The sequence below is a fragment of the Mercurialis annua genome, linkage group LG5 (assembly GCF_937616625.2).
Source record: "Mercurialis annua linkage group LG5, ddMerAnnu1.2, whole genome shotgun sequence".
Taxonomy (NCBI): domain Eukaryota; kingdom Viridiplantae; phylum Streptophyta; class Magnoliopsida; order Malpighiales; family Euphorbiaceae; genus Mercurialis; species Mercurialis annua.
Window position 1 is genome coordinate 8,652,222 of NC_065574.1, and position 68,474 is coordinate 8,720,695.

Genomic DNA, 68,474 nt, shown 5'->3' on the forward strand with positions numbered 1-68,474 from the left:
CAAGAAGAACAGCAGATTGGCCGGAAAAATTTCCGGCCAATCTGTTAAAAAAGATGAAAAAAAATTTGAAATTAGGAATTTTTTTTAAAGTAAAATTAGGATTTATTAATTAGAGATTTGGTATTTTAAATTGTTTTAATTAGGATTTTATTAGAATTTAATTAATGATTAGTTAGAGTTAATTGTATTTTTATAAATCTCACTCTCCAATTAAGGTGCCACGTCATCAAAGGGGTGCTTTTGAGCCGGTTTACACAAGTTCAGGGTATAAGTGATCCGGTTTTCCAGCTTTGGACTTTTTTGATACTTTGACGCAAGTTCGGGGGTTAAAGTGATCCTTTGTTCTTTAAATAATTAAGCCAACTATAAATTATGGTATTATCTCAATATGATTTGCTCTAAAACAAATTACACATTTAGAAAGGGTCTAATAACTTAAAAAATCATGACCTTTCATTCTCTTTTTAATCCTACCCTGACATTGCAAATCAGTCAATTTTATTTTATTTTGTACTTTTTCATTTCAATTGTACCCTAAAGCATAAAATTAACTTTTTTTTATTTGGTAAAAAATTCTCTAAATTAACTCTTTTTGCATTAGATTAATTTTTTATATTAAATTGACCATTTTTTGAAGATTTTTTTTGAACTTTTGTCAAATAAAAAGGTCAATTTTATGCTTCAGGATACAATTGAAATAAAAAAAATACGAAATGGGGTAAAATTGATAAATTTTCAACGTCGGGGTAGGATTGAAAAAGGGATGAAAGATCGGAGTTTTTTTTAAGACATTAAGCCTTTAGAAAGTTAGAATATCCGCTACAAACGACACCCATTTTCAGCGCTAGCTTTTAAAAATTCAACAAAACAATTCCCGCTAAGAAAGTATTGCTCCCACTTACAGTAACTCATTAACTTTGCCCAAACACCATACTTTTCAATCGCTATTAGAGGAGGCTAGGAAGTACAGATTTTGGGATCTATTCAGAGATCGGAGTAAATTATAATATTTGGTGCTGTTCAGGTATGCTAATTCAATCTAATTATATATTTGGTTTCCGTTTCGATTTCGGTTTTGGTGATGATGGCAACGTGTTTGTTGTTTTGCCCCAATGAGTTTTTTTTTCTTATCTGCTTGTAGATTTGGGTATCATGTGTAGTGTAAGTCTATGAACTTTTGGGTCCATAACAAATTCATAAAGTCCTGTGCTTTATGCATGTTTAAATGACCGAATTGGTGGTAATTTAATTGCTGTATTTTAGTTTTAGAAGATTGAGGAAGATGTATGCAAAAAAGGGATATGAGCTAGTTAAAGAATTTTCCAGTGGAGAAAAAGGCCAACTTCAGCCATTTAATGTAAGATTTAAATTGATGGGAATAAGTTAGCTTGTGTTTTTAGTTAATTTAAATTGTTGTTCGAACCATCTCTACCGTATATGTAATGATGCAGGAGGATTTGCTTAATCAAGTGATTGGTCAATGTGGTCAGCATTATCTTGAGCTTCAGGCTTTAATTCGGTAAGTTAAGAGGACCTTTCCCTAGCAAGCAGATAAATGACACTGCATCTTTTTTTCTGTATTGCATCCGCGCTCCTTTTGGTTTTTTTGAAGTGATGTATGACTTGGTGTTACATTAGAAAAATGCAGGAAGAAAACGTGGATGTGACTGAAACTAGAAATGCAGACCATTATGGAGCTCTTACTCACCATCTTTCTTTAGTTCGCAACAAGCGCTGCTTAATAGCATACGTGTAAGTACTTTCGTACGTTATTTTATAAACAATTTTTTGATCTATGTTGAGATTTACCATATCCAGTTCATGATTTCAAACTATGCAGGCACAACCGAGCAGAAGTTATACGCAGTTTAGCCTGGAAGGTAGGGCTTGAGCTGCTTGAACTTCCAGAAGAAATTCAAGAGAAGCTCATTCACTCAGAGAAAAACTATTACGGGAAGCATTCTACTTCTTTACAATCATATATGGCGGAGATAGGCATTGATTTAAATGTGGTAACTTCTCTGTCCCTTGTCTCATACATGAAACATAGAAATATTTCTTGAATAGTTTGCGATTTGGACTTTATTATTACATTCCAAATGGTAGCATGTATTCAAGTTAAAGCTTCTGAAGATCTTAAGATGATGTTTGTTGGTCTGTCGAATTGTTAACTGAAATTGCTATTAGTTTAGCTCTTATCCTATAGAGTTCTGCTCCATCTTCCTTAATTTGCTTTTGATTGTTAGTGAAATGGTGCTTAGAGGTTGTAAACAATAATTTGCTCTTAAAAGGCCGTCTTATACGCCCAAAATATAGCTTAGGCTTTCTCGTTTCACTGTGACAACATCATTAAGCTAAAAGATTGCCGACGAGCATCTCAATCAACATTCAGTGATCTCGAAAAATTTCCCGAGTTATGAAAAATACTGCATACAATTTGAAAACAGCAGCATAACCTGTAGTTGAGCATCAAATATAATAAACATTTACAATGTTCTTATGTGTCTAGGTGCGTGCATCTGGTTCAAACCGAACTGAGATTTTAATTTTTCTAAACCAAACAAAATGACTTTTTAAGAATTTTAAACATTTCAAACAAAACTGAACCAGTTAGTTTAGTTGGTTTCTATGTTGTGTGTTTTTATTTTAATCAAAAGTGAACTGAAATTTATTCATTTTGAAAACTGCAAACCAATGTTTTTTATAATTTCAAACCGAACTGAATTTGTCGGTTTGGCTAACTTATTTGATTTGGTTTGATTTTTACACACTCCTAGTAATAGATTTGTATTTTGGGGATGAGCCTAGAACTCATAATATATAATATTAATGCGTGATTCAATTATTTGTGCTAGGATATGGTGCCACCCAAAGATCCCTACATCAAGGTGAGAGTGCTTGATGATATGGGTGAAGGGATATTATTAAGTGACAAGACGGCCAATCTTTCCCGCCATTCAATGCACTTTCTGAAACGTACCGATGCCGAGCAGTACATTGCACGGGTTAGTTTAGTGACGTTTGTCTAACTCAGAATCTCGGTAAATTCAGATCCTATCCTGAAGCTGTCATTTCTTCATTCGCTTCCTTGTTTTCTTGATAAACAGGGACTGATGGAGGAGCTTACAAGCTAACTAATTTTGTTGAATCTGTAAAAAAAGAAGAAAGAAACCAGAGATATTCTTACGCTAGATGGAGATTGGCCGTTGAGCATAAAGGCAGAAGCGAGCTTGAATGGTGGATCTCTTAGGTTACTTAACATGATAATTTAAGTTTCCATATATATTGCACAAAACTTGTCGAGTGTTACATTTTGGTATCTCATTTCCCTTCATGTAAATGCTTCTTAAACTCTGAAACTCTTGTTTTTATTAAAACATTGTTTTGTTATTTCTGTTTCTGCATTTCCATACTGTCATTAGGTGTCCAAATGATTAGCCTATCTGTAATTGGCATGCTTCACACAATCTACCATGTGTCACACCTTGAATCGTACATCTCCAATGTCGGTTCATACATTGCACCGACACGTGGTGCCTCGGACATACGCCTGCCATCGGACATATGTCCGACGCCTGCCATCGGACATACGCCTTCCACGTAGTCTCTAAAATGTTGACTTGAGCTTAAAATTATAATTTTTGATACCGTTCGCTTATCATCGTCGTTTATATCTTGCGACTTTGCATATGTTAAGCCAATGTGTAATTGGATGACCCATGAAGTGGCTAAAAAGTCCTTAAAGCCTCCTTTTTAGGAGTAATTATTGTAATCTGTATTATCTAGCTCTGACAAACAAACATTATGTACTTCTATTTTCCGATTATTAATACAACTGTTATTTTGCCCAAAAAAAAGGCTTAATTACTTAAAAATCACACACCTTGATTTTTTTTTTCGTTTATACCCTGACCTAGAAAAAAATTCATTTATACTCTTACTTATGTGTTTATGTTTCACCTCTACCCCGAGACACTAAATTAACCTCTTTTTATTAAAAAAAAAAGTTTACAATAGTCCTTCATTTAGAGAAAAATTTATTTATAATTATACTTTAATTAGCTTAGGTTAAAAATGAAGAACTATTTTAAACATTTTTCTTAATGAAAAGAGGTTAATTTACTGGCTCGGGGTAGAGGTGAAACATAAATACATACGTCAGGGTATAAATGAATTTTTTCCTAGGTTAGGGTATAAACGAAAAAAAAGTTCAAGATGATTGGTTTTTAAGTAATTAAGCCAAAAAAAAATGCAGGATTAGTTCTGCCGAAGTTCAACATTGGAAGGTACCTAAATTGCTTTGTGAGAGGATTACATATAGCCAAAAGAAGAATTGTAGACGTTTAGATACACCAAATTTTACCAGTTTCTTTATTAAGTTTGATTGGAATGATAGGAGTTCAAACTGATCAAATTAATAAAAACTGCTTTATCAATAAAAAATTTAAACAACTTTCTATTTAGTTGCAAAAACAATAACATAAACTTTCATATATTTTACAATTTAATCACAATCCTTCTAATTTTAATTAATAATTTTAGTAGTTGATGCTAACAATTATTTTATCAATCTATTGCAAATAATTATATTTTTAATATCGAAAGCACTCATTAAGACTTATTTTTAACACACTAATTAGGACATATTTCTTATTTAAATTTTAAAGCTCTCTACGTAATTATCCATTAAATTAATTGTAAATTAATGTCAACAAATGTTAGTTATTTATTTTAGAACTAAAAATATTTTAAAAAAATTACAGTTTTTCCAGTACTCCCACCTCTGGAAATAGAAAAATTATTTTAAAAACTAATTCCTTTCTGTAAATTCTGCTATTAAATTTGTAGGACCCAACAGAGGGTTAAAGTAATTTTTTTTTTGAGAATTATGGGTTCTTCAAGGAAATGGGCAACTTTAATTTCATTCATTGCTTCTCTATTTCTTTTCTTAATCATAATCTTTCAGGTTCCTCTCTTCAGGTATTTTTTTTAAAATTTTAATTTCATTTCTTAATTCACTTTTCTTCCATTTTATGTATTTTAAATTTTCTTTTGCTGTCTTTATCAATTTGCTGTCTTTTCCTTTTCATTTCATTGTCTTGAAATGTATAAATGGAAAATAGTTATTTCTTGAAAATATAATTTTTTGTTCGGTTTTGTTCTAACCCTAGATTTTTTTACCTGAATTATGATTGTAAATTTAATTTTATGCATGTGTTAATCGAATTAATGTTCTTTATGGTCTGTTTATTCTCTATGTAATGATACTATAAATAATTAAATGGCAGAATTCAGTTTAGTTCAAAGAAATAATAAAAAATTTGGAATATGTGGGTTCTTGTAGTTCTGCAAAAGTCAATTAATTGAACTGTTTAAAGATTAGTACTTTAATATAGTGCAATAATGACCCATTAATTAATTCTTAACCCTCCCATATTAAACAATAGCATAAACACTTCATTCAATCAACATTTCCCGTTTCGGAAACATGTCGGAAACTTGATGTTAAGGTGACTTCATTTTTTATATAGGAAACTTTAAAATAACACTGTTCACCGTGTCTGTGTCCAAGTGTCCCATTTTTCCGTGTGTCCAAATGTCCCGTTTTCCGTGTCCGTATCCGTGTCCGTGCTTCCTAGTTAAACATTAATAATCATCAATTTAGTAAAATATGATTTTGAAATGTCTAGATGCTTTTTGAGCTTACTTCTGATAATTTTTGATTATGTTTGTATTTCTTGTAGGGCACCATGTAGAGTTGGAATGTGTTCGTCACCGATAATGCTGACATCGTCTCAGTTGATTGCAACAGAAATCTGCCCTGAATTTATTGTGAGGGCACTTCTCTACCCTGGTGCCATTGCAAAATCTTTTGTCAAGAACAGAACTTTACCAGGCTATGATGAATTACTCAAGCTTTATAACCTTACGAATTTGAAGAAAGGTCCTTCTGCAATTGATTTTCATCACCTGGAGGTTTGTTTGTAGATATTATTTGTTTCGTGATATTTGATTCGTGCATGTCTTAATGTTCTTGCTTCAATTAGTCCATTTGTATTCGGATAGTTGTCGAATGGTTTTCGTGGTGTCTAGAATAGCTTCATGTGTTACCTTGATCAATTTCTGCTTCTCTAGCAAGTTAAATGTGCACAAGAGTTGAGTTTTGAGTATTATTGCACTTAAATTTGTCGAATCCTACGTTTTGACGTTTTTTTTCGTTTTTAAAAACATTTCTTAAACTCCAAAACTTTGAATACATAACTTATTCTTGCAAATATATTTGCTTTTTCGCTGTTTTCCATTTCAACATTTTTGTCTCCGTGCAACATATCTAGGCGATAAAGTGGTCAACAAATCCATCTATCATTCCGACAAAGTCTCTTGGTTTCATATTGCACGACTAGACATATTCAACATCGAGCGATACTTTAAGTTGATTGATTGCAGAATTCTGTATGTGTTTAGATTCTTGCAGGAAGCTACTTGACTGTGGCAGGAGCTTTGATGGGTCTTGTAAGACCAGGAAGAATGAGCCTTTGCGGAACACTTCTTATTGTATGGGGATTTCTACGAGAAGTTATCTTACGAAAGAATGCTAATATGAATCCTATGAAAGGGTTTTATATCCACCCAACAATGTCCATTGCAGTCCTTTGTGCTTGCTTATCCATAAGAAAGGATGTCCGGAGGCTAATCCGTAGTTTTCGAGCTCCACGCATGGAAAAATCTCTGCGATCAAAGGCGAAATCATCTTGACGTGGGCGTATAAAAAGGTGTAACATGTTCAAGTAGCTAACCTCTAAAGAATCAGAAGATTTTCTTTGACAGAGAAATTGAAATGTGGTACAATAGGTTAGGTTCATAACAAGCTTTGATTTTCAATACACGGTCATTCTTTTCATTGTGTAAGTAAACTAATTGCTGTCTACATGCATTTCTGGTCATTTCTTTTACGGTTTGAAACTTACTTTCTTTGCTTCCATGTTGTATCTGTATTGTATTTCTTATCAAAAAGTAAATTGAATCAATTGATTTGGTTCGGTTTTAAAATTTTAATTTATTTATATTGTTAGTTCGGGTTAAAAAATTTAAATTTTAGTTCGGTTCAATTCGATATGATACTGACATTGAGTGATACGGTTGGTATAAGAAGACAAAAGGAATTGAGTATCCGATGATGACATGTTGGGTTGTGTCCCTATTGTGCGAAAAGGTTGTTGAAATTTAGTGCAGATTCTTTCTATCAATAACTTGATGACAAAAATGAAAATACAAATCAAGATTACCCAACAAAGAAGAAAATCATTTGAACAAGATTTTTTTTTTAGAACAGAATTTCTACAAGATTGTATGAAAGGTAAGTGGGATATTTGATTCATGAAACTGTAAATGTTTTGAGTTTTTTTCAAATAGATTTACAAAGGTGTCTGAAAAACATAGAGGAAGAGTGAAAAAATAGTGTATTTTTTTTCATTTTCAGTGTTTTTTTTTGACATATTTGAATGCAATTTTGCAGATTCCAGATAAGGTAAGAACTGACAGAAACATGTGTTTTTCATTTTCAGTGTTTTTTTTTTTTGGTTTCTGGTGATTTTAGGTTTTAAGCAGTGGTAGTTTATGTAGCAATCATATGCTGTAATGTGAAATGTGAGATTAGAAAGATCAAAGATTCCTATACACTTGCCTGCCAAGTTGCCTATACGAAAATGGGTCCAACTATGTTTGATTTGTGATCTTACATTTAATAAACTATATCTTCTAAAAAAAGACCTAAAAACGTGGAGCTTTCGCGTCTTTATTTGGTCATATCCACTTTTACGTTCATTTTGAGCTTCAAACTGTCTTCTTTTGGCTTAAGCCATTGAGCGGTAGAGAATCTGAAATTGAATTTTGCTCGTTTTTTTAATTTTATTTGAATGGGTTTTTGCTAACTACGGTATTAGTTTAAAAATTAACTGAAAATCGGGGTTTAAGAACCGAAAGATTGGGGCTTTTTGTCATTTTTCTCTTCCGGAAGGGACGAGAACGTCGATTAGTTCTTTGATTGGTGATGGTTGATCTAGAGTTGCTTATAGATAGCATGAAAAGGTTTTTGTTTCAGTAAATTTTTGAGTTTGCTTTGAATCTTAAGTTAATATGTCATTTCAGTCATTGAATTATCCCTCTAATACATTTAGTCATGTAAATACACATAAAACCTTGTATAAACCAAAATTAAACCCGGTTCTGGCTTTACCTCCACCATCTGTTATCTTGCACACAGATGATTCTTCTTCTACTTTTATGCTTGGCCAAGCAAATGCTGTAGGCATTATAGGAGGAATATCAGCAAACTCCACTCTAAATTTCCTCAAAAAATTAGTCCAATGGAGCTCCGAAAATGGGAAAGATTCGATTCCTTTTGTTCTTTGCTCCGATCCGGAACTTAATAAGGATCTTTTATCACATGAAAGACATTATTTTCCTTCACTTGGTAGGCAAAAGGAGCATTCTAAATTTGATGACTCCCAAATTGTGAAGAGTCTAAAGAGTAAAAGGGTTTTTCTCGAAAGATCCGGAGCTCGATGCATAGTAATGCCTTGTCATGTTTCGCATTCATGGCATGATGAGGTTTCTAAAGATTGTTCTGTTCATTTTCTTCACATGGGTGATTGTGTTGCTAAGGAGCTAAAAGAGGCTAAGCTTAAGCCTCTCGAGGCCGGGAGTCCTTTGCGGATTGGCGTGCTGGCGACCAATGCCACTTTGACTGCAGGATTCTATCAGGAGAAACTGCAGAATGAGGTAAGGTCGTTTCCTCTGTCTTAATTATGGATATGATCCTAGCCGTAGCTTGTCGAGTTCTATGTCTCGTCGCTTGTTTCCGTTTCTAGAAACACTTTTGAAATTCCAAAACTTTATATTTACAATCTAGTCTAATAAAAAATGTGGTTTCATTTCAACGTTTCCCGTTTCTGTATTTTCTATTTCGACGTTTACTGTATCAACGTTTCTGTTTCCGTGTAACATAGGGGTGATCTGAGCCGATGACCATTTCTGTGTAACATGCATAGTCTAATGTCAGTTTTCGCAGGGTTGCAGCCTTGCAGGGATTTGTAGAGTGTGATCCTATGTTGTATGAAAATTGTTCGATATGTTCCTGTTTAGTAAAAATGCCATTTCCTATACCAGCATCTCCGTATCCGTATAACATAGGTGTGATCTAAGCAGATAGCCATTTCCGTGTAATATATGCGTAATCTAACGTATTTTTGTGGGTTGCAGGGATTTGAGGTTGTGCTGCCAGATAAAGCAACAATGGAACATACTATAGTCCCTGCAATTGAAGCATTAGACAGAAAAGACATGGAAGGGGCTAGGAATTTATTAAGAATAGCTCTACAGGTTCTTCTGGTTAGAGCGGTGAACACTGTGATCCTTGCGTCCGACAATATGCGCGATCTTTTGCCTCAGGATGATCCTCTTCTCAAGAAATGTATCGATCCGATGGATGCTTTAGTTCGTTCAACTATCGAGTGGGCACGAGCTGCTGAAAAAGGTGCATGATTCACACATTAAAGTTGCAGTAATTAATTGATGCTAGAGGAATGCGTCTGCTCTGCTTGTTGATCAATATAATCGATACATAGTACATACAGATTATTTTTTGATAAAATTTGGTTTGGTTTGTAGCAAAAGTGAAGTGAAATACTTTTACTTTCAAAGCAGAACTGAACAGAAAAAAATAAGTTTATTTATATAAATATTTCAACAATTTTGTAAACTAATGTCTAAAATTAAATATTATAACATCCATATTAAAAAGTATAAATGCCTATTCTTATTAATGTTTTTACATAATAATCTAAATATAATAGCTATCATATTTGTTGTGCACTAATTTTATAGATTTAAAACTATGACAATAGAAGTTCAAATTATGAATTTTACATAATTATATATTTTTAAAACTAAATAAGTAGGATTGTCAATTTTACATAGGATTGACCTCAAAATAAATTAAGGCATCACTTGGTTCAAAAAAGTTATAATTCTGGAAAAGTATACTTTCCGGAAAGTTAATTACTAAGGAAGTTAGTGTGGAGGAAATTAATATTTTTATTGCTTGGTTCACTTAGTAATTTTCCGGAAAGCTGCATTTTATTTTTAATTAATTAAAATGTAAAGATAATATTACTCTCAATAACTAAATTAACTAATTAAATATAGGATTATAATCGTATTTTAATTAACTTAACTAGGGAAGTAAAACTTACCTAGATTTTGCTAGGGAAGTCATTTCCCTAGTCAAAGGGAAGTCAACCCTTCAACTTCCCGGGAAGTAGATTGACAAAAATAAACCAAGTAAGAAAAATATGCTATTTTCCGAAAAGTTAAATTTCCTTAGTAAACTTACCCCCAACCAAGTGAGGCCTAAATTTATTGACTGCTTCGTATTTTTAAATAATTGACTGGACATTTTCTAAATATAAACTCCAAACTAATTTTTACTGAATATATATTCAAATTGATTACAATTTTATGTATAATTTAATTTTGAATCCTAATTTCTTTAATTTATACCTATAAAAATTAAGTTAGATGTTTTACGGATCCTTCAATTATATTAGTACATTAATAAGTCATATTTTTTTTTCAAGCAATTAACAGTATAGAATTTAAAATTTAATTTGAGGGATTTATATCGATAAAATAATAAAATATGGAATGATGATAACGAAAAAATAAAAGTAAAATAACTAAATATTAATAAAATAGAATTTCAAATATAAAAATTTCTCAAGCATGTAAAATATACACGCGTTAAATTTCGAGATAGGAGGACTAAATTTTATGAAAAATAGAAGTTAGAAACTGAATTTTGAAAAATTAAAATTCATTAATTTACTGTCAAAAGAATACAAGTTCAGCAGATAAATATGCATTTTGCCAAAATTTAAAAATTTAAACTAATAAAAAATTTTCCGCTGCCGGGATTTGAACCCGGATTTCTAATCATCAAGAAATTAACCAATTGTGCTACAACGGATTCCTGATACATTTGGATAAGCTAATTAATATACTAATACAAATTTGGACAGAATTTCATGGAACTATTCTTAAAATACCTGATTTTAAAACTTATTTACATTTTTTTCATCCATCTTTTTTAATATCACCCTTACTACCTTTTTAACAAATATATTTATAAAAATACCCTACTATAATTAGAAGGCTAACACTCATCATTTTTCACACACAAACTATATGGCCGTATTAAAATTATATGGAGATGTGGGGATGCCCCTGGGATGGGGAATCCACGGAAATGGGGATGAGGATGGATTAATCCCCATCAAATAAATGGGAACGGGGATGAGGATTCCCCATAGAAGCGGGGACGGGGATGGGGAAAGCTTCCTCACCCCGCCGCATTCCATCCCTAAATGGATACCATGTCATTGAATTTCTTATTCGGGCATAATTGCTGATAGGTCAAGGCAATCATGTCAAAATGCAAAATGTGGTTCAAGATATGAGTTTGTAGATGGCGGACAAATGTTTGGTGCTAGCAGGTACTCACTTAACAGAAGCTCCTCCGGAGATTGAAAAGTGGGAAGGCGCACGGAGAATTTCTTTGATAGACAATTCAATTTCTACGCTTCAAATGGTGTCTGCTTGTGCTAATCTTTCCACTTTGCTGCTCAGTCTTAATGCCTATTTAGTTATGATAACTGTAAATTTCTTGCGGTCCATGAAATCACTAACAGTTCTAGATGTGTCGATGAGTAGCATACAAGATTTTCCCCTGGAGATTTTGAATTTAGTTTTCTTACAGTATCTTAATCTATCGCATACATTGATAATCCAATTACCGGTGGAATTGAAGGTGTTGAGGAATTTGAAATATTTGGACTTGGAGCATACTATATTTCTTAGTTTGATCCCAAGGGAAGTCATCTTTACACTGTTTTTATTGCAAATTTTGAAAATGTTTCGTTGCGATTCTGATGGTAATTTTCAGATTCAAGAACTAAAAGGCCTGCAAAATCTGAAACAATTAAGCTTCACAATTAGGCACTGATATGCTTTTACAATCTTGTTCAGCGCCGACCAATTAAGGACATGTATAATATTTTCTAAACTATATACATACTCAAAATTCTAACATTTTCTAAATTATAATAACTCTTAACATTTTACTAATAATAAAACTAAACTAACTAAAAAATATATATACGAGCTCACCTCTTGTGGTTCTCTTAAAAGAATAATAGCACTCCAAAGAAATTTTCGTCTAGCTCCGAAAAAATAGTCCTATGCACTTCCGAATTCCTTCTAGCTTCCAAATTTCCGTCTAGAGAGTATTTTTTTTATAATTGGAATTGGAGGTAAGGTGTGGTGAGAATGAAATCTCACCATTTATTTATAGTGAGCAGCCCACAGCAGGCTGCTCATTCAACAAGATTTCCTGCCATCTGATAGGGAATCTTTGCTAGCACGCAATATTGAATTGCGGGCTGGTGTTAATCCGCCTGATTAGTGTTAATCCGGTAGATTAGCACCAGCCCGCAATATGTAATTATGGGCTGGTGTCCCCCGCAATATTGAATTGCGGGCTGGTGGGCCACATGCATAAAACTGGAAATATTTTTCCAAGGGGCATAAATCCATAAATAATAATGGCTAGGGGGTATTTATTTGTCAAAAACCCATGAAAAGGTCAATAATAATAGGAGCGGTAAGAGTAAAAGGTTGAAATAACATGATGGGTTGGATCCTAAAAACACTGTTAGTGTTTTGGGGTTCAATGATAGTAAACTAATTTATTGATTATGATGAAAAGTGTTATAAAGTTAAAAATAATTTAATCAATTTTAATTATTAAAATAGTTAAACTATAATTTTGGATATGTATATGTAAGTGACAAAAAAAGAAGCCCTGCGTGCTGACACAAAAAAGCTCTACACGCTGACAAAAAAAAAACTCTGTCTGCTGACAAAAAGAGCTCTACATTTTGGATGTGTATGAGTTCTAGAAAGAAAATAAAAGCTCTGTATTCCACCATCTCTCCCATTTCAAAAACTTCATTTTAGAGAACAATTAATCAATGCCTCTACATGTTAATGCATCATTAGATCCTCGCGTGAATCGTTGCTTGGACTTCCTTATTCCTAAAGCACTATATATTTGGTGACTTAAAGAAGTTTTAGAGGCAGAAAGATGCTGATAAAAGGACATGCATACAAATTGGACGCTGATGTTGATGACTTTGGAAGAAGGACTAGGAATGTCAAGATCCAAACTCATCCAAAGATGGCTTTAAAAAGTGGAAGCTCTCACTAAAGAAGTTGAAGAACTGATCATACAGGATTCGAAGAAGAAAGACAAATTATGCCTCAGATGTTGTTTCTCATGGAACATCTACTCTACCTACTCCTTCGGCTAAAATGCAGCCAAACTTCTCGCCGAGTTGAAAGAGCTTGCCAGCCAGAAAAATATTTATCAGGTAGCTTACAAGCAACCCATTGAATAAGTTGTTGAGAGACCTACCGACCTAACACTATGCTTCAAGACAATGTCAGCCAACGTATGGAGCTACTTCGATGAAGAAGAACTAGAAACGGTTATCAGTGTATACGGTATGGGGGGGATTGGAAAAACTACCCTTCTTACTCTTGTTAACAATAACTTTATTACTTTCAAAAGAAATATAGATGTTGTGATTTGGATTACGGTCTCAAAAGATTTCACTCGGGAAAAAGTTCAAGACGACATGGGTAAAAGAATGGGTGTTTGCAATGAGCAGTGGAAGGAGAAGAGCTTTCAAGAGAAAGTTGTTGACATTTTCAAAGCACTACAAAAAAGAAGATTTGTATTGTTGTTGGATGATCTATGGGAGCGAGTGGATCTTGCGAGACTTGGTGTTCCTCTTCTAAATAGGAAAAAAAGGTCAAAATTAGCATTCACAACTCGTTCCCAAGAAGTCTGTGCTCAAATGAATGCCGGAAAGACCATCCATCTTCAGCCTTAGGCATGGGAAGTACCTTGGGAATTGTTCCAAGAAAAGATGGGTGAAGAAACACTTTATTTTCATCCACAAATTCCTCAGTTAGCTCATGCTATAGCTAAAAAATGCCGAGGATTGCCTCTTGCATTTATTACTTTTGCTCGTGCTATATCTTCCATTGACTATCCAAGAATGGAATCATGCCGTTGAAGTTTTAAGCAACCCAACAGATTCAAATTTCCAAACTATAGGGGATAATGTTAAGGTATCTTCTGTTTTGATGTATAGCTATTATAGTCCGCCCAACCAAAAGTCAAGTCCTGTTTTTAATATTACACTCTTTTTTCTAAGAGTTTCAAACTTTCTAAGAGAGACCTTATCTCATATTGGATGTGTGAAGATTTTTGGCACGAGTACGACGACGATTTGTCTATTGCGTATGACAAGGGACACCATTTAATTAGTGTTTTTGTTCGCGCTTGCCTATTAGAAGATAAGGGTGAATACGTAAAGATGCACAATGTGATTCGCGATATGGGATTGCAAATTGCTTCTAGGGAAGGTTATCTATTGCAAAAGGAACCAGAGGCTAGAAAATGAAAATTACATAACTACTCTATCACAATAAGATCCAATCCTTCTCTTTGTCTAACAGAAAACTCACAAACTCTCCATAAAAAACAAACAAATCTTTTCATAGAGAAAGAACAGCAAAACTTTTGTAAAGAAAGACAATCGCTGTAAAATAGTTATAAAAATAAAAATAAAAAACTAATATAACCTATAACGATTTCATCTTCAATTTTGAAAGGTCTTGATTTATATCTGATTCTTGATTTGTATATATATTGAAATTGATACGCCTCGTCGATAGATTTACCAACAAAAATAAAAAAGATGAAAAAGAGTCGGCCATTTATTTTATTCTAAAGCAATAAAAAAAATGACTACCGCCAACGGTAAAAATAAACCATTGACGGCAGCCGAAGCGAAAAATAAAAGAAAAACTCTTGACGGCTAGGGTTTTTTATTTGAGAGAGAGAGAGGGGAGAGAGAAACCCTTTTCATTACGTAACCAAATCAATGGTTGAGATTAATCCCTTTTCTTTAGATGGAGTTAAAGAGGTGTTTTTGATGTGTAAGAGAGAGGATCAATTTCCATTCTATTTATAGATATTTTAATTTAATCTGGTATGTCCATCACGTAACCAAATCAATGGTTGAGATTAATCAACTTAATTAATTTTTATTAATTTAATTGGACCAAAATTGGTGTTAAATTAATAGTTTAAATGCATGACATTTAATACCTAATATGTCAAATATTCACAATGTGTCACATTAAGCCATACCGCTTGTTTATTTGACATATATATTTTATATTTTTATTTAATCATAAAAACATACTATAATATTTCTAACATTGAAAGGTACATATTTTTGCACTATTATATCAGAATTTCTTTTAGGCACCGTTTGCATTGATGGATTCTAAACAATCCATGGATTTGAACAAAATCTATCGTTTGTCTAGAAAAAAATTTAATAGAATCCATCGATTTATAAATTCCCTCATTTTTTACAATACATCATTTTTTAGGATTTTGATTTCCCACCTACTAGGTGGGAAAGTCCAAATCCACCATTTTTTTATAGATGATGGAATGTTATACTATTTATTAGTTTCCATAAATAATATTAAAAATCCATTGATTTTATATTCAATCCAAACGATGGGATTTTAAATTCTATGGATTTAAATTCCATTAATTTAAAATCCATCGATTTTACTAAAATCCATGGATTTTAAAAACCATCAATCCAAACGGTGCCTTAGCTAGCTGTTTCTTTTGATAAATCTTATTTCATTGCTAATCAGAAATTTGATTGTATATTTACTTTTTTCCTTCTTTCATAAGCTGCATTTAAGGGTGCGTGCATCATTGTTCAAACCAACCCGAATTGAAACTTTACTTTTAAAACCGAATCGACACGATTTTCTAAAACTCTTAAATATTTTTGAACTGAACCAGACAAAATCAATCGTGTCTAATGGGTGTTTTAGTTCAATTTGATTTTTTTGGTACTATTATCATCAATTTGAATTGAATGTTTACTACCACCAAAACTGAACTGAATCGAATTTGTTAATTCAGTTCGGTTTGTCGGTTCAGCTCAACTCTGCACATCCTACCTGTAATGAGGCTCTCTGATAGAAGAGTTTCAGTTTTGTTATATTTTCCTATCCGTTGCATTACATATTCGGATACTCGAACGATTGAAGAACATATTGGTATTAAGATACGGTTTACTAGTTGAAAACAGAACATAGAGCAGAGCCTTCTGTTGCAATGAAGTTCAAAAATCAGCTTCCTCCTAGGATTAATTTGTCTGAGCTTGGAATAAAGGATATTCTAAGTAATCAAAATGTTATAGCTTCGACTAAACTGAATACGTTCTCCGATTCAAAATTAGGATTCCTGATATTGACAAGGATGAACTTCAACTGCATTATTCTTCTTTGTTGAGTGAGTTATGCAGAAAGGGCATGTCATCAATCCAATCCGCATAAATGCCGCTAGCTTTTCGCACTTCTTTCTGCTGAAATTTGCACTCAAGCTCCTCCAATTTCCGCTTAAAACTAGTCCTGATCACATCTTTTTCCAGAGCAAGAGTCTCTACAGTCTTAGCAGGCAAAAACCAGGATGCCAATTCAATCTGCTCACTAGGCCTCTCGAGTTCTGTTAATCAAAGTAAAACCAGTATAAGTTAGCTCAACCAAATATCTGATAGGAAATAATAGCATCTCTTCAGGCTCTAAACTATAGTTAGAAATATACTATAGAAACTGAAAATTCATATGCAACTTATCTCCAGAGTAGCAAGTCAAAAATGCTCATATGTTGCACGAAAATGAAGATGCTCCAACGGAAAACACTGACATGGGAAACGTCGAAACCAAAAATAGGTTTTAAATATAAAAATTTCAGAGTTTCTAGAAGTGTTTTCGCAAAACGAAACAAAGAAACTGAAACATAGTACTCGCCAAAGTTTCTTTGCGACATAGTTAACGATGAACAGTAACCTTTCAATGCCTTTGCGCAAAACTCTATAAATGTAGGCATCCAAGCAAATGTTTAAAGTTTTTAAACTCGAAAAACACCCTCATACTTTTCAGATTACCCGAAAATTCTTCACTAAAAAGGACTAATATTGACAATGTTCATCAATACAATGTGAGAATTTTTTAGTTCAATTTACAAAAATTACTAATGCTAACATGGATACCTCATTCAATCGACATGTTAAGACTTCAAAATAACACAGTTTCGCGGTGTCCCGTTCTCCATGTCCGTGCTACCTAGATGCTATCTATATCAAGCAACAATAACAGTAAGTAACGCAATTAGAAACAAGAAAAACCTGCAAGTCCATGAGCAAAGCAACACATTTTCCCATATGAGCAGCTTCCAGTAATCTCCCACTTCTTACAGAGTCTGTATTTCTTCATCAATGGCCTGGAAAATCCTCTACTTACAGATGAACTCTTAACAGTTTTCTCAGGATTTTCATGAAGAAACTTACACTTATCCCCATATGCACATTCTTTCCTGAAATAGAACATTTTACACACATTTGATTGGTTTCCTAATCCATAAACCCCATTCCAAACCCTACCCAGTTGCAAATTAGGCATCATTTCACCAGTTCCATGAGCAAAAAAACAGTTGCTTCCGTACCTACAATGCCCAAATCTGAAGTTTGTGCAAGGGTTCTTGAAATTTCCTGTCATAACATTGCAACTTGGGTTTGCATTGTCAGAGACAAACTTGGAATTCTTGTTCTCAGCTGGAAAATTAGGGCCTAACTGAAGCATTCTTGGGTACTAAATCAAGAAAAAACGACGACCCAGATGAAATTTCTTTTAATGGAACAGTACTTTTGGATCAAAATGAAGAAGACCCGGATGGGTTATAGCTTAAAAGATCAGAGATTCAACCAGTTTTGGAATACCCATTTCAGAAATTGTTAGTGGTGAAGGACAAATTGTGTTTTTTTAGAGCTTGGTATTCAAAGCAAAATGGATGAAAATAGCAAGACCCAACCTTGAAGGACAAGGCTTAAGAAGACGCTCCCAAGGAAACCTACAACTCATTTACCAAAATACCCCTAATTTAGACCCAATTGAAAGTCACCCTTCCAATTTTTTTTAGATAGACTCGGTCTAGTACGTCATCTGTGAACTGAGTTAATCGTATAGTAACACATCATTAAAATGATGGTGATGTTCTAATAAGTAATAACACCATCAAAACTAGTACACATTTATTATAATATTTAATGACGTACGTGTTATAATATGATTGGCTCAGTCCACAAATGATGTGGTGGATCAAGTCTGTTTAAAAATTCTCCACCTTTCATGGTTAATTAGCGGCGGATAGTTTGTTCTTTGCAATTGATGAAAAATACCTACATGAACCTAGTTCGCGAGGATGAATTATATGACAGGTTCATTGATTACTTTATATATAACATTGTTGAATGTCATTAACTAATTAATAATTATTATTTATTATAATTGATAAAATAAAATTAAAAATCAATTATGTAAAATAATTATTCATGATTCAAAAAATTATAAAAATAAATCTCAAAAATTGATATAGAGTGGCTTGAATATTAATTGTCTCAATTTTAAAATTGACGGACTAAATTGTCCAAATTATATTTTAAAAATATATTTGAAAAAATGGTAAAGTTGTGAATGTAAAAAATCTTTGACTTTATTTTGTCAAATAATCAAAATTAAAATTTATAATATATGGTTTTAATTGATAGTTAAATTACCGAAAAATAAACTTCAAAGAAAGTAAGATGAAGAATGTGAGGTTTAAAGGGCACAACCAACTTAGTTTCTTACTCATTATTAAACCAGCGACAATTTAATCAATGCTAAACCAGTTTGATTACTTTAGGCAAGCTTCCTTCAATTGTAGGCAGAAAATACATATCTGTGTATGTGTTTTAGTACATCAAGAAAATTAAAGAACAGCAACGTTGTCTTTGCCTTCAACATCAAGATACTGAATCGCAGCGTTCGTAGTTATCCTGAAAAAGAAGCAATGGATTTGATTATGAGGCAGTCGCGTTTGGAATATGAATCACGAAACTGTGGAATGGTGGCTATTGTTTCCAAGTCGAGGAGATTGAAGTGTGTTAAGCTTCGGGGTGGTGTTGATGCTGATGCAGAAGATGGTAGACAAGGGAAGAAAAGACGCGTTGGCGAAAAAGAAAGCTGTTCGGTCTGCTTGGAGGAACTGGAGGATTTCGCCGCCGGAATGCCTTGTGGTCACCTCTTCCGTGGGATTTGCATCTATAAATGGTTGGAGAATAGCCATTACTGTCCTGTCTGCCGCTATGAGATGCATGCTCATAACTAGAACTGATTTATTGTTCTTAATTGTTAGGTCCTGAAATTAGTTAAAGGTCCTGAAATTAGTTAATTGTATTAGAATTCTTTGATGATCGACGTGGTACCTCTTTTGCAGTCAGTTTTCAGATTGTTATTGCAAATATGGAATGTTTCTGTATGATTGTTATGAATATAATAGTTTGGTTTGAGATGTTGGAGACTGATTAAGGTCCATCTCTCTGTTTCAATTACTACACTAGAACGTTTGAACTAGTTATAGCCAAAGCAAGCATTTTGTAATTTTTTTTTCAGCACTATAATATCATAGCTATGAACTATGAGAATTTGATTAAACATACAGTAAGTATTTATTTAAGAAAATTTAAAAACTTGTGTATTGTCATTATCAATAATCAAATGGATGTGATTGGTACTATATTAAACACTTTCATATCTTGGTGATGAATCTTTGGAAGGGATGTAGGCCAGCTCGGCGGCACAAACGGAATGGCCATGATATACTGGTATACAGAAAAAGATGCTGTCGGATCTGGCCAATGAAAAGGAAAATACACCGATTCCACTCTTCCGGTCTTTATGTTGAGCGAGATAATGCCCCGATCACGAGTTGTATAATTATTCCTGGTATGAAAATACAGAACATTTGGGTCAATAGGGTCTATAGCCAGCAAGTTACTGTTCAAATCTGATGGACGAATGCAATTGTCACCAACGATCAGCTTTAGGTCTGTGAGTCTAAATGTATGTTCCAAGCACCATTCTGCTTCTGCTTCAATCAGTCTCCAAATTCTCCAATTAACTGATAAGTTATCGTCTAGCTGCATATGCACATGATATAGGTCTTCCCCTGAACGGCTCACTCCGGTGGCGTACATACCTGGATGATTAGGCATGGTTTCAAGCACTTGTATCAAACGGCATTTCTCCAGATTCGGATCAAATGCCATAATTGTAGAGGTAGTATAGTCTCTTTCGCCGCTTTCCCAGTGTAAAATCCCTTTGTATTCAATTGCATTAGTGGGTTTGCAGAACAAAATAGAGCGCGGAATGGTTATCATTGCCGACACCCTCCATAGGTTAGTCCGAGAATCAAATGTCTCGGCGTTGAAGAAGCTTGTGCGTATTTCGGTCATCATGAAGGTAACTGCATTAGTGTACGTACAAGGACTGACCAGCCTCACCACCTTGAAGTAATGACCGTAACAAACAAGTCCTACTAATGCAAAATTCGTGCACGTTGGTGGAGGAGGAAGAGTGAGCCATTGCTTCGTAATAGGATTGCAAACATAGTATATACACTCGCAGTCGTAACTTGTTGTGCACAATGCTAAGCCGTTGCTGGTGCACAGAAGCCGAATGGCTGGTTCGGGGAGCGGAAGAAAGCCGAAGGAAAGGGCCGGAGAGTCTTGGGACCACGATTTGTGGCGATCATCATAGGTAGAGTGTCTGGGAGGAGAAGTTTTGAAATTTCTCGGGGTATACAAACGAAAATATAAGGTAGGGTTTGGTGGAGGCGTGAGTTTCGTTCGAAGCAGATATTCGACAGCAAAACAAGGCTGAGAGATGAGTGATGACCAAAACTTGCAAACACATTTGCACCTGTGGATCAGATTCAGAGGAAGTCTGTATAGGATTTGTAGCAGTATGTCACTCGGAAGCTCATTCATTGAATAAGCCATATATGCCCGCAGTTTTTAAATTAGTATACGTAAGTTATATAGCCACCAAGACTGCAGATTCCTACACCAACTAGTATTCTGTCAGGTACTAATTAAGGTTAGGGTAGATTGAATATAAGAGGAGTACTAGAATATTCAAGATGGTTCTAGAAGGAACTACATAGAATATAGTAATAATTAGCTTATATATGTCTAGTATTGTGTAGAGAAAAAATTAATCAATTAATATCAAGTATATTTTCTCTTCTTTGTCTATAACTTCCAATTTTTAATTTTCCTTCTAGTTATTTTATGATAATTTTTTTAAAGGTTTTTTTTTACATTTTAAATTATAATTAAGTTAAATATACAGGTTTGAGGTGTTTGATATTTATCTTACATTTAAAAAATAATTCAATAAATATACATATAACTAGTGTTATATAATAATGATAAACAAATCTGAAAGCCGACTTTCAATAAATATAGTATATTTTGTCCTTCCGTTCTAATAAAATTGTCAACTTCTAAAAGTAGTAATTTTTAAACTTAATCTTCTTATATTATTCTATTTAAAATCCATTAATAAGTTAGTATTTTTTGATATTTACAAATAAATAAAATTTGGTGGCTCAATTAAATAAGGATATAATAAGGAAAAAAGAGAAAAATTAAAAAATCAAAACATTATTATGTTTTCTTAAACTACGTAAAAATGACAAAATGAACGACTCAATTTAAATGAATTATCAAATTTTACCATATAGTTTAACTTATCCGTTATATGAAAGGTTAAGGTTTTTTAATAGTTCTTAAACTTTTTTAAATCTCTAACAATATTTTTTATATATATCCACTTCAATCCCATTTTTTCACACATCAATTCTTACATTTTTTTTATTTAAGCTCTCTTATTATTTTTGTTAATTCCATCAATCTCTAAACTAAATCACAATTAATCCTCCTTAATCAGCTCTAACATGTTCATTTTGTAAACTAAAAATTGTGTTTTTAGATACAAATCATACCTATATCAATCATTTTATAAACCAACATCAACAATTTTGTAAATCGGCTATATATAACCACCAACTGTCAATTATCCGCGCATTTATCAGCTCCGCTGAATAATTGAACCAAACGAGTCTAGCTCGTTTTACCTGATTTAGAGGTAATAGACGCACTATAATCACCATCACATCAAGCTTTCATTGCCAAATATAATAACTAATGATAAGAACACACAAATAAAAAAATTAAAGAAGAAATCCTGAGTTTTTACTGTCTTATATACTGAAATCTTGGATCCAACAATTGTCAGATTTTCTGCTCTAAAATGTAAAACAAGGAATTAGCTAATTTTGTAGTAAGGATTCTCCTTTTGCAATTTCTTCCTAAAAAGTTCTACTTTTCGAGTACTTTCCTTAAGCAATGTCAAAACTTTGAGAAAGTGTAAATGGCGAGTACTAAATATAATTATGGATCACCACTAAACTGCAATGATAAGTTGACTACACAAATAATCTGCATTCTATCGCAAATGGCTCACCGCGATAATGTTCTGAATGCTTTGAAAAGATAAATTAGAAGACCTACTGAAGCTTCTTTATGCCAGGAAACGATGGGAGAATTGCAATAAGAGGATCAGCATACCCGACAGGCTCTGTCAAGTTAAACAGGCATGAGAATTCGAGACAAAAAATACGAGTAAACTAATAAGAAGAATCCGCAACATGAAAGGACGGAAAGAGGAGTGAACTTACCCCCATCCTCCCTTAATATTTTGATTACTTCACCGGATATGTCAGACTGCAAAAGATGAAAATGAAATAAGGACTTTCATTGCTAGTACTAATTGGCATTTTCCATAATTTACTAGCTTGGGTAGTGATAAATGTTGTGAATCATTCAATGGAGACTTTCATTTCAACCACGAGAACTGATGGGAACATGCTTCATATTCAATAGAAAACGAATATCATATTCAATAAAAATCACGGGACCTAACCTCAAGTGGGAGTTCACAACCCAGCTGTTCAATGTAGCAAATTACTTGACCCTCTTTCACTATTTGCTTCTGTTGATCAAAAATAGAATTATAGTGAAGTAGTATGACAAAAGATGAACATGTAGTAACTGGTTAATTAGTTGATAAGCATACCCAAGATGACCTTGCATGAACAAGGCAAAACAATCTACCCAAAAATGATTCTCTAATAGAAATCTCAACCTTAGATAGCATGCTTGTTACTATAGTCTCATTTTTTAATGGTTAGTTACTATTACCCCCCATGAGTTTAAGTATGAATTACTGTTTCCCCATTCACTTTTTAAATTACTATTTCCCCCCTAATATTTTATTTTTTTTTGACTAAAACACTTTGTTGTAAGGTTGTTTCAGTTATATAAAGCATAAAAATAAAGGGGGAAATAGCGTTCTTTAAAAATTGAGGGGGAACCAGTAATTCGAACCTAAATTCAGGGAGATTATAGTAATTATTCTTTTTCATCGCAGTGATGTTGCACGTGGCAACTACCTTGCTCTCGCATCTAGCTTGCAACGGGAGAAATTCGATTATCCCGGAAAAACAATCAATGAAAGATGTAGAAAACATCAAGAACAATTAGAAGATTGCTGCACGGGAACACTACTACATGAGTGGAATTTGTGCTCTAATAAATGACTAGGCGCAGAAATATCAAAAGAAATATAAAAAAAGATTTCGAATATGTCGACCAAACTTGAAAAACACATAGTTGAAATGCAGTAGTCTTCTTCTCTTGAAGCATACAAGAAATCATCATTGATCGCAAAGTAACATGCAAAAACATTGTTTAACAAATAACTAAAGTAAAGTTTTCAAAAGAACTCGAAATAGAAAAAAAGAATCGAACATTAAATAAGAAGATCATCTAAAATCCATGATAAACAAAATTTATGCTTTAGCATTTTTCTGTGCATAATTCTATTCCATATTCCAACTACCAAGAGTGTGCAAAGTGTAAATACAGTCAATAATTGCAAGCTCTAGGTCTACACAATTCAGTTACTTTGACATGATCTCATCAATTATTACCTCTTTGCACGATGGTGGAGCACGCTTTCCCTTTATAGTTCGAGATCTCCGGAAGAAACCCACCTGCACATTGATGATTCAGTGCCTCAAGCTCAAATAAAGAAGAGAATTCATTTGTAAGTGTCTCACCCTTGGAGACAGCAGTATCTTCAAGCCTTCATCTGCAGCTCTATCAATAATAGATTGGACTCCTGAAACTGGTTCTGGTTTGGATATAGCCAAAGATGTTGAAGGAACTGATGACCCATATAAATCCGAACTGACTAGTGCAGGAGCAGGAGCAGGGGCAGGGGGAGGAGCAAGGGCAGAGGTTGAAGCAGAAGCAGACAGAGATTGAATTTTTTTTTTCTCAGTTATATCCCTCGTCAGATATAGCCGAAATCCATCAAGCTAATAACAGGCAGTAGGAAAGGATCAACAGAATGACGAAATCAGAAACATCAGAAAATTACATAAAATAAGGTATTCAGATATAATCAAGTTATGAAGAGTAGTAAAAGCAGTTTATGATTGCTTACTTTCAATTCAAATTCTGCAATAGTTGCTGTATCACATATTTCTGTGACAAGAGATTCAACCTGCGGAAGACATTCATTCAGGCAAAAAAAATATATTTTAAACATCATACGGAATGCACCATAACAAAGACATTTAAATTTAGAAGTGAAATGGTTGGTTATGAAAACAATAGTACAGATACTACAGAAGCTAAAACTAGTCATTGGTTCTAGGAAAACATTATATTCATTTTAGCAAAGGATATGAGGAATGTTTTAAGGGTAGTTGAGAAATTAAGACGACTATGCGACAGGATTTCACAATTTTTTTGATTATCTGCTATGGAACTTGAATAAGTGCTTGCACAGAAAGATTTTCTCAAATCTAAAAAAAAAAATAAAGGAATTATTAACTATGGCTTTTGCCTGGTTGAGAATGACACTTTCACAAACAGCTCAAATTAATGGCATACAGATGGCAAAAGTAATCTCCAAAATAAGTTTGTTTGGATTGTTTGATTAGTTCTTGCTTCAACTTGCAAGCTGCTTCATTTATTTTCAATGTTTACTTTTGGATATGAGCTTCAGAATAGTTGATATATGCTTATTTAACTTGAAAAGTAGCAGAAGATAGCAAAATAATGCTAACGAAATGAAAAGTCAAAATGAAAGCTTGGATAACCAGTAATGGCATATAAAAACAAACTTTAGAGCTGTAACAGCACAAAAAATAATAACAAAAGTAAAAACCAAAGGCAATCAAGAGTCATTTGTAACAGAACTAATAGTTGGGTGCTCACCTCACTTGAATTTGGAATAAGTGGTCTTGTCAAGCCAGATGATTTTGTCTCTTTTTCGTCCACGCTGTTGGTAGCAGCTAGAAAATAAAGCATTTAAAATAAGCTATGCGGCAATTGAAATACATAACATTCTTAATCATCAATTCCTTTTGGACAGATTATTCAAATACTGTCAAAAGTTATATGCATGGGGTATATGGAGCATCCAACAACATTATAAATTTAAATTAAACATTCGCTACTATGTATAAAAGCTACATGCTCAAAAGGATGTTCCGGCTGTTCCTGAATTATATTTAGAACAGGAAATAGGCTCACCGATCAAATTGGGTCTTATATCTTAAAATCAACAAAAAATTGGTGAAGCTCACATTAGCCAATTATAACGTACACAAAAAGGATATAAGACCAATCTAAGTTGTTAGCCCTGAAGAAAGCAACAGGTATGTTTCTCAATAGCTAGCCAGAATATTATAACTAAATACAGTGAACTTTCATCTTATCTTATCTGGAAAAAACAGTAGTGGTTCTGAGCATCAACTTTACCAAACATAGGCCTGGGAATAGTGTTGACCTAAGCAAGAGCGTAGAGTTAATTTCTTCCAAGAAAAGCACTCACATTCTGTTTCCGGCGTCGGACCACAATGTAAGATGGATGCTTTCTTTGGTTGATATGATACCGCAACCCCTCGAAAGTGCGGTTGTCTTCTACCGAACCACGCCTTTGTACCATTACATTGATGCAAATTATCAACTTTTGCTCTGCCAACGTCCACCTTTAATATTCCAACATTCGGAGTTCCTATGCTACCTGTATGAACCAAATAAGGGGAAGATTAAGGCATGTGAAAATCATTTTGGACATCAGTATAACAATAAAATCTCATTGGAACCCCTAAATTAGTCACACAATTGCATGAAAGTTATGACAAAATAACCAAACATCTTGTAGATAAGAATTCCCCTGCTCTATGATTACATTCAGTTGACTCGTCCATCCTGTAATCATGCAACAGTCTAACTACTATTCTTCATAACTTAAAAAGACGACCTTCCGCATTTTTGAGGTCTAAACTGCAATTGGTGAAACAATTATTTCTCATTTTCAACTCCATTGTCTTTTGTCCTATATTCTACGATTCGTCATTTCTTCTACAGGTCTAAACCGCAATTGGCAAAACAAATTTTATACATTTCAACTCCCTTGTCTTTTAGCCTATATTCTATCATTCTAAACTGCAATTGGTGAAATAATTTATATACATTTTCAACTCCATTGTCTTTTATCCTATACTCTACCATTCGTCGTATCTCCTCGAGGTCTAAACTACAATTGGCCAAACAATTTCAATACATTTCCAACTCCCTTGTCTCTTGGCCTATACTCGACCACTCCTCATTTTTTCTATCTCATTCTAATCATAACGATTATGCATCAAACCCCAACATTCAACTTTGAAGCCAAATACTTCTACAAACAAAGAACTAATAACAAAAACAAAATTCTTTCAATTTTTTTTATGCAAAAACAAAAAACACAATCTTCATCCAATTCCAACCAACAATCAAAAACCACAACAAAAAAATCTCCAATATTTTCTGAACCCAACAGACATAAACCAAAACAATTACCAAATTCATCAATTAATACAACACCAATAGGAAAAAGAAGAGAACTTACAAGAAGCCATTGAAGTAAACAAAAACACCCACTTGAAAGAAAATCCAGTCTTGATTATATCCAACAGGTTCACAAAGATTTTTATTGGGTATCTGAAAACAAATAAAAATCTGTGTTTTTGTTTTTGTTTTTGTTTTTAGCACAAATAAACTGAGAGACTGAAATACGACAGAACAGAGGGAGCCAAGCCAGCCAACACAGCACGACAGCGACAGACACTGCCACAGCCAATTCTGGGAAGCTATAAATAGTGTAAGCTGATTTGTGTTGGATTGGTTTGGCCCACCATTTTTTTTTCTCCGGCTGCGAACTGAGTTACCTTGATTTTTGGTAACTCAGTATTCAGCAACGTGTGCGTGCGATAGTTTCTTTTTTTTAGCTCAACTAAAATGGAGAAAATATAATTGTAGTTCAACTACGATTGAATTATGGAAAGGTACGAGATTTAATTATAATAGTAATATTTTTGAGAGACTTGTAAACTTTTAATTTGTTCTCGAGGAAAAAATAAAATTCCCCCTTCTTGAGATATATTTAAAATTTGTAAAATTGTATATATATTTTTTAATTTTACTGTTTAATTTTTCTAATTTATGTCGATTTTTATTTTTACAAATATTGACTGAGTAGTGGTTCGACACAGGCAAACGGTGGTCCGTACCACCAGATGACGGTCTGATCATTAAAATTTGACTCCAATTTTGTTAGAATTTTAAGTGAATTTTAGGAGCATTTTAGGTTGAGATTGTTATTTGACCAGTTAACCAAATATTATCGCATTCAATTTAAAAATCGATTCCCCTCGGATTATTATCAAATTCACTAAAACTCTGGTGGGTGTTTTCCAATTCTAGCAAGAATCTATAATAGTGTGTGTTAAATTGCAGGTGTGGCATGAAGTGAATTGCAAATTTCTTGAATTCAAACGTGTGGATTGCTAACTTGTCATTCAGACGAGATCATCACTGGACGCTTCAATCTCTTATCACTTTTATCTGTCGGAAAAAACATGTCTATGTAGCTTAAATAATAGATTAGTTGATTAAATTTGTAGCATATTCATTCTCCCAAGGGATCGATATTCCACTTTTGTTATATTGCTTATTTATGATATTGTTATTTTCAATATTGTACGCATATTTATCATAAAAATTAGGCCTAATTATTTAAAAAAAATCTCATCTTATAATGTTTTTTCGTTTATTCCCTGATCTAGGAAAAAGTTTATTTATACCCTTTTTTTGATTTTTCGTTTTCGTCTCTACCCCAAAAAAGATACAATTGACAATTAAAATAATTTAAGGATTAAAATGCTAATAACAACTAAATAAAAGGGTTACACCATATATTTTCTTATTTGAAAAAATACAAATAAGTCCTCTAACTTTAAAAATATTCAATTATATCCTATAATTCATTATTTTTAAATATTTTATTAAAAAATTAAATTATTAAATTTTTTTTTGACCTACCACCGTAGTACTACGATTTTTCACATCCGCTAATTTTTAATTTTTTTTTTAATTTTAATGCTCTTCCTTCCATATCATTCTTCCATGGGAGGAAGGAGCGGATCCGCCTCTTTCTCCATGGGAGTGGAGGAAGGAGCGATCTTTCCTTCCTCCATGGGAGGAAGGAGCTGCTCTTTCCTCCCATGGAGGAAGGAGTGGATCTGCTCCTTCCTCCATGGGAGGAAGAAGCACGCTGCAACTTTTTCGGAGAGGGGTCCGGAATTATTTTTTGAAAAATATAAATTATTTTTATTTTATATAAATTTTAATTTTTTTGCGATTTTAATTTAAAATAATTATATATTAATTAATATAAATTAAATATTTATTATCAATTAAATTTTTACAGAAGAAGGTATTTTTGTTCAATTATTAACATTAATATGTAATTAGAATAGTAGATAAATATGAAGGATTATTTTAGTCTTTTTTACACATGAAAAGAGATCAATTTAGTACTTGATGAAAACAAAAAATTAAAAAAAGAGTACAAATGAATTTTTTTCTAAGTCAGGGTATAAACGAAAAAATATTATAAGGTGGGGTTTTTTTAAAGTAATTAGGACTAAAAATTACATGATATATTGAATTGTTTTTTTATTTCTATTAATTAGATCCTTCACACTTTTATTCGCCTTTTGAATTTGACTGTGAGGACTCGTAAAATTGAAGACATGACTTTAATACATATCAGCCCAAATAATTACAAAAGGCCAAACTTTTTTTATGAAAATTTCACAAAAATCCAATCCTTTCAATTTTATCCAATTTGTCCTGAAACGTACGATTACGTTTCAATAATGTCCAACATTAAAATGGCATGCGGTTTTGTTTATGTGGCGCTGATGTGGCGTGCCACACATGTGCCACCAGGGCAAGCACTAGGTTAAAAGCCTAAATAAATTTCTAGATTTTTTTTCAAAAATATTTACACCTTCAAACTTTAAATCGTTTCAACTTAAATTTTAAACTTTAAGCATTTATTTGCATTTTTTATCTAGTATTTGACATGGTGTCATGTGTGTCATGCCACGTCAGCGCCACGCAGGTGCCACATGAGCAAAATCACATGCCATTTTAGAGTTGGAAATAATTGAAAAGAAATACTACATTTCAGGATAAATTTGAAAGTTTGAATTTTTGTGAAATTTTTTTCTAGAATTTAACGTATTTTAGTCATCAAAACAATTATGAATAATTTTTGATCTGATCATGAGGTGTCCTGAACGGGTTCCAACTATGAAACGACTCCTTTAAGCCTTCCACATTCAGACTAATCCCCACTCGAACCGGGTAGATCCCTTGCGGGAGGCAAAACTCATTAGACGAGACTAACTAAATATCCCCAAAGAAAAACAACGGAAAATTAATTTTTTTATAATTATATTTAATTGCTTTTAATTAAGCTTATAATAAAATTACAAAAATGATATTTCTGAGCCAGGGCATCAATTTGCTGAAAACCCTAAAGAATTACACTTGCTATACAATCACATAATTAAACACACATAAAAGGAAGTTTAGACACAGAATTACATTTCTTTTCGGCACAAGAGGCACTCCTAATCATCTTAATAAGATCTTCTTCCACCTCTGCTCTCACAAATCCCCGCTTTGGTAGCATCAAACTATAACCATAGTAAATCATGCAAGCACAAAATGGCCCCACCCAAAAAACCCAATGTCCTTGCCATAAATCACCACCCATGACCAGCAGCGGACCTAAACATCTCGCCGGGTTCAGCCCAACACCGCCGTATCCAGGCCTTCCGGTCACCGTAATCGATACAAACACCGACACTGCATAAATCCCTGATATCATCACACAAACCATAGTCAACCCTAAATCTATGCATTTTTGCTTGTCTACAATGATAGTCATAGCAACATATAGCACCATAAACGTGCATAAAATCTCTATTATCAGCGCCGTTCCAACGCTTACGCCCGCTCCGTTTCCATTGATCATGCAGCCAGCTAAAGCATATTTTTGTGCTAAATTATGGTCCATTACAACTTTTAATAGAAGATAAGCTATCAATGCACCGCAAAGTTGTCCCAAACAATAGAAGAAAGCTCGAACGAAGGTTATTACGCCTCTTATCGCTGCGATGAGCGAAAACGCCGGGCTGAAGAGGCCGCCGGATAAAGGAACTGTCACCATTAGCCAAAGAAAAGCTATAATGAAGATGGCAATAGGGATTATGAATTTAGGCTCCGACTGATTTGATTCCAAGCATGCGATTATGGCCGTTGAGAGAGTAAATAAAAATGTACCGCTTGCTACTAGCTCAGTTACGGCTGCTCTCCACATCTATAAAATTCAAGAAAGTTAAAATTATTAATAGAAGTCAAGTAAAATTTGAGTATCAAATTTCTTAGCTCTTATTAGCTCTATATAAACTGATTAAATGCCTGAAAATTAACATGCAATGGTGATAGAAATTCTATTATAATAAATTTTTTTAGTTAATAATTAGGAAATTGAAGCTAAATTTGTGGATTACATAAGAAATGCAAGTATGAGAAAGAACCTCACAAACTGAAAATTAAAATTCTTAGATCAAAACCTAACTAGAACTAGTTTTAAATTAAAAAAAAGTTGAATTATATATATTTAAGTAGTTACTAGTTACCTCTAATGTGTAGAGTTCATCGACGCCCAGCCTAGTGAGAAACGTTGGTTCTGAAGATTGCCCGTCTTTAGGAGTAGATGCCTCACGAAAAATTGGGGATTCTCCAAATTCCATGACTTCAATTCTTCGTTTTTTTTATAGGAAATGACTTGAACTTTAAATGTTCAGTTTTTTTTGAATAGGAAATGAATTCAAATGATCAAGTGAGTGCAAAAGAAGAAAATCTTTTCTATTTAAAGGAGTACCTAGGGAAGTAATTGCAAGGAAATTAATAGATAAATTAAACAAATGAATAAATAATAGCATTAAACTGTTAGGTAGCTTGGCTGGCTGGCCTGCATGCATATGCATGGTTTCCTCTTAAATAATTATGGAATTTAACATGTTTAAGAATTAAAAAGATTAAAATAATATGCTGAAGTATTAGAAGTAGAAGTCAAGAGTAGTAGACATATTTCTATTATTTTCTAGTTCGATTACTGTTGCACATATACATCATAAAAAGTACTAGAATATACATAAATGGGCCATAACCACATTGTCGTTTCTTAAGATAAATTAATGAGTCAATATGTTTTGAAAAACATTTACATGCAAGACGCATAAACTTAAACAAGCATGTGAAAAACAAAACAGAAACTATTTTTTTTTTGAATTGTTTAAATTAATATATATACTATATGTATAGGACAAGAGAGTGTTCAAAATTAGATAGCAACAAATATTGTCATATTTCTCCTCCTTCAATTTCTGTTATTTTAACCTTTAGGTCGTATTAGGCGTGCAAAATGAGGAAAACTACAAAAGTAGCAAGGTCCAATCGGGGTAACTGATAAATAAACCGTTGGAAAATGTTAAAATGAGCATATGATTATTTAATTGTTTAGTGAAATATACTGTACAAAAGTGTCGGACCTTGATATATAATTTTATATACTCTATTATCAATAGATCAAAACTGTATATTTATATACATCTTTAGAGGAAAAGAACATATTTCTATATTTTCAAAATAGTTAAAGAGCAAATGAGAGTTAATATTCAGAAGATCACATATAGAACATTGGTGAAAAGTGTCAAAAATCGTACTAGCTTCATATTGGTTTCACCAAAGTTTCATTAAGTTTTCGCTGAATTTTCAGAGTATTTAAGCCTTTACCGGATCTATAGCCTTATCTACCAATAGAACCAGTTGATAGATCCGGTTGACTCCAAAAAGGATATCGAGAGTGAACCAAACCTACAATTTTTCCCCTAGTGGTCCGCTTGATAGGTCCGGTCGTTAATGGGATTTTTCGGAGTAGAAATTTCTTAGTATTTTGGTATATATTAGGGGCAATGAGATTCCATTCTTATTGGACAGAAGCATAGACAAACATGTAATTTCTTCCAAACTAGACTTTTGATATATAAGCAGTAATAGGTCTACGTTTTATGTAGGCCTAATAGTAAAAAAAATCCAAACCTTTACGATTTGTTGTAATTATATCCAAACCTTTTAATTTTTGCAATAATATCCAAATTGCATTTTTATTGTTGCAATAATATCCAAATTGCATTTTTTGTAGCAATAATAGTCAAATTGATGGCTAAACTTGTTGTTTTCAATTAAGATATTAGGCTATTATTATGTTTTGATGTATAATAATATAGTAAAAGTCCCAAAAAATGACAAAAAAACTCAAAAAAATTCATATAAAAAGTGTAATTTGGATATTATTGCAACAAAATAATGCAATTTGGATATTATTGCAACAAAATAATGCAATTTGGATATTATTGTAAAAAATAAAAGGTTTGGATATAATTGCAACAAGTCGTAAAGGTTTAGGTTTTTTTTGCCATTAAGCCTTTTATGTAATCATTAATTTCACATAAGTGAAGCTCTTTTCGGCTGCTCAGAATCAATATAACGATTTGCCGAACCTCGTTAAATTATTGTGTTCTTGTGTGTGATAGATTTTTTATCATCTTAATTTCATTTATTATACTTATTCAAATTATATTCTACAAAATCCCTTATTCTTCGTGCCATTGTTATCGTTTTCGGTCATTCCACTACCCGCGTAGATGTCACATCAGCTGATATTAAAGCTTCATTGTGAGGGCGTTCAGTTGATTAAAGGATGATGGAAATGATGAACAAATTTGATGTGATGAAGTTCAATGGAATTGGAAATTACGGATTGTATCAAAAACAGGTGAAAGATATATTGGCGCAATAAAGATTTTTGAAAACGACAAGTGATAGAAAACCTAACAATTGTTGTTTATTTTCTGTTTTTATTAGTTTAGTCAATTAAAAATTTCAAAATTCTTATTCATAGTTTAATTGCACATACTAAATTCATTTTCCATAGAGTTGATACTCCACATTTATTATATTACTTATTTGACACATTGTATATTTGAAATTTTGCACATCAACAGGTTAAATATTTTTACGGATATCGAACTATGATTTTTTTTATTTATAAAATGGTTACCGAGTTATAAAAAAATTGAAAATAGTTATCAATTTTTTTACAAAACGGTTAGCTAACTATATAAAGTTACAAAACAGCTACCAAACTATATATTTATTTCTTACAAAATGACACCGAATTATAGATTTAGACAAGGAAAAGTTGTACAACCATGCAACAAGTCGATAACCATTTAAAAAAATTATAATTCGATAACCGTTTATAAAAATATTATAATTCGGTAACTGTTTGTAATTTTTTTTATAATTCAGTAATTGTAAAGTAAAAACAAAATAGTTCAATAACTGTAGATTTTTGTAATTTTTTAATAATTCGATAACCATTTTATAAAAAGACTATAGTTTGAAAACTGTAAAAATATTTAACCCATACATCAACTTATTTATCATACAAATAATATAACATATTTAACTGTATTTTATTTTGATTTATGCTCTTCATATTTTTATACACCTTTTGAATATAACCGTGTTGAGTACTCAAAAAATAGAGTGGCAAGTATTTCAAAATAAAATATAATATTATAGATACTTTTGTCAAAGATATAAAAAATTATTTTATGTAATTAGAAGCGAGAGATTAACTAAATTATTCCCAAAAAAAAAGTAATGGAAATTGAATATTTTTTTCTTTCAATAATAGTAATATTTGATTTATTTCAATTAAACTACAATAAAATTACAAAAATAATTGTTTTTTGAGCCAAGGCATAAATTAGCTAAAAACCCTAATTAAACACACACGAAAGGAAGTTTAGAGACAGGATTACGTTTCTTTTCGGCACACACTACAACATATCTGACATTTAGGGGCGGTTATTTGGTCTTATAGGGGCGGTTATAACCGCCCCTATACGAAATAGCTGCGTTTTCCAATCCGCCCCTAAACCGCCGTTTTCCCCGGCGCCACTACAGTGTAGGGCCGGTTTTAAGGACTGCCGGGGTAACGTTGAACAATTGGGGCGAAGCGTAGGGGCGGTTATAACTGCCCCTAATTATATGTGTTTTTGTAAGGGGGGTTTCAACCGCCCCTGCATATATGTGTACTTATTTATGTAGGGGGGGTTATAACCGCCCCTACATAACCGCCCCTACATAACCGCCCCAACATAACATTTGCTTATCCGACACATTTTTTATATAGAAAGAACCTGATTACTTATTTACTTCCCTAAACAAACTAAATGCATTGTAATTTAAAATAAAACCTGAAAATGCTACTAAAACAATTTCTTTACTGATCATAACCATTTACAAATATTTCTATCTAGACCCAAAATGGATTCCAACAAAAGTGTTTATAATCAATATCTAAACACAGCTGATAACAAAGTATCTAGATAATCAACAAAAATTGTCGTAGATAATCGCATTGCAAAACAATGACCATCCTGCATTAGAATGTTGCTAATAGTGTGCCTGCTGAATGTTGCTAAACCGAGTTGAATTCCAAACTAACTAACTTGAAGAATGACCATCCTGCATATATTGAACAAAATGATATACTTATCAGAATCCATTAAATCTCTCAAACATTAACATGTAATTAATTAATATATAAAAAAATACCTGATGATTATCAACTCCTGTAGATGTCCATTGTCCTGGAAATTGCTTGTTGATAAACGCTTTTAAAGCATCCACGGTTTTAGACATATTATGTAGTTGTTCCTTAAGATCTTTAACCTCTTCTGACTGACATACATTTGTAGTGTTATGGCATCTTCCTCCAACATCATACCTAGTCGGTCCAAAATACTTTATAGGAGTGACTCCAGAACCCAAACCACGTACTCTCCCATTATGCTCTGGACCCATTAGCTCTTGAAAGATCTCTTCGTTCACTTTAGCTAAATTCGTACTCGAACCTTCACTGTGTTCTTCCCGAAGCTTCTTAGCTTTATCCTAAAAGATTCACAACAAAAATTTTAGTATCTAACTAAAACATGTAATATAGGACAATGAATTGCTAATTAACAAACTCATTATTTGCACCATTCCAATGTCATTGCATTACCAAATTTGTATGTTTTCTAATGCATGTTGTATTCTCCACTGTTTGCTTGTGTAATCTAATTGGATTCAAATGTCCATATATCCCAGTTTGGTAATATCAAGAGATTGGGAATTGCTAGGAATAAAAAGGTCGGATATATATATTAATTTAGTTATTGTCTTCTGCAGAAACAATTATGTATGTTTTCCCTTCACAAAGAACCAAAATAATCTAGCTCAGCCTAATAATAGACATGGTATATTAATCTCTTGAATTAATAAAAATGGCAAGATTCAAAATGAGTGCATACTGTTAATTGAAATCCGAAAACCATATTTCTAGAAAATTTAAAAGAAGAGATAAGAGTACCATTAGCTCTTTACTATTATCATCAATATATGTGCCGTCCTTCTTCTTATGAGTCTTCTCATAAAATGTAAGTCGATCAGGAGCCTTTCCGTTTTGTATTTCCTAAAAATATGAAATTTTGTTAGAGATTTAAATTAAAACAAAATCAATTTAATCACATAATTACCATTTCTTTCCTCAGCCTCGCATAACTTTTCCTTCCAGTAGTTTGTTTGTTTTTCTTCTTGTTGGCATTGGCAGTATTTATTTGGCTTACTTTCTAAAAACAAAACAAAAATTAATCATACAATTTATCATTTAAAATAAACAATCACATAAACTAAATACAAACCTGACTTTGTTCAGTGTACCATCCATTCACCAAAATACGCCATTGAGCTGCTTCAACTCCTTTCGGAACATTCGTTAGAACTTGATCTTTAGGTTTATTGCGACTGAAATGTTGCAATTTTAGGTCAGATTTGTAATCCCTCCATTTTTTACCCACTGATTCAAGAACCCATCTTTTTGTCTCGGGAGGAATCAAAAATTTCTCCTATCACATCAAATAATATTCAGTTAGATCTTAGTTTAAAGTTAAATAATTATAGAAATTAAAATTGTAAAAGTTTCTATACCTGCACCAAAGTTAAAATATCGTCACGAAATGATTTATAATCTTTGCTATCCCATCTAGGCATATCCAATGGTGCGTATTTCCCATTCAATGCAATAGTCCCTAAGAAGGATCCAAGTGTTGCACCTTCTCTCGAACATGGAACTCCAAATTCATCTACTTCTACATATATCTTTTCATCCTTTTCCATATTCCATACAGAAGACATTGTTGTTCTCCCTCTCTTTTTAAATCGCCTTCCATCATTGTCTACAAGTAATTTAATTAACTTACTTTGTACTACATAATAAAATATAATTGAAAAGTACGTAAGAATTTACATACTACCTATCATTTCTGTGCAAGTATCAACAATAGGTTGACAGCTCTCTGGTTCAACTGGTTGTGATTGTGAAGATGCATTGCTTCCATTTTGATTATTCACTTGTTGAATCGAGGCTTCAGAATATGAACTATCTGTCACAATCCTTAAGTTATGCAAGCTACGAGACTTTGACACCATTTGTAATCCTGCATTTTACAATAAATACTGATCAGTAATCAATTGAGTGCAATACTATAATCATACAAATAATTAAGCTTCTTTTAACTAAGAATAAATTAAACAATGTGCAAAAATGACTAATTACCTGATGCGATGTGCAAAAAACAGATTACAACTCATGAAAATAACCTCAAAAAAACAGAGCAGTAGTTGCTATAAAAATATCAAAGCATAGAAAATGCTTTAAGTAACAGACAACCAATTTCAAATTATTCTCATAAAAACAGAACAACGGTAGCTATAAAAATATGAAAGCTTAGAAAATGCTAAGCGTCGTCATTGTTTACATTAACCCTTGCCCAAGCAGGTTGCATTTGTTCACATAATATCTGCCTACTAATGGAAGTAAAAGAATCATCATCTCCTTCCGTGTGACCCATATCAAATGCATCTCTAGGTTTAATTTTAATAGCCACATGCCAATTTTGATCACTTGGATCTTCCACATAGAATACTTGATCAGCTTGAGAAGAGAAAATATATGGATCATCAGCTACATTGTCACCCGTATGAATTAACTGAGAGAAGTTAACTAATGTATACCCAAATTCATCTTTTCTCATTCCAGCACTATTGTGAACATCAATCCAATCACATTTAAATAATACAACCTTAAAACTCCCATAGTAATTTAATTCAACAATATCTCTTAGTTTTCCAAAGTATTCCACACCCCCTCCTTCAGATTTGTTAACTACACCGCTATTTTGAGTCAATCTTTGCTCTTCACGGGTCTTGGTATGAAATCTAATTCCATTGATAATGAAACCAGAAAATCTTCTTGCTACCTTGTTAGGACCCCTACCTAGGGCCACAATTTCAGCAGAGATAGTCGAGTCACGCACTAGACCTATAACCTATAAAATTTTAAAAATACAATAAGGGTAAACTCTAAATGTTAAAACTACAAACACAATCAGATTATGTACTAACCTTGCTTTGAAGCCAAATGTGAAACTTTTCATTTATCAACATTTCCAAGTCATTTGGATTTAGGCGAGATTGTCTACGCCGTTTTCTTTTCTCGATATCAATAAACTCTCTACATTTATAATTAAAAATTGGCAATGTTAAGACTAAACTCCTAGTAGTAAGTTGCAATATCATGATAAAGTTTAACTTACTGGCGATATTGTACAAGTTGATCACAATGTCGTAGCACGTAACGGTGCGCTTGAATTAAAGATTTATCATCTAAGACAATATCTTCAATCCTCCCTATAGTTTGACCAGCACTTGCAAATAAGTATTTCATGTATTGATTAGTAGGCGGATCTGGATTTCGCAAAGGTCGATTGAATTTTGTCTCAACTCCTTCAAGATACCGAGAACAAAATGTTAAGCATTCATTTGCTATGTACCACTCAGCAATCGACCCTTCTGGATGAGCTCTATTTCGAACAGATGATTTATAAGTAACAAATTCCCTAAAATAATGAAAGAATTAAGAATTAAAAAAATGAAGAGAGTAAGAAATAATTGAACTCAATTTCTATGGTTTACCTTTCACTAGGATACATCCATCTATAATGCACCGGACCGCCAAGTTTAACTTCCTCTACTAGGTGAACCATTAGATGAACCATTATGGTGAAAAACCCGGGAAGAAAGGTCATCTCCATATGACAAAGAGTCAAAACAAGATTTTGTGATTTCACGAGTAATAAGATCTGCCAAAGTAAACAAAAATAAGAGTTAGCATGTCAATTATGAAAAATATAAAATGATTACTACATAGTAGGCAAATTTTCATGTCGTACAGAGCATTCTTATCCGAATCTGAAAAGATAAGGTAGTATTGTGATTTTGAGTATATGAATAAATGCCAAATAGAAATTGTCACAAATTGTCATAATTACTCTTGTAATATTTTTAAACAGTTACCTAAACCTAATAAGCTAATAAGCTGTTTTATTGCATATGAAAAGATAATAAGTAGATAACCTAAGATAGGAAAAATGTATTTAATATTTTAACAAAACACTGCTAACAACATTTTAAAGTATAAACTTCATATAAAATCAGCAGCTAATGAATCTCAAGAAGTTATCAGTTTCTGATGATCAATTCTCAATTCTAGCAAGGCAACAACAACAGGACAACATAAGCACCACCAATAAAATCATATGTAAAAAGTACAGATAAATACTGAAATAAGCTTGATATCACAATTTTATAATTGCAATACAGAAGACAATGTTGCCCCATTGGCATTGATCAAATAAGCAAAAAATGCAGGTTTCTAATGAAAGGTAAAATTAAGCTGAAGGGTGTAATGTTGCTAATCATTAACTGTTTTAATTCATTGACAATTAAACAGGTCCTAAAAGGGTGTAATATTGCTAATCATTAACAATTAAAAAGAACAATCAAAACTTAAGCATTGCTAATAACACAAAATCTGAACCTATTTTCAAAAAACAACCCAAACATTAGAAGAGAAAATCACAATAGAAAAAATAACAGTTTAACACATTACCGAGAAATGAACAGAAGATTCTTTACCGATCTAGTGCGGATCTAGATTGTGATTTGAATTGATGAAACGTTAGCAAGCTCGAAACCCTAACTTTTGCAAATCGCTCGGAAATATCAATCAATTAACCGAAAATCCTAGAAGATAAAACCAATCATTAAGAGAGATCAATGACCTATTTACAGATTGAAGGAGAAATATGATAAAACTCAATAAAAGAACCGTGGAGACCTAAAAATTGAGAACTGAGAAAGATGATAAAACCCATCATTGATGAAGAGCAGCTAAAGAGACGAAGAACAGCGTTTGTACTCGGAGTGAATCGAAGAGACGAAGAAAAAGAGGTGATGGTGGCGAACAGCTAAAGAGACGAAGAAAAAGAAAGTGAATCGTATTTTACAAAAGTGAAAAAAGAAAAGAGAAATTACTTTTATTTTATCAACCGCCCCTAAGTTTCGTCCCTATAAAACTTAAATACTTGGCGTGGGGCATTTGCCAAAACCGCCCCTACTATACCGCCGTTAAAAACAGCATCTGTTGTAGTGACAAGAGGCACTCCTAATAATCTTAACAAGGTCTTCTTCCACCTCTGCCCTTACAAATCCTCGCTTCGGTAGCATCAAACTATAACCATAGTAAATTACGCAAGCACAAAATGGTCCCACCCAGAAAACCCAATGTCCTTCCCATAAATCACCACCCACAACCAGCAGCGGACCTAAACATCTCGCCGGGTTCAGCCCAACACCGCCGTATCCAGGCCGTCCGGTTACCGTAATCGATACAAAAACGGACGTTGCATAAATCCCTGATATGATCACACAAACCATAGTCAACCCTAAATCTATGCATTTTTGCTTGTCTACAATGATAGTCATTGCAACATATAGCACCATAAACGTGCATAAAATCTCTATTATCAGCGCTGTTCCGACGCTTACTCCGGCTCCGTTTCCGTTAATCATGCAGCCAGCTAAAGCGTATTTCTGTGCTAAATTGTGATCCATTACAGCTTTTAGTAGAAGATAAGCTATCAATGCACCGCAAAGTTGTCCCAGAGAATAGCAGAAAGCTCGAACGAAGGTTATTACGCCTCTTAGCGCTGCGATGAGCGAAAAAGCCGGGCTAAAGAGGCCGCCGGATAAAGGGATCGTCACCATAAGCCAAAGGAAAGCAACGATGAAGATAGCAATTGGGATTATGAATTTAGGTTCTGACTGAGTTGATTCCAAACATGCAATTATGGCTGTCGAGAGAGTAAACAAAAATGTACCACTTGCTACTAGCTCAGTAACTGATGCTCTCCACATCTATAAAATTCAAGAAAAGAGTTATATTAGAAGTCAGATAGAATAACACTATCCAATATGATGAAACTTATCAAATGTTCTATGAGTTTTTATGTTATTACCAAAAGTTTACGAATTGTTCTACAGATATGGAATAATTTATTATAAAAATAACTTAAAATGTTGAATTAGATTTTACTTTTTTCTTAAGTAATTACCTCTAATGTGTAGAGTTCATCAACGCCCAGCCGAGTGAGAAATGTTGGTTCTGAAGATTGTTTGCCTTTTGGAGTAGATGCCTCACGAAAAATTGGGGATTCTCCAAATTCCATCACTAAGGTTCTTTTTTCCTTTTGATATGAAATGACTTGAACTTCAGTTCTTTTTTAATAGGAATGAATTCAAATGATCAAGTGAATGCAAAAGAAGAAATTTTTTTCTATTTAAAGAAGTACTTAGGGATGTAATTGCAATGAAATCAATAGATAAACAAATGAATAAACCTCGTTAGGTAGGCTAGCTGGCTGGTTGGCCTTTATGCATTATTTCCACATCAATAATTATTGAACATGTTTAAATATAATTTAACATGTGTGAGAATAAAATAATTAAAATATAATGGCTAGGGCATGAAGTATGACTTGATGAAGATGCTAGGTAGACGACATAAAAATAGAATATTATTAGATTGAAATATATCTAGTCATAATTTTTTATGGTTTTTTAAAAGATATTAAATTTTTTAGGTCACTCAATTTATTCAAAATTTTAGAGAGAGTACTATGTTTTAAATCGTCAAAAAACAAAATCACTCAGTTATCATTTTAATTATTACAACGAAAGTCATTGTTGTTAAAAAATACAAAAATGGCAACGCTTTTACTTACATGGCATGCCATCATTATAAAAACAAATATAAGTTACTTTCCATTTTTCAACAAAAGATACAATTCAATATAAGTTACTTTCCGTGACCTCTCGTTATAATAAAATCATAATCGAGCAATCTTTTTTTAACAATTTAAAACATAATGCCTTTCTATAATTTCGGATAAACTGAGTTATCCACAAAATGTAATATCCGATTTTTAAATTAAAATAGAATCAATATTTTATTTTTTATTAGCTATATATACTATATATTTAATAAATAATAAATAGGAGAAATTAATTTCTTATATCCACAACTTTGATTATTTTGTCAAATATATTTTTAATATATAATTTACATATTCAGATCCGTCAAGTTTAAGAATAATTGAAATAAATTATCCAATCCCAAAATATTTTTGAAATAGATCTATTTTTAGAAATTATTTTGTAAGTTTTTGATTTTATAAATAATTTTTTTATACAATTGATTTTTATTTAGGAAGGCTGTTTAGGTTTAAAATGAGAATTATATATCCAAAAATATGTTAATTAAAGGTTTGATATACTTATTTCAATTCTCAAAATTGACAGATAAAAATGACCAAATTATATATTAAGAATATATTTAGCAAAATAATCAAAATTGCGGATATATATATATGAGTGAAATTAAGAAAAAAAGATGAACGGCGTTCTTCTGACCTCTAATAATTGTTCCTCTATTTCTTTTAATGTCCTTGTCTATTTTTTTTTAATTATTTCATTATAGGCTAAAGGATTTAATATGTTAATATTTTTATCAAAATTATAAATATATTTTCAAAAAGAATTTGTAAGAATCTAGTTTATCAATTTTATAATATGTGACAAATATATCTAACTTTTAATTTAAATTAACTTTTTATAACTTATTTTTTTGGTTAGTAATTTTAATTTTAATTTAATGAACGATCATTTTTAATTGATTTTTTATTTCTGGTTAATGATTTAATTTTTAATTTAATGAATGATCATTTTATATAATTGATTTTTTTATTTCAGTTTATAAAGGGTTATAAGATTTTAAAATGAGAGTTATGTGTTTGAAAATAAATTTAAATTGAAAATTAAATTTATTTATCATAAATTATAAAATTAATGGACTAAACTGCCTTAAACTTCTTGTAAAAAATATCTAACTTTTTCGACTTTTTTTTAATTTATACTCTAAATTTATAATTAACTTTAATTCATTTCAATTGTAACTATTTGTTCAAATTGAAATGAAAAAAGATTTAAAATGCCTTTCATACTGCTTCATATAATTTTAATTTCATTTTTTACCATCAAATTTTTTATAGATGAAGTAATATGAAGGGTATATTAAAATTTTTTTTCCACTAATTTAAACAAACAATTACAATGAAATTAAGAAATGGAAAAGTTAGCTAACATTGAAGATTTTTTAAAAATCTAGATCATAAAAAACATGTCAAAAAAATATAAAATTTATATTTATAATTGAGCTTACATTTTTATAATTTTTTAGTTCAATTATTGTTGCACATACTACATCATAATATTTATATGGGCCATAACAATCTTGGCCGTCTCTTTAAAAAAAAAAAATTAACATGTGCATGCAAGACGAATTATTTGTAAAGTAGAAAACAAGCATGTGAAAACAAAACAGAAATTGTTTATATAGTATATAGCAAGGGTGGTCATAAATCACCTACTTCAGTTTCTGTTATTTTAACCTGATAAATTGGAAATAACAATGACCTCTAATTAGGTGAGCAAGTTAACACTGGTCCAACCTGGTAACTGAAATATACACCTGAAGAAATTTAATAATCAAATAGATTTTGATTAATCAGTTGTGTACATTTTACAAATATACCACATGATACATAATTCAAAATGCAAATAAACTATTTTTTATTATCTTCCCGTAAATTAAACATGAGTAGAAACTAGGCCAAACTCATGTAAAGGCTCCTATACTATACTTCATTTTTGTATTTTCTGATACCTCTACTTATCTATTTTTTATTTTCAGGTCCTTTTTAAGTTTTTTCCAGTCCTTTTGTGTGACTGGAGGAAAAAAAGATTGTAAGTGAAGGGACTAAAGGAAAAAAAATTATAAGTATAGGGACTGAAAAAAAACTCAAAAAGGACCTCAAAATCAAAAATAGGTAAGTAGAAAGACCAGATAATACAAAAATGAAGTATAAGGACCTACGGAAAAAAAAAAAAAAATACAGGGACCTCTAGATGGATTAAGCCTAAAAACTATGATCAACTTGATCTGAGGAGTTTCAAATTATATTTTTGTAAATGGCTTGGTTAATGCATGTGCAATTCAATTATCAAAACTGATGTAAGTGTAACAAACTTGTAGCATCTTTTTGCTGTTGCACTCAATTGAAATAACACACTTACAGAAGCATGAATCACTTTGTTGATTTATTATGCAAGCAGTTGGCCATTTAAATAGCCTTACAGATATGAGACTACTCAAAGCAAAATATCCACTACTATAAATGTGGAATGTTACGTACAAAATCAAAACTAACTTAATCCAATCTATGCTAAATATCTCCTAAGACATAGGAGTTTATTTTTGCAACTTAACAACTAAAGAAGACCAAGTCTAACCCAACATTACCTCTCCTAAACTGACTGTTATCACAATCAGTTTATTACATCGCACACTCCTAGCTAGCTTTTCTCTTAACTTTGTGAATGTTTCCAGCTTAATTGGCTTCATCATGATGTCCGCACGTTGTTCTTTTGTTCCACAATGAACCAGCTTAATGACCTTTTCCGTCACAAGATCTCTTAGAAAATGAAACCTGATATCTATATGCTTGCTTCTCCCATAAAGTACTGGATTCTTTGACAATTTTATAGTTGAACTATTGTCATCACACATAATCATAGTACCTTGAACTTGAATCATACTGAACTGACATGCACAAGCAGCTGCTGCAGTGAATTCAGCTTAAGTAGTTGACAAACTACTAGAAAACTGCATTTTAGCAACGGATTTTTCCGTCGGTAAATTAAGTTTTCCGTTGGTAAAAGACTAAAATTTGTCGCTAAATCAACATTTTCCCATCGGTAATTTGCTGTTTTCTAGTAGTTTGTTTCTTGAATACCCAAGATACAGCCTTTCTACTCAATAAAAAAACATATTCACTTGTGCTTCTCCATCCCCTGCATAATCACTAGTATGAACTCATTAGAAACTCCTCTTTTATATATCACTCCAAAACCTGTAGTTCCCTTCAGATAGCGCAATACCCTTTTTGTAGCTTGCATGTGCTGCTCTAAGGGATCCGACATATACCTGCTTAATAGACATACCACAAACATTAAATCAGGTCTTCTGGCTATAATATACATCAAGCTCCCAATTAACTGCTTATACAAAGTGGCATCAACTTTAGCTCCTCCTCCCTCCTTTGATAATTTTGAACCTGACACAATTGAATTTTTTAGCTGCATTTCCATCTTGAAGATTGAATTTTTCTAGCAGTTCTTCAGCGTACTTCTTCTGACTAATAAATATCCATCTCTTCTCTTGGATCACTTCCACATCTCCTTCTGTTTCTACAAAGAGTGTATGCTCATAATCACATCATAAAGTTACTAGCCTCTTATCCTCATCAGAAAATTCCTCTCCTGTGAAATACTCTTGCAGGTGATTTTCTTCCGGTTGTGATAATGAATACAACTAATTGATTGGGAGAGATTATTAGAGCATAATTATAAAACCAAACCACTATATTTGGATTATGTGGTCTATATGGAAAACTAATTCTTAATGTTTTATTTATATATTGTTGATTATTTTTTATTAATGGGCAGGTGTGATAGAAAGAGTGATTTGAGGTGTCGGGTTATCGTTCTCTTTGGCAAACTCTTTGATTCCTCTTCATTTGGGAGGTTTGAAAAGCTCGGATTCACATAGGTTGATATCATCTCATTGGTCTATTCTACCGTGTGCAGAGCCGTGACTTTCTACAAAGACATCATTCAACTTTTATAGCCATTTGTTTTTTCTCGAAAATATTTTTACCTTCCACTTTTGTGTGATTGAATTAATCCATTAATCATTTATCTAAAAAAAATAATAAATTTTTTATGAAAAATAAAACTACTAATTGTTGATAAAAAAATTTATAAGAGATTAACTAAATATTTCCAAAGAAAAACAACAGAAACGAATATTTTGTTATAATTATATTTAATTTCTTTTCATTAAGCCCATAATAGAATTACAAGAATAATTCTTCCGAGCTAGGTTATCAATTTACTGAAAACCTGGAAGAATTACACTTGGTATACAAGCAGATAATTAAACACACACAAAAGGAAGTTTAGAGACAGGATTCCGTTTCTTTTCCGCACAAGAGGCACTCCTAATCATCTTAACAAGGTCTTCTTCCACCTCTGCTCTCACAAATCCTCGCTTCGGTAGCATCAAACTATAACCATAGTAAATTACGCAAGCACAAAATGGTCCCACCCAGAAAACCCAATGTCCTTCCCATAAATCACCACCCATGACCAGCAGCGGACCTAAACATCTCGCCGGGTTCAGCCCAACACCGCCGTATCCAGGCCGTCCGGTTACCGTAATCGATACGAAAACCGACGTTGCATAAATCCCTGATATGATCACACAAACCATAGTCAACCCTAAATTTATGCATTTTTGCTTGTCTGTAATGATAGTCATGGCAACATATAGCACCATAAACGTGCATAATATCTCTATTATCAGCGCTGTTCCGACGCTTACGCCGGCTCCGTTTCCGTTAATCATGCAGCCAGCTAAAGCGTATTTTTGTGCTAAGTTGCGGTCCATTACAATTTTCAATAGAAGATAAGCTATCAGTGCACCGCAAAGTTGTCCCACACAATAAAAGAAAGCTCGAACGAAGGTTATTACGCCTCTTAGCGCTGCGATGAGCGAAAAAGCCGGGCTGAAGAGGCCGCCGGATAAAGGAACCGTCACCATAAGCCAAAGGAAAGCAACAACGAAGATGACAATTGGGATTATGAATTCAGGGTCTGACTGTTTTGATTCCAAGCATGCGATTATGCCTGTTGAGAGAGTAAATAAAAATGTACCACTTGCTACTAGCTCAGTAACTGCTGCTCTCCACATCTATAAAATTCAAGAAAGTAAAAACTACTATGAGAAGTCAAATAAAATTATACCAAAAAAAGAGAGGCTTATATCGAAAAAATAAATAAATTGATAAAATTATGGTAAAATTAGAAATATATATTGAATAAAAAATATTTCAGTTTACCTTGTAAATTTGTGATTTGTGTTAATTATGTAAAATAACAAATAATAAAGAAGACAGTCTAATTGATAGAGATCAAATGTATATTTACCCCTTAACTTATTTTAAAACAATTTCAAGGTAAGGAAAACTCGAATTATAATACTCCTGTTTTATTTAATTGTTTATTTAGTACAATATATTTATCTCCAATTACTTATCCTTTTAGGATTTCAATGTGAACTTAGTTATTATCAAATTAAATTAAACTATACCAATATCTTAAGTGTTTACCTCTAATGTGTAGAGTTCATGGACGCCCAGCCGAGTGAGAAACGTTGGTTCTGAAGATTGCATGCCTTTAGGAGTGGATACCTCGCGAAAAATTGGAGATTCTCCAAATTCCATGACTGCAATTCTTGTTTTATATATAAGAAATGACTTGAACTTCAAATGTTCAGTTCTTTTTTGAGAAATGAGTTCAAATGATCAAGTGAGTGCAAAAGAAGAAATTTTTTTCTATTTAAAGAAGTACTTAGGGATGTAATTGCAAAGAAATTACTAGATAAACAAATGAATAAAACCTCGTTAGGTAGGCTGGGCGGTTGGCCTTCATGCATTATTTCCTCTTCAATAATTATGGAATTTTTTAAAATATAATTTAACATGTGTGAGAATACAAAAGTTGATAGATAATATTAGGGCATGAAATATGACTTGATGAATCTGCTGGGTAGAAGTCTGCTGGGTAGAAGACATAAAGACAAAAAATCTTAGGTTTAAATATTTCTACTCAATTTTTTAGGGATTATACTTAAAATAATCTATTTTTAAAACTTAGTTTCACTTTTTAGAGTCATGTTTCCATGATTTTTTCTTTATCTAAACTAAAAATTTAATTTTAAAAATAATTTTTATTAATTAGGACTTCCTTATTTTACATTCATTCTCTTTCATTTTTTCCTACAAATAACCGTTTTTCAACCTTTCTTTGTTTCTTCTTCTACAAATAACCGTTTTTCCTTATTTTACATTCATTCTCTCTCTTTCTTTGTTTCTTCTTCTACAAATAACCGTTTTTCAACCTCGTTTTTTTCCATTTGAATCCTCGATGCCCGGTTTTTTCGATAGTTTTTTCGTCGTTGTGTTTTCTCCGCTGGTTTTCTCGTCGTTCTGTTTCTTCTGCTTGTTTTCTCATCGGTGCGTTTCTTCCGCTAGTTTTCTCATCATCAGCTTTCTTCTGGTGGATTCCTCGATCATATTTAGATTTTTTTGTGATATTTAATTTTTTTAGATTTTTGTGAAAAATTAGATTTTTTGTACATAGATTATTGTAGATCTGTCGATTTTTTTGTTTATATAATTCTTCTATTTTTCGCATAATTATTATGTCTTTCTTTTGTTCATGTACAATTGTTCTTTTATTTTGAAACTACTTATTTCATACACACCGTGTATGAATTTGAGAAAAAGTGGTAGTTCGTGAATTAAAATGAGAAAATTAAAACTACGTGATTAAAATGAGAAAATATATAAAGTTCGTGAATTTTTATGACATTGACCCAAAATAAAAACATCTATAGAAAAAGGACATAAAACATAGAAAAGTAAAAAAAATGTATTTTTAAAATTAAAAAACTAAAAGATTATTTTGGTAAAGAAAAATATGAAATGTGAAAAGGTCCAAAAACATGTATTTTAGGAAATTTTTCCTTTTTTAAGTTATTTGATTTAATAGAATCGATATTTTAATTTTTTTATTAGCTATATATAAATTTAATAAGTAATATGTATGAGTGGAATTAAGAAAAATAACCGGCATTTTTCCAACCTCCAATTACTGGACCTCTCTCCCTATTTCTTTCAATGTCCTTATCTTTGTAAATTATTTCATTATATCGTTTTTTGTTTGTCAGTTATATAATAATTTTTAGAATTTCTATTATTTTCTAGATCAATTATTGTTAAACATACTAGATCATAAAAACTAAAATATATGAATATGGGCCATAACGATCTTGTCGTCTCTTAGATAAATTAATGAGTCAATATATATTGAAAGACATACATGCAAATGGAAGAAAAATTATTGAACTTGTAATTAAAGTACAAAACAAGCATGTGAAAAACAAAACAGAAATTGTTTATTGTATTGTTTAAATTAATAATATATATGTATACTATTTATATATAAAGGACAAGGGAGTAGTCAGAATTAGATAGCAAATATCGTCATATACTCCTTAAACTTCTGTTATTTTAACGTGCAATAATTCAGAATTAACACTAGTCCAAACCTGTAGACGTCTGGCAATCAGGTAGGTTTGATCAATGATGAGTTGTGTACAATTATATAGAGTCAAGCAGTGCGCATCTTACCTGTATTGTATTGCATAGAGTTATCTATCGGAACAATACTCTTATTGATCTATTAACAACAAGTAGATCTACGTCGGGAGAATTAGTAACATGTCAGAAAAAATTGGTACAAAAAGCTGTGTATAAAAACTATAGATTCTTTCTTATCAGCCTCTCGTAATGTATAACCGATAAGCTGATCTGCTTAATAATGATAGATACAGTAAATCCATCTAATCTAAAATGAATGATCTCTAAAAATGGTTTGATTTGAATTCAATTGAACGTTTTAAATTTTATGATCAATTTATAAATTTTAAAAGTTAATTTTAGCCTTTTAGATAGTATAGGGGTCAAAATGCAACTTTTAATACAAAATTTAAAAATTTTCTTTTAAATGACATCTGTAGCTATAATGGATTTAATTGAAAGAGGTTTAAAATAGTCGACGACAATAAAATTACTGAAAAAGACAATGATGAAATTACTGATGATGAAATTACTGAAAAAGACAACGGCAGTAAACGTTCTGTTTGTAGATTTAAGAGGCGCAAATGACTCCTTGTACTTGTAGATATGAGAGAAAGACAAAAAAAAAGAGAAAAGAAAAAATGAAAAATTTGAAAGAAAGGAGAGTAAAAAAAAAGACAGCGGCTGTTTAAAAAAAAATAAAACAAAATTTGAAAAGAATCCTAATTAATAAACATATAGTTTAAATTATTTTATCAAATACATAGAAAGAGGAATTAAGAAAACATTATTAAAATTTTCTTCATTATTTATTAAAAATAAGATAGTTTGTAAATAACTTTTTAAATAAACACACTCACAAAAGTTTAAAAGACGGTGCAAGTTTTAGAATAAACTTTTTAAACCTAAGTACACACAAGAGAAATTTAAGAAATAATGTAAAAACAATAACTTATATTTAATTAAAAAAAAGATTTCGTCTCTACATATTTCCAAATAAAATTACCCAACAAAATTAAAAAATTGATTGGCATGAAAAATAAAAATTTATACATTCATTGTTTTCGTTTTATTTTCAAGTCACTACTTAAGGATATCAAACTCCTTAAATCAATGAACTTGTCTATTATTAGAAAAGAATTATTACATTTTATTTTATTATAAAAAAATCATCAAATTTTTTTTTTGGTAGAAAACAACCAAAAAAACTCTATTGATAAACACCAAAAGAGAATACAACTAACTCCCCTAAAACAACACTAGGGAGCAACAAAACCTGCAAGGCAGCCCTATTACACAAGCCTCAGGGATCTGCACAAGCAGGAAACTAGAAAACAACCTCAAGAGAAGGTCAATATCCTGTTACAAAAGCCTCAAGGTAGGAGCAACTCAACAAGATACGAGCAGAAAACAGAGAAAGAAAAATCTGCAGAAAAGTCTGTTATAAAAGCCTCAGACTCTCTGCAATACAAACTACATAAGCCATAAAAATCCCTTGTTACAAAAGCCTCAAGGGAAAAGGAAAACAAACAAGAAACTCTAAAGCTGCTGAATGACATACATGATGCTGTTGAGAGTGCTGCTTGTGCTGTATCCATTGAACATGTCCAACAGAATGCTTTTGATTCTTTTGACAAAAATACTAGGCAAACTGCATTCATTCAGGAATATTTTCCTATTCCTGGTGTTCCAGATGATGTAAATCACAGAAGCAAGGATTACTCTACGAATGTTAGCTAGGATGCTTTTACCATTGGCTTTCTTGATGAACCAGCTGACCAACCTTCTCCAAGACCCAATATTCTGGTTAATTCTGCATATAGGAAACATGTATCTCAAAATTTCAGCTGCATACGTGCAATCGAAGAAACAGTGCTTAATGCTTTCTCTACCATTAGCACAAAGCCCACAAATGTCATCAGGAATAACACCTCAGGCTTTTAATTTTTCTTTTGTCTTTAGTCTACCTTTCATAGTTAACCAAAGGATAAAATTATGTCTGGGGATGGAGTTTTTCCCCCACACAATTTTAAACCAAGGCATACTGGCATGATTATTTTTATAGACCTACCAAGTTTTACTCACAGAGAATTTATTGTGATCCATCACATTCCATTTAATGGAATCACCAACATCATTTCTCAGTCTATAGTTCTTCCTTATAAAATCCCAAGCTTCCTCAGCATCTTCATCTATAGGATCAGGAAACTCCCAGGTATCATTTTTCCACAGGTCAGCCACTATAGCCTTCTTGGGAATATCTGTGTCTCTCATTTTAACCCTAGGGAACTTTTCCATTATAGTGCAGCCTTGAACCCAAGGATCATTCCAGAACTCAGTGTTAGAACCATTACCAATTCTGTAATCAATCACTTTTCTAGCCTCAGGTCTGATTCTCAGAATACCCCTCCAAAAAAAAATCATCAAGTTATATCTTCTACTATATAAAAAAAATTATATTATTACAAATAAGATACTGAACTTCTCGTGAATTACAAAAACATTACAGAATTATACTTTATATTACAAAAAAATCACTGAATTATGTATTTATTTTGTAATTTTGGCTTGCCACGTCATCAAAAGCGACATTGTTTTACATGAGTGAACCTCTTTACAATAAAATGTATACCTCAGTAATCTTTTTGTAAGAAAATAAAATTTGATGTATTTTTTGTAATAATAAAAAAGTTCAGTAACTCGAAGAGTTTAATATCCCACTACCCAAAACACATGAAAAATAAAAAAGAAAGAATATGTTGTGATTGCATAAATTTAACAGCATAAATATATCTAGTTTTATTTTTTTATTCCATTTAACTATATATGATTTATCTTTTAATTTTACTATTTATTTATTGTGATTAAAAATATTATTAGTAGTATATAAAATAATGTAAATCTTATTTATTAAATTTTATTTATTTTCATGATAATTTTCATATGAAGTTGACTTAATTTCATCATTTTTTTTTCATTTTTGAATAATATTTTATTTATTATTTATTTTGCTGCAATTTGTTGCAAGTCTGTTGTGGTCGGCTATATTTGTCTCACAATAACAGTCAATATTTTGTGTCAACGACTAGTATTTCCGGTGTTTGTTCACTGCAATTTGTTGCAAGTCTGTCGATAACGATGATCGTGCTTTTCTTGTATATTCTTAACTAATCTAATCTAACCATCTAAATAATTAATAAATAAATTAAATAAAAAATATTATTGGTAATTAGTAAAAAGGATAAAACCAAAAATTATTCCTTAATGCTTTCTGAAAATTAAAAAAATTCAAAACTGATCCATAATATTTTTATTTTACAATTTAGTCTATATGATTGCAATTGACATCCATTTTTTTTTAAAAAAAAGTTCGCACTTAGGTATGTAAAATTACAATTTAAACCTTAAACTCTCTAAAAAGACCAAAACCAACTTTTAAAATTATAAATTGATTGTAAAACTTAAAAAAAAGTTCAATTGAGTTCAAATTATATTATTTTTTAAAAATTATTCATTCTAAATTGGACGATTTTCTCTGACTATCATCATTGGGTATCGATGTAATCTTAACAATCTGCATCAAAATTAGAATGCTTACACTATCATGCCATTATAATATTTTGGCCAAATGACCAAAAAATACCAAATCTTTTATGAATGTTTGACAAAAGTTCAAACCTTTTAACTTTATCTAATTTGTCTTGAAACGCATGATTTTGTTTTAATTATGTCCATTATATAATTGTACTCATATGGCGCCTACATGGAGCTGAGGTGGTAATGCCACACATCAGAGCCACATAAGCAAATATGTGTAGTTGATAATTGAAATGAAATCATGCGTTTCAGGACAAATTGGATAAAATTGAAAGTTTTGGACTTTGTGAAACTTTTACGAAGGTTTGGCCTTTTTTAGTCATTTGGCCTAATATTTTAAGGAAAAATGTCTTAAAAAGTACATACTTTTTAGCCTCTTTTCAATTACACCATGACCTTGTAAATTGTAAGTTTTGTCTAAATCTCTACCTTTCACTTTCAATTGTACCTTATTCTGTAAATTGAATTATTTTTCACTCGATTTGTTTTTCAAAAAATCCCTAATGAATGATTTATTTGAATTGTTTTTCACTTAGAAAATTTAAAATAGATGATTTATTTAAAAAAATTATAATAAAAATGTAATACCCCGTACGTTTGGCGTTGCCGGTATTAGCAATTTGTCTTTTTCGATAACCCGACCTAGTAGAATGAAGATTATCGAAGTAATTGGATAGATAAGACCCGAGTAGGTCGGTTTTAAGAATTCTAATACGGAAAATTTGAAATTAGAATTTAATTTAAGGATAAGAGTTGGGACTAAAAGAAACGGTAAGAAAAGTTATTAAAATAAAGTTTAGGTCCCAAATTGGTAAATAATAAGTTAATTCTTGAAAATTGCAGTTAAAATATTGTCGACGGAAAAAATTATGGATTAATATTACTTTATTTGGGTATAAATAATACGTACGTAATTGAGTTAAAACAAGTAATGAACCGTTTGGTTAAAAGGATAAGTTTAAAAGAACCATATGTTTTATTTATCCTTTTTTTCTTATAATTAGAAAGGGAAAAGCGTTTATGGGAGGAATTAAACGCACAATCTAAATATTTTCTACTAAATGCTTATACCATCAAACATAATTAATGTGCTTAATTTGTTAATTTTTATTTCAATATTTATCTTTTAAAAAGAGCTTCATGTATTCAATCATAAATTGTTGAACAGTTCCAAGTTACAATTAATAAAGAAATGTTAGTGCCTTACTATTTTAAGCCTTAATGAGGATTTTTCCAACAGCTAGAAAATCATTACTTGCCATGCCAAAATTATCAAAAGAGCTAAATGCCCTTTAAATAAAATGATTTGCATTTCTTTCCAACACATAGACACTTCCTAATCAGAATTAAAGTTTTGAAATTTGTCATGCTATGCTTTTTCATAGGATAATATATTGTAAAGGAGCACTATATACACACACATGGGCCCTAACTTAATTGTTATAACCTTAATTGTTAAATTATATAATTGACCAACACCATACAAAGCTATCTTGAAAGGAAGACACAGAATCTATTGCTTAAACCCTAAAAACACATACTTCCATCATTACCTATATAGTTGCTTTTTAATGATACACTTATAGGTCAATGAAGAGAATCCAATGCAGTTAATTTGTTTTTTGGTAGCGAAAAAATCTCGCGAGTCCTTCGGATTAAGTGAACTAAACTACGACAAGACTATTTCAACAATTTATAGTCACAATCTCTCACTTCAATACGATGACAATTAATCTTGTAATTCTCTGCAAGTAGATTATGAAAATAAATTTTGAACAAATGACCTAATCTTCATTGTCAATCAATGGCAGATCTATCTATAGTATCTTTTTTTCAGTCCGGACTTAACTTTTAATTTACCTCTAACTAGTCAGCAGTTCGAACTTAATTTCCTTTAACCATGTATTCACTATACATTCTACTTTTTTATGAATATGTATTTAATTTTATTTTTAAAATAAGTTTAAACTGAGGCCTACCTTAATTTTAGAATAGTTCCGCCTCAGTTGCCAATCGAGCTAGCTATGGTGGGTAATGTTGTTTTTCCTTGCTAGCTTTTCTATTCTAATTACTAACTTGTTGCTAACTCAAAATCATTTTGCACTTCAAGTGGCTAGAGACTTATTAGATATCCTATTCATTTTGAAAAATACTTGTGTTAATCAAGTTTGTCAGCTAGGATTATGAATCATCCATTCATCTTATGACACATGCCAATAATAAATATGACATCACAATTATAGTTAAAATGTGATTAATAAATGTGATATTTAGTGATTGGTTATCACATTTATTATTACTATGTATCACATATGAATGAATGGTTCATAATTTTACGTAGCGAACTTGGTTCACACAAGAATTTCTCGTTCTTTACATAAATGTAGGAGACATGCAAGTTCTATATCTCAAGGGATGATTTGCTAAATTGATCAAGTTATGGTATAATCCTGATTTTTATTAGGAAGTGAATTAGTCAACCAAGCTAACACCATTTGTACTTCATTTTCATCTTTATGATCTAAGATTAAGTTCATTTACCAATCTTATATTTAAAATAATTGGCACTCCGATTTATAAATATATTGGAAAAATGAATTTAGATATCCAAAATCATATAGTACTTATCAAATCAAAATTATAGTGTATTTATCCAGATTAAAGAGGGATGTAGATGATTTTAAACGGTATAAATATTGGACAGCAAACTGTCAGGTCATGAGTTCGATTTCTTCCACAAATACTTCTCCTCCTCAATTATAAAAAAAATAACAATCATTTCCAATAATGAGTAGAAGAGTATAATAACTATCTTCTTTTTAGAAAACCATGCACCATATAAAGTAGATAAAGAGAAATTACACTTTGGTGACAAAAGCATATAAAGTAGTACATCAAATTAAATTAAGCTCCATATTAGTACAATCATATAGTTCTAATAATATCAAAATTAAGCCTCAACAAAATTTCCAGAGGGTCTTTTTATAGATTAAACATGGAGTTTAGACCATGTTTTTACACCTCATGAACCCTAGCTAACATCCAAAACAAATATAATAGAAGGGAAAAAAGAAAATATAAATACTAATTCATCTTTGATATTGTCTCTCTTGGTTGGTGCAATACCTGCAAGTAAAAAAATATACAAAAAAATAATAATTATAATTAGTGAACTGATTAAATAAATTATAAAACCTAATATGTAAAGAATAAGTATATAATTTATGTTCAATTATACCCAGAAAATGGAGAAAATTTGCATGGACTCGTCATGTCTAGTATGTTGTTCTACTGCTAAGCTCTCTAGGGGCACTGCATTTGAAACATTCCATTCTGCTAGCAAAATTGTGCTCATTACATCCCCACCTGTCCACAAATTCACAATTTTCTCATCTTTCTCCAATTACTTTACGAAAAGATACTGTTTGGTAAGAAAGAAAAAGCAGATTCTTAAAGTTCCTCACATGCAAAATTAAAGCAGTCAAAATTAGGGTTCAAATCTTAAATCCATGTGTTGGATAAAGTACTACATTTATAAATATATAGAAATGAAGGAATCAGAAAATAAAGAAAGAGAGTTACTTAAAAAAATTGTTGATGACTGAAAAATAATTATACGATAGGACGACTGAATGAATTTATATTCATAATTATAGTCAAACTGATAGAAATATGTTTTAAAATTTATAATTTTAACAGTTTGATCCGTAAATTTTACAAATAACGACAATTATATAGATACCTGGTGCAAATCCAGTCTCCGGATTTCCAACTAGAGCGATTGCTGGCACCGCCACCAAAAGCTCGAGAGCGAGAAATGTCGGAATCAAAGCAAGCAGCAGCAGAATCATCCTTGTAAACCCCACATTTGAAGCAACTCGACCGGCTCGCGAAGTTGTGTGCCCCACAGTTTCCAGCTGAGCAATACCAATCACCGGGACGGACATCCGAGCCAGTACTGAACCCGAATGACGACCCAACTCTCCCACCAAAGCCGCCAAAATCTAAACCTCCTCCTCCTCCTCCTAACCTGGAGTCCCCACAACGTTGGCAGGAGTCACGTCTTTGGAAGTTCAAATGCTGACATGACATACAGTTCCAATCTCCTGGCCTACTCATCCTTAATTTTCTGCATCGCATTTATATAATAAATAAATGTTACACAAAATCATGCACAAATTTAAACTAATTCTAATATAATTACATAATTAAGATGCTACATTAGTTAAAACTTTCATTAACTATGAAAATGTTATACTTCGACCTGTGAATTTCACGTTATAACAGGAGAAAATATGCTTTATGTGCCAAAAAAATCTAAAGCTAATAGTTTTAAATAGAGTAATGATACTTAAAGAAGTCGCAAACCTTAATTTGAAGTAGAAAAAAGTTGAAATTTGAAATATGAAAGAAATGGTGAGGAGTGTTTTGAAGAGGGGAAGGTGGCTAGAGATTTATATATAAATGCATATGCATGGTTTAGGTTTAGGTTAAGATTGAAGAAAAAGGGAATAAAAATGGAGGGCCAATTAAGCTTGCTTTTTCGTATTCTTCACCTTGATAAAAACCTTGATAAATGGGAATTGCAATCAAAACAAAAATCTAAAGTAGAAAAAAGAAATTAAAGAGATAAAGGAACAAAACACAATTCCAAAGACTGAGTTTATATTTTTCAAAATTTTGAACACACAACACAATTACTTTGCCCATTGATTCTTTTAGGGTTTCTTGAAAATTCACAATCACTCATACATAACACTCATTTTTTCAGTTTTCTCATAGTGCTTTTCCTTTTAAAAGTGTAATATTCTTGTTCTCACATTTTTATTGCATATATTTACTCATTATGTCTTATTTTATTAACTGGAATAGATGGAGTTGGATATATGAATAAATATAAGAAAAATGAATTTAAATTTCCAAAATAATAATGAATTTGACAAATATATCCTGACTAAACAAAATTACAGTAGCATATTGAAAGATATAGAGTCTAATTAAAAAAAATCATTACTATACTTTTATGATAATTTTTTTACTTAAGATGCTGAATTATATATTATTTTTATTAATTAGAACCTTAATTTTTTTGTTTGCTTTTTAAATATAATTCACTTAAAATATAAAATTGTTGGATCAAACTGTTAATATCTTTTATTCAAACCAATTTCAATGCATATAGTTGTGGGTATATGAATGTAGTTTATTGCATTTTTTTTGTAAAATAATTAAAAGCTTAATTGATTTATAAATAGAAATTAATGTTAATTATGAAAGATGAATCTTTACCTTATGATCTATAAATTTTGAGATTTTTTACAAATGCCGGAAAAAATAAAAATATTTGCAAGAATATAACCTCAAAGTTTTGTTTACAAACAATGCCATCTTTTTAAAAATATTTACTAAAATACAGTTTTTCTGTATACAAAAATATGTTTTTGTATACAAAAAAAATGAATTTGTATACATTCAGCACAAAATTCGTATATAAAATCAGATAATATACATATACATTTTTATTGTATATAGTTCGTATATAATCCGTATATAATCCGAATTATATACGTTTTTTTTAAATAATCAGATCTGAGAATGAGAATATCAAATCTGAAAAACGGAGAAGATGAAGATGAAGCCAAATTTTGTATATAATTCGTATATAATACAGATTGTATACAATTCAAAAAAAATTGAGATCCGAAAATATCATATCTGAAATCTCAAGAACGGCGATAGATGAGAACGACGGAGGCGGCGGTGTAATCTGATCTGGGAGAGTTGTTGCCGTTGTTTTTGCGGCGCGGATTTGCGATGGCTTCATGGTTGCAAAAACAGCGACGGCTTCTCGTGACGGTGGCGGCTTCTCGCGACGGCTATGGGTTGCAAAAACGATGGTGGCTACTCGCGACGGCGGCGGCTTCTTGCGACAGTGGCGAGTTCTTGCGACGGCGGCGGCTGAATAATGGGGGAAGTGATATTTTTTGTTAATGGAGGAAGTGAGAAAATAAAATTAGGGTTTAGGTGAGGAAGATGAAGAAAAAGAGGGAAATGATATTTTTGTTAATAAAAGAGATAAGATGGTATTTTTAGAAATATGGAAAATATTTTTGTAAAGAGAAAGATAAGATTATATGTTTGTAAATATATTACCTTATTTTGGCATAGAATGTAAATATTTCATAAATTTTCTATTTAGCAGAATATTGTGACATTAATATTATTTGAATTATAGTTTGTTGGTTATATAATCAATAACCAATACTTTGGTCGAGCACATTCAAAATATATAAAATTTATAAAAACTTTATATCGTTGGATGGTTTTGAACAAACATTTTAAATTCTGAACTTAGGATAATAGATGAAGCTACCTTAGAAAAGCAAACCAAATTAAATTGATGCAAAAAAATTGGTCAAATATAAATTTCAATTAAAGAGTGAGCACACAAAATCGAAAAAGGAAAAGAAGAAAGAATGCATGCCTTGATTGGAAACTATTATGAAATGATAATGAAATTGCATGCACATGCAAAATACATAAACTTAGAATTAAAAGTGAAGCTTTAGGTGGTCGTATTCGTCGAGTCCATAGACGCCCAAACAATTGAGGATCCCACATAAAAGCAAGCGCCAGTTTTGTCAGCCTATAAACACAACAAATTTCTACTCCTTAATCCTCAAATATCTATCTACTATAGAAAGTCCTTTGACCACAGCCATTTCGACCCCTCAAATCACTAATGTATAGTATATTGGTAGATGTTGAGTAAATTGTCGGCCTCGTGAATATATTCTCTCATATATCGCATTTTTTCTGTTGCAATAATAGAATTAAAAATTTAAAGGAAAAGGAATATAATTTTAAGGCGTCATGACCAAAACAATTGAAACATTTTCTGTTTTTATTAATTAAAACTAATTTATTTTAAATTTCGTAAGTTTTAGTCAAATATTTTAGGCTAAATGACTAAAAAATGCCAAACCTTTTATGAAAATTTTTAATACTTATTTTTCACATATATATTTTTTATATAAATTTTTGATTGATAAATTATAAATTGTAACTTTTTTTTGAGAATATAAATTGTAACTTATTTACCTATTTTTGACAAATTTAATTTCCTTCTATGATAATGAATCCAACGCAAGTGGAAGGAAGAAGAAGCACACTGTCACAACTCTAGCTTCATCAATGGCGGAAATATTTGAAGGTTGAAGATGGAGAATTTCTAGTTGTTTGTTTGGAAAAAAAAAAAAGTCTTTCCTACTTTTGATTCACACGTATTGTGCTAGAAGGGCATTATTGTCCAATTTGCTATATTATTAAGTCTATTTTAGATCATGAGAGATTTGTGAAAAGTTTTCTATTTTTTGGGCCTGTTAAAACAAAAATTGTGAGGTAAAAACATAACAGTATAACACTGTATATGTGATTTTTATCCATTATTTTACTGTCTGAGTTCATTGCAAATAGCTATATTCGAGTTTGTCTTTATCGAGTCGGTTTTAAGTATACTTCAAATAAGGTTTCAACAGTTTGCTGCGAATTGATGATTTCTAGTATAACAGCTGATATGACACTAAATTTTAAATGAATTTCAACTAGCTTACTATGTCAACTTAAACATTGAGATACAAAATACTTGAAACAAAATTAAATATCAAGTTCTAAAACGATATATATAAATATTAGATGCCAAATTGAAATATAAAACAAAGTTAGGTACCATTTAAATATTTAATTCTCTTTCTTTATATTATGTCACTCATCAAATCATACCCTTTATTTTTTCTTGTGTGTTTACTTTGTTAAAATATAAAAGAACTCTACTTTTCATTTTATCTCTTAGCTCCCATTAATATCTAATGTCTCTTAATAAATTTGACTAATTAGGAATTATTTATATAATATCTTACTTGTAAAATTTAATCTCACTTTTTCAAGCCATGTTTTCATAATTTTTCTATCTATCTAAATTAGAAACTTAATTTTAAAAATACCTACTAATATTAGAATTTCAACTCATTTTAGATCATTTCATCTCTCTCTCTCTCTCTCTCTCTCTCTCTCTCTCTAGTAGAGTTTTAACTCATTTAAAAAAGGCTTTTGACAGTATTTTCTAGCGTTTTGTCTTATAAATATTGACTAAAATGAAGTTTAATTCTACTTAGCTTCGTTGGATTTTAGCTTTTTTTATGATTTCTGTCAGCTTTCAGTCCTTATAAATAAAATCCCTATAAAGAATGTTTTATGAGAAAAGGAGTGATGCGGATCCAATATCGGTTCTCTCCTATGTTGTTTCTTCTTGCAGTAGAAGGTCTCAAGCCTTTGATAACAATTTATTAGAAGGGTTCGAATTGAAGGTTATTTTAATCCGATTTCAATCCTTCAATTTGCGGATGATACTTTGATTTTTATCCTACGAGATTTTTATTTACTCAAGAATCTCCTAAGGGTTCTAAGATATTTTGAATTGGTGTTTAATTTGCCCATTAATTATCAGAAGAGCTCTATTCTGGATATAATATGGATGATGATTCTTTATCTTATGTTTCCAATATACTCAATTGCTCAGTTGATCATTTCCCTATCACTTATATAGATCTCCCTTTATCTATTAAGTCGGTGGGTAGGTTGATTCTGATTAAGGTTTTATTGTATAGTCATTCGATGTATTATATGGGTTCTTTACAGAAGTGTAGCCAGGAATTTAAATTAAGAAGGGCAAAAAAACTATAACATTCTCATAAAGATTAATTCATAGAACATATTAAATATCTAAAATAATATCTAAAAATTACAAACATATATTCATAAAAAAATTACAATTGTTCTCTACGATTCTTCATGCCTTGATAGAGACGAATAATAACTTCGTCATTAGTATAATTGAATACATCATCTTCAACATATGTAATTAAGCTATCAGACAACCATTGATCTCCTATCGAATTCCTTAATCGATTCTTCACAAACTTCATAGCAGAAAATGATCTCTCAGCTGTGGCCATTGCAACAGGTAAAATAAGAGCTAAAGTGAGAAGTTTATAGACCAAAGGATATACAATATCCTTTCTTCTTTGCACTATTATTTCTACAAGGTCACCAATTCCTGACATGTTAGAAAACTCACAGCTTGACTTCATATCTATAATATATGTCTCCAATTGATTTTCAAGAGCAATGGATTGAATGTCAGAGAAGTCCGTCAGTTAAAATTGAGCAACGCGAAGCAACTTGCCTTTATCATAAGCAGAGAATAAATGAGATGGATTTAAACAAGTAAAACACAAAAGCAATTTTGTGTTCACCTCACTGAAACAATTATTGAGCTCTTGCAATTGCAAATATATGACATTGGCAAATAAATAGACCCTATAATGATGCATGTTCTTCACTTTCTCAAAATTGCGTCGGACTCGTCCTCTGGGAGCATACATATCTTTCATATTTGAAATTTGGATATCATGGCTTTTACAAAACAGAGAAATATTATCCATCAAAGAGTCCCATCCACTATCTCGCATTAGTTGTAAACGTTGCTTAGCTATCTTAACCAAAGTCATAACATTCACAATATCTTGATCCTTTCTTTGCAACGTCTTTGATAATTCATTCGCAGTTCCTAACACATTTTTCACCAATTAAAGACAAAAAATAATCTCAAAAGATTGCAAAAAGTTCAACAAAGTACAAGTTTCAATTTTTTGGTCTAACTCTCCATTCTTCATGACAAATTCAAGAACATCAAATATGGAAGAAAAACATCTTAATCGAGCTCAATAAAGTATAATAATGTGAACCTCATCGTATTTCTCAAGCTCGTTTAAGAGTACACCCTTAGTTTTTTCTATATACACTTTCAAGCTCACCACTCTCAATTTTTTTTAGACTTTAATGGCTTGAAACTCTAAAAGCATATCATGGCGCTTACTAGAGCTTCCAACAACATTTACAACACTTGAAGCTAAATTGAAAAGCATAGTTATGGAAATATGATTTTTTGCAACACCTACAATTGCTAGTTGAAGTTGATGTGCAAAGCAATGAACATAAAAAGCACTTTTATTCTCTTTTAAAATTCAAGTTTTAAGACCATTAAACGCACCTTGCATATTTCTCGCACCATCATAGCCTTAACCTCGCAATCTAGATATGCTCAAATTGTGCTAGGAAAAAATTGCTTCAATTGACTTCTTTAGTGATAAAGCACTAGTGTCTTGCACATGACCTATATTTAAAAGACGCTCAACCACTTTGCCTTCCTTATTCACATAGCATATGACCAGTGCCATTTGTTCTTTACAGGGTACATCACGAGATTCGTCAACAAGAATAGAGAACAAGTTATTTCCCAATCATGAAGGATTGAGTTGGTAGTTCAATTGCACAAGCATTTACAATATCCTTCTAAATATCCAGAGACGTCCATTTCAAATTTCTTGGACATTGGTCTATCGCAACCCTCTTAATATCCTCACTATGATCACAAATAGGGTGTAAAGTTGCCTTGAAATTCCCTCATCTATTTGAATCATCTGATTTATCATGATCACGGAAAGAAAAACATTGCCTTAAAGGATTGAGTTGGTATGATACCTTAAAAATATTAGCAATTTTCAATCCAACTTGTGGTGTGTTAAATTTAAAGCAATTTGCAGCTTTTATACAATTTAGCTATTTGCTTGAAAATTGGTTATATTTAAAGGGTTATTGGCAGCAAGATAGACATATTTATTGTTGAAGGGTTCAAAATGTTGGGTTTTTTTACTTTGGGTCTGTTTTTGATTTATAAATCAAAAGTATTTATTATCAGCGCTTTTTTTATTTTTCGACTTCTGCGTTTTCTTAGGTCTGGCAAATAAAAGTTATAAAGAAGACACACTTCATATTGCAACATTAGTGAGTTTGGGTGTTGTATTTTTTTGGAAGTTTCGACCACAAATTACTTGGCTGAAAAAAAAAACATGGGTCCAACTCCAAGCTGCTGCTCTTCACGCACAACCACAACAACCAGCTCAAGCTGCTGCTCTTCACGCACAACCACAACAACCAGCCTAAGCTGCTGCTTTTAGTATCTTTATTTTATATTAGGTTGTGTTTTAATTTATTTTAACTGTTGTGTAAAGAAGTTGCTTGATTAGATCTAATTCAGTGGCTGAATATAAAATTGATTTTTGTCACCAACCTCAAAAAAAAATATAAACAATTTTAAATCATAAATAGAGAAGTATATGTAAGTATTTTGTGTTTGCCAATGAGTTTTATGAATTACTAAAAGTTGCATAAATTTAACAAATAATTTAACAAATACGTGCAAGCAACGGAAAATTACTAAAAGTTAAAACGTATAATATTAGCTTTAATAAGTAAAGATGAAGTAATTAATAGATACCTGTAATTTCTATTTGTTTTTTCCAGATAGATTTTGAAAAAGTGGAGAAGAAGCTAATAATCTAGGATTTTGAATTTTAACTTTTAGTAGATTAAGTTAAAAAGGAAAAAAAAGTTAAGAGTGAAATTGAAAAGTCTGTATAACACAAACAAATCATTGATATTTGAAATTTAACATATGAGCTCTAACTAATTGTGTTTAAAATAAATGAATTAGGCTTTAAGAATTACACCTTAAATTTTTTTTAATAAGAGGGGAAATTGCCCCTCTTACTGTCCATGTACCTACGCCCCTGGTTCTTTATCTATTCTGCAGTCGATTATTTCGTCTCTTGATCGCTATATGAAGATTTTTTTTTGGTGTGGCAATTCAAATGGCAAGGGTATATGCAAAGTTGCTTGGTCAAAAATATGTCTTCCTTATACTAACGGTGGTTTGAATTTTGGTTCCTTTTTATTTGAAGAATTAAAGTCTTCTTTGCAAATGGTTATTGAAGTTTAGAACGGATAACAATTGTCTATGGTTTTTTATGGTGATTAATAGTTGCTATATTGCTTCATTGCATGATTTTCCAAATTGCAATGTTGATCTCCTTTCTCATCTTTGGAAAGAAATTCACAAAACTTGTATTTTCTATTCTATTATTTAGGATTTTTTTTAAGAGAGATTTCCGTTACTATTAGTAATGGTTTGAGATTAGTTTTTGGATGGATTCTTGGACTGGTACGAGTCCTTTGGCTTCTCGTTTTGCATCTTTATTTAATATCTTTAGAACCAAAGGTATTTTAGTTGCTTCTCAGCTGCATCGGAGGTCTGATTCTGGTTGGGTTTTCAGCTAGAACCGTCAGCTTAGATTGGTCGAGCAACAACAGTAGAAATCTACTCGGTTTTCCGCAACAACATCCCCGACATGTTTGCTTGGAGACGAAAGTCGGGTGGCTTCAAATATAGAGACATTTCATCTCACTTTCGCAAGCTCATTCCGCTGGAGGATCATTTTATTCGAGGTAATTTCTTATTTTCAATTTTTTGAAAATGGCAAATCCCCCCCTAACGTTCAATTTCTTTACTTGGCTTCTCGTTAGAGTTATAATATTTTCAAATGCTTCATTGGTGGTTAGATATATTTTGGATCCAGATTTTCTTGGTTTCTTGGTGTGTAATTGGGAGGAAAATAGTAGGGGTGGGCAAAAAAACCGGTCAAACCGATTAACCAAACCGAAACCGGAAATCCGAACCGGAAAATGTGGTTAACCGGTCCAACGATTTAGGTTTAGGTTTTGATTTTTAGTTTTCATGGTTAATGGTTTAGGTTTAGGTTTTGGATTTCTAAAAACCGTGGTTAATCGGTTAACCGGTTTATATATATATTCATATATTTTTAATAATTAATAAGATATATTTTATGATCTGTGAAATAATATGGATTTTATAATATACACAATAAAATCTAATTATAAAAATATATTGACATATATTTTATTTAAGAATATTTATATATTTTAGGAGAATTTATATATAAAAATATTTTAAAAGAAATTTGTCGTTTTCCTTATTAAAATATTTACTTAACAGAAATAGGAATATTTAAGTATATAAATAGTAGAAAGTGGACGTGAACAATACCACAATCAATTCAAAAAATACAAACCTAGCTTTAATATTACTCATAAATTATTTATAAATAATAATAGTTTTAAATATTTGCATTGACTTAACTATTCATAAGATAGTTTAGATTTATATTTTTAATATAATTTGAATTTTCATAGTTTTTTTTGCTTGTAAAATTTTATCTTTTTTGTCTTTAATTTTTCTAATGGTTATATGGTTAAAAACCGTAAAATCAAAAAACCGAACCGTTTTTTATGGTTAACCGATTTACCGGTTAACCGTTTAAAATTTTAGGTTTAGGTTTTTAATTTTAAAAACCGTATTACAATGGACCGGTTTACAAATTGCCCTCATGGACCGGTTAACCGGTCCATGCCCACCCCTAGAAAATAGTATACATATTATTCGCTATTGTCCTTTTATTTGGAAGTTTTGGTGTTTGGTTTTGGCAAGGTGTGATATTTTATGGGTTAGTCCTCCTTCTATTTCTTACTTTTTCAGTTTATGGTCTTCTTATACTTGTACTGAGTTCAAAGAGTTATGGCGTCTGATTTGTTTTTTTTTTTAATTTGGAAACTTTGGAAATCAAAAAACAACAGAGTGTTTAATGGTGTTAACAGTTTTCCGGATTCTATAACTTACTTGTTTGTTTACAAGGCGGTTCAATTTTATACTCCCTCCGTCCCGTTTAAAAAATCCCATATTCTATTTTGAAATGTCCCATTTAAAAAGTCCTATTACTAATTTTAGAATATTTTTCCATTGAATACCTCATTTTACCCTTATTTTAATTATCTTAAAAGAGCTCTATGGAAAATTCCACTATCATTAATAGGGACAAAACATGAAAAAACATAAAAAGACAAGAATAATTAATGTTTTCTTAATCTGTGTGTAAAGTCAAATGGGACTTTTAAAGTGGGACGGAGGGAGTAGCTTTTATTACCCACATTGTCCATATTGTAGTAATGATGTATTTAGATGTTTGACTACTTTTGTGATTTTGTTTTGATTGACCCGGTATTGGATATTTTGCCTTGCACTCCTTCTGTTTGAGCTTAATACATCATCTTTTATTCAAAAAAAAATGTTTTATTTATTCTTTTCTATTTTATTATACTTAATTTGTTAATGGTTTTTTTGATAATTTGGAGAGAGTATTTGTGGAACGGTTTGAACCCACGATCTAATAGTTTACAGTCCAAAATTTGTACCATTTGAATTATAATTCATTGGTTAATTTGTTAAGTTTTATTTCAATATATATCAGTTTAATATTTATCTTTTTAAGAAAGAGCTCCATATATACAATCATAAATTGTTTGAACAGTTTCAAGTTACAATTAATAAAAAAAAGTTTAGTGCTTTACTATTTTAAGCATTAATGAGGATTTTTCCAACTACTAGAAAATTAGAACTTGCCATGCTAAAATTACCAAAAGAACTAAATGCTCTTTAAATAAAAAGGTTAATGTCCTAAAAAATTCAAATTTTTTATCTCTTTTTGAATCCTAATTTGATATTGAAAATTGGTCAATTTTATCCTATTTTACATTTTCTGGTTTCAACTGTACCCTAATTTTTCAATTTTTGACTATTTTTTACTTAAAGAATGAAATCATTCAATTAATTAAATTTAAAGATAAAATTAAATTCATTTTTATTAAAAAAATATAAATATGTTCTTTATTTAAAAAAATGACGAAAAATCATAATTAAATTAAAACAAATATAAATTGTTAATTAATTTAAATAAATCTAAATAAATTTTAAACATATATAATTAATATATGCTAGATATGGAGAATATTTTTAAATATTTTTTAAATGAAAAAAATGTCAATTTAATATTTCATGGTACAATTAAAATATAAAAATATGAAATAAGATAAAATAGGTGATTTTTTAACGTCGGAATAGAATTAAAAAAGGACCAAAAATTGAGATATTTTAAGACATTCGGCCGGAAAAAAAAAGATTTGCACTTCTTTCCAACACATAGACACTTCCTAATCAGAATTAAAGTTATGAAATTTGTCATGCTATGCTTTTTCATAGGATAATATATTGTAAAAGGAGCACTATATGTGCACACACATGGGCCCTAACTTAATTGTTATAACCTTAATTGTTAAATTATATAATTGACCAACACCATACAAAGCTATCTTGAAAGGAAGACAAAATCTATTGCTTAAAGCCTAAAAACACATACTTCCATCATTGCCTATATAGATATAGTTTCTTTTGGAAAATACACAATAGGTCAATGAAGAGAATCCAATGCAGTTAATTTAATTATGTATTTTTTGATAGCAA

The 68,474-nt window shown here is 31.4% G+C and overlaps 13 protein-coding genes across 17 annotated transcripts; 5 read left to right on the top strand and 8 right to left on the bottom strand.

The window, feature by feature from the left end:
• Window positions 1–806: 806 nt before the first annotated feature.
• On the top strand, window positions 807–3,390 carry LOC126680027 (uncharacterized). 3 transcript variants are annotated; one of them, XM_050375059.2, is made up of 7 exons: window positions 807–1,024; window positions 1,264–1,357; window positions 1,452–1,519; window positions 1,639–1,752; window positions 1,841–2,012; window positions 2,856–3,005; window positions 3,108–3,390. In XM_050375059.2, exons 2-7 carry the CDS (start codon window positions 1,283–1,285, stop codon window positions 3,132–3,134), a joined length of 606 nt encoding a protein of 201 aa, XP_050231016.1. In that variant the 5' UTR covers window positions 807–1,024; window positions 1,264–1,282; the 3' UTR covers window positions 3,135–3,390. The 3 variants fall into 3 exon arrangements, with proteins under 3 accessions (XP_050231016.1, XP_050231017.1, XP_050231018.1); XM_050375060.2 differs by having other exon boundaries at window positions 1,270–1,357; XM_050375061.2 differs by having other exon boundaries at window positions 1,273–1,357.
• Window positions 3,391–4,840: 1,450 nt separating this feature from the next.
• On the top strand, window positions 4,841–6,953 carry LOC126680026 (uncharacterized). 2 transcript variants are annotated; one of them, XM_050375057.2, is made up of 3 exons: window positions 4,841–4,980; window positions 5,745–5,976; window positions 6,466–6,953. In XM_050375057.2, the coding sequence occupies exons 1-3, from the start codon at window positions 4,889–4,891 to the stop codon at window positions 6,754–6,756; spliced, it is 615 nt and encodes a 204-aa protein (XP_050231014.1). In that variant the 5' UTR covers window positions 4,841–4,888; the 3' UTR covers window positions 6,757–6,953. The 2 variants fall into 2 exon arrangements, with proteins under 2 accessions (XP_050231014.1, XP_050231015.1); XM_050375058.2 differs by lacking the exon at window positions 4,841–4,980 and adding an exon at window positions 5,244–5,510.
• A 336-nt stretch (window positions 6,954–7,289) lies between these two features.
• On the top strand, window positions 7,290–11,884 carry LOC126680024 (uncharacterized). Its single transcript, XM_050375051.2, has 3 exons — window positions 7,290–8,781; window positions 9,262–9,535; window positions 11,472–11,884. The coding sequence occupies exons 1-3, from the start codon at window positions 8,137–8,139 to the stop codon at window positions 11,522–11,524; spliced, it is 972 nt and encodes a 323-aa protein (XP_050231008.1). The 5' UTR covers window positions 7,290–8,136; the 3' UTR covers window positions 11,525–11,884.
• Window positions 11,525–14,588, top strand: LOC126680022 (probable disease resistance protein At5g43740). Its single transcript, XM_056105843.1, is given in 4 exon segments — window positions 11,525–11,990; window positions 13,309–14,164; window positions 14,166–14,401; window positions 14,479–14,588. Coding segments are annotated over 4 exon segments (1,668 nt in total).
• Window positions 14,589–16,266: 1,678 nt separating this feature from the next.
• LOC126680025 (zinc finger CCCH domain-containing protein 39-like) lies at window positions 16,267–18,148 on the bottom strand. The gene is made up of 2 exons (XM_050375056.1): window positions 17,412–18,148; window positions 16,267–16,729 (listed from the first exon to the last, which is right to left on the bottom strand). Exons 1-2 carry the CDS (start codon window positions 17,863–17,865, stop codon window positions 16,500–16,502), a joined length of 684 nt encoding a protein of 227 aa, XP_050231013.1. The 5' UTR covers window positions 17,866–18,148; the 3' UTR covers window positions 16,267–16,499.
• A 317-nt stretch (window positions 18,149–18,465) lies between these two features.
• LOC130015521 (uncharacterized) lies at window positions 18,466–19,632 on the top strand. Its single transcript, XM_056105844.1, has 3 exons — window positions 18,466–18,500; window positions 19,021–19,399; window positions 19,492–19,632. Exons 1-3 carry the CDS (start codon window positions 18,466–18,468, stop codon window positions 19,630–19,632), a joined length of 555 nt encoding a protein of 184 aa, XP_055961819.1.
• A 185-nt stretch (window positions 19,633–19,817) lies between these two features.
• LOC126681400 (F-box protein At5g49610-like) lies at window positions 19,818–21,104 on the bottom strand. Its single transcript, XM_050376939.1, has one exon. The coding sequence runs from the start codon at window positions 21,102–21,104 to the stop codon at window positions 19,818–19,820; it is 1,287 nt and encodes a 428-aa protein (XP_050232896.1).
• A 1,235-nt stretch (window positions 21,105–22,339) lies between these two features.
• LOC126682731 (uncharacterized) lies at window positions 22,340–27,533 on the bottom strand. Its single transcript, XM_050378481.2, has 9 exons — window positions 27,139–27,533; window positions 26,077–26,268; window positions 25,458–25,534; window positions 24,679–24,738; window positions 24,290–24,550; window positions 24,161–24,223; window positions 23,092–23,160; window positions 22,847–22,892; window positions 22,340–22,746 (listed from the first exon to the last, which is right to left on the bottom strand). Exons 1-9 carry the CDS (start codon window positions 27,146–27,148, stop codon window positions 22,676–22,678), a joined length of 849 nt encoding a protein of 282 aa, XP_050234438.1. The 5' UTR covers window positions 27,149–27,533; the 3' UTR covers window positions 22,340–22,675.
• Window positions 27,534–30,010: 2,477 nt separating this feature from the next.
• On the bottom strand, window positions 30,011–31,440 carry LOC126682748 (probable aquaporin TIP1-2). Its single transcript, XM_050378500.2, has 2 exons — window positions 31,286–31,440; window positions 30,011–30,963 (listed from the first exon to the last, which is right to left on the bottom strand). The coding sequence occupies exons 1-2, from the start codon at window positions 31,397–31,399 to the stop codon at window positions 30,148–30,150; spliced, it is 930 nt and encodes a 309-aa protein (XP_050234457.1). The 5' UTR covers window positions 31,400–31,440; the 3' UTR covers window positions 30,011–30,147.
• A 3,545-nt stretch (window positions 31,441–34,985) lies between these two features.
• Window positions 34,986–38,249, bottom strand: LOC126682746 (uncharacterized). The gene is made up of 8 exons (XM_050378498.2): window positions 38,229–38,249; window positions 37,079–37,261; window positions 36,753–37,000; window positions 36,467–36,670; window positions 36,302–36,394; window positions 36,136–36,237; window positions 35,340–35,675; window positions 34,986–35,249 (listed from the first exon to the last, which is right to left on the bottom strand). The coding sequence occupies exons 2-8, from the start codon at window positions 37,251–37,253 to the stop codon at window positions 35,229–35,231; spliced, it is 1,179 nt and encodes a 392-aa protein (XP_050234455.1). The 5' UTR covers window positions 37,254–37,261; window positions 38,229–38,249; the 3' UTR covers window positions 34,986–35,228.
• A 1,527-nt stretch (window positions 38,250–39,776) lies between these two features.
• Window positions 39,777–41,515, bottom strand: LOC126681401 (probable aquaporin TIP1-2). Its single transcript, XM_050376940.2, has 3 exons — window positions 41,279–41,515; window positions 40,003–41,081; window positions 39,777–39,908 (listed from the first exon to the last, which is right to left on the bottom strand). Exons 1-2 carry the CDS (start codon window positions 41,390–41,392, stop codon window positions 40,293–40,295), a joined length of 903 nt encoding a protein of 300 aa, XP_050232897.2. The 5' UTR covers window positions 41,393–41,515; the 3' UTR covers window positions 39,777–39,908; window positions 40,003–40,292.
• Window positions 41,516–46,140: 4,625 nt separating this feature from the next.
• Window positions 46,141–47,714, bottom strand: LOC126682747 (aquaporin TIP1-2-like). Its single transcript, XM_050378499.2, has 2 exons — window positions 47,513–47,714; window positions 46,141–47,094 (listed from the first exon to the last, which is right to left on the bottom strand). Exons 1-2 carry the CDS (start codon window positions 47,624–47,626, stop codon window positions 46,279–46,281), a joined length of 930 nt encoding a protein of 309 aa, XP_050234456.1. The 5' UTR covers window positions 47,627–47,714; the 3' UTR covers window positions 46,141–46,278.
• Window positions 47,715–56,025: 8,311 nt separating this feature from the next.
• LOC126682318 (uncharacterized) lies at window positions 56,026–57,688 on the bottom strand. 2 transcript variants are annotated; one of them, XM_050377959.2, is made up of 4 exons: window positions 57,512–57,688; window positions 56,886–57,272; window positions 56,382–56,509; window positions 56,026–56,269 (listed from the first exon to the last, which is right to left on the bottom strand). In XM_050377959.2, exons 2-3 carry the CDS (start codon window positions 57,260–57,262, stop codon window positions 56,419–56,421), a joined length of 468 nt encoding a protein of 155 aa, XP_050233916.1. In that variant the 5' UTR covers window positions 57,263–57,272; window positions 57,512–57,688; the 3' UTR covers window positions 56,026–56,269; window positions 56,382–56,418. The 2 variants fall into 2 exon arrangements, with proteins under 2 accessions (XP_050233916.1, XP_050233917.1); XM_050377960.2 differs by lacking the exon at window positions 57,512–57,688 and adding an exon at window positions 57,408–57,432.
• Window positions 57,689–68,474: the final 10,786 nt, after the last annotated feature.

What these genes read in the sequence shown, in the direction of transcription:
- LOC126680027 (XM_050375059.2), top strand. Translation starts at nt 1,283, where the DNA reads ATGTATGCAAAAAAGGGATATGAGCTAGTTAAAGAATTTTCCAGTGGA. An exon ending in GCCAACTTCAGCCATTTAAT is followed by an intron (nt 1,358 to 1,451) that starts GTAAGATTTAAA and finishes GTAATGATGCAG; the next exon opens with GAGGATTTGCTTAATCAAGT. An exon ending in CGCTGCTTAATAGCATACGT is followed by an intron (nt 1,753 to 1,840) that starts GTAAGTACTTTC and finishes CAAACTATGCAG; the next exon opens with GCACAACCGAGCAGAAGTTA.
- LOC126680026 (XM_050375057.2), top strand. Translation starts at nt 4,889, where the DNA reads ATGGGTTCTTCAAGGAAATGGGCAACTTTAATTTCATTCATTGCTTCT. An exon ending in TTTCAGGTTCCTCTCTTCAG is followed by an intron (nt 4,981 to 5,744) that starts GTATTTTTTTTA and finishes TATTTCTTGTAG; the next exon opens with GGCACCATGTAGAGTTGGAA. An exon ending in TTGATTTTCATCACCTGGAG is followed by an intron (nt 5,977 to 6,465) that starts GTTTGTTTGTAG and finishes GTATGTGTTTAG; the next exon opens with ATTCTTGCAGGAAGCTACTT.
- LOC126680024 (XM_050375051.2), top strand. Translation starts at nt 8,137, where the DNA reads ATGTCATTTCAGTCATTGAATTATCCCTCTAATACATTTAGTCATGTA. An exon ending in AGGAGAAACTGCAGAATGAG is followed by an intron (nt 8,782 to 9,261) that starts GTAAGGTCGTTT and finishes TGTGGGTTGCAG; the next exon opens with GGATTTGAGGTTGTGCTGCC. An exon ending in GGCACGAGCTGCTGAAAAAG is followed by an intron (nt 9,536 to 11,471) that starts GTGCATGATTCA and finishes AATTGCTGATAG; the next exon opens with GTCAAGGCAATCATGTCAAA.
- LOC126680025 (XM_050375056.1), bottom strand. Translation starts at nt 17,865, where the DNA reads ATGCTTCAGTTAGGCCCTAATTTTCCAGCTGAGAACAAGAATTCCAAG. An exon ending in CTTTGCTCATGGACTTGCAG is followed by an intron (nt 16,730 to 17,411) that starts GTTTTTCTTGTT and finishes TTTGATTAACAG; the next exon opens with AACTCGAGAGGCCTAGTGAG.
- LOC130015521 (XM_056105844.1), top strand. Translation starts at nt 18,466, where the DNA reads ATGAACCTAGTTCGCGAGGATGAATTATATGACAG. An exon ending in GAGGATGAATTATATGACAG is followed by an intron (nt 18,501 to 19,020) that starts GTTCATTGATTA and finishes TATGTGTTTTAG; the next exon opens with TACATCAAGAAAATTAAAGA. An exon ending in AGAATAGCCATTACTGTCCT is followed by an intron (nt 19,400 to 19,491) that starts GTCTGCCGCTAT and finishes TCCTGAAATTAG; the next exon opens with TTAATTGTATTAGAATTCTT.
- LOC126681400 (XM_050376939.1), bottom strand. Translation starts at nt 21,104, where the DNA reads ATGGCTTATTCAATGAATGAGCTTCCGAGTGACATACTGCTACAAATC.
- LOC126682731 (XM_050378481.2), bottom strand. An exon ending in TCCGACGCCGGAAACAGAAT is followed by an intron (nt 25,535 to 26,076) that starts GTGAGTGCTTTT and finishes TTTATTTTCTAG; the next exon opens with CTGCTACCAACAGCGTGGAC. An exon ending in AATATTAAGGGAGGATGGGG is followed by an intron (nt 22,747 to 22,846) that starts GTAAGTTCACTC and finishes TTAACTTGACAG; the next exon opens with AGCCTGTCGGGTATGCTGAT.
- LOC126682748 (XM_050378500.2), bottom strand. Translation starts at nt 31,399, where the DNA reads ATGGAATTTGGAGAATCCCCAATTTTTCGTGAGGCATCTACTCCTAAA. An exon ending in ATGAACTCTACACATTAGAG is followed by an intron (nt 30,964 to 31,285) that starts GTAACTAGTAAC and finishes TGAATTTTATAG; the next exon opens with ATGTGGAGAGCAGCCGTAAC.
- LOC126682746 (XM_050378498.2), bottom strand. Translation starts at nt 37,253, where the DNA reads ATGGTGTCAAAGTCTCGTAGCTTGCATAACTTAAGGATTGTGACAGAT. An exon ending in TACTTGCACAGAAATGATAG is followed by an intron (nt 37,001 to 37,078) that starts GTAGTATGTAAA and finishes AATTACTTGTAG; the next exon opens with ACAATGATGGAAGGCGATTT. An exon ending in GGTACACTGAACAAAGTCAG is followed by an intron (nt 36,395 to 36,466) that starts GTTTGTATTTAG and finishes TTTTGTTTTTAG; the next exon opens with AAAGTAAGCCAAATAAATAC.
- LOC126681401 (XM_050376940.2), bottom strand. Translation starts at nt 41,392, where the DNA reads ATGGAATTTGGAGAATCCCCAATTTTTCGTGAGGCATCTACTCCAAAA. An exon ending in ATGAACTCTACACATTAGAG is followed by an intron (nt 41,082 to 41,278) that starts GTAATTACTTAA and finishes TGAATTTTATAG; the next exon opens with ATGTGGAGAGCATCAGTTAC.
- LOC126682747 (XM_050378499.2), bottom strand. Translation starts at nt 47,626, where the DNA reads ATGGAATTTGGAGAATCTCCAATTTTTCGCGAGGTATCCACTCCTAAA. An exon ending in ATGAACTCTACACATTAGAG is followed by an intron (nt 47,095 to 47,512) that starts GTAAACACTTAA and finishes TGAATTTTATAG; the next exon opens with ATGTGGAGAGCAGCAGTTAC.
- LOC126682318 (XM_050377959.2), bottom strand. Translation starts at nt 57,262, where the DNA reads ATGAGTAGGCCAGGAGATTGGAACTGTATGTCATGTCAGCATTTGAAC. An exon ending in GGAGACTGGATTTGCACCAG is followed by an intron (nt 56,510 to 56,885) that starts GTATCTATATAA and finishes ATTTGTGGACAG; the next exon opens with GTGGGGATGTAATGAGCACA.